The sequence below is a fragment of the Oncorhynchus gorbuscha genome, linkage group LG23 (assembly GCF_021184085.1).
Source record: "Oncorhynchus gorbuscha isolate QuinsamMale2020 ecotype Even-year linkage group LG23, OgorEven_v1.0, whole genome shotgun sequence".
Lineage (NCBI taxonomy): Eukaryota > Metazoa > Chordata > Actinopteri > Salmoniformes > Salmonidae > Oncorhynchus > Oncorhynchus gorbuscha.
Window position 1 is genome coordinate 8,668,766 of NC_060195.1, and position 71,048 is coordinate 8,739,813.

The following is a 71,048-nucleotide window of genomic DNA, read 5'->3' on the forward strand; positions in this document are numbered from 1 at the left end:
CTGCCTTGGCAGGAACTAATGGGGATCCATGATAAACCCCAGGAAAAACACCAGGAAGAGTAGCTGCTGCCTTGGCAGGAACTAATGGGGATCCATGACAAACCCCAGTAAAAACACCAGGAAGAGTAGCTACTGCCTTGGCAGGAACTAATAGGGATCCAGATAAACACCAGGAAGAGTAGCTGCTGCCTTGGCAGGAACTAATGGGGATCCATGATAATCCCCAGGAAAAACACCAGGAAGAGTAGCTGCTGCCTTGGCAGGAACTAATAGGGATCCATGATAAATCCCAGGAAGAGTAGCTGCTGCCTTGGCAGGAACTAATGGGGATCCATGATAAACCCCAGGAAAAACACCAGGAAGATTTGCTGCTGCCTTGGCAGGAACTAATGGGGATCCATGATAAACACCAGGAAGAGTAGCTGCTGCCTTGGCAGGAACTAATGGGGTTCCATGATAAACACCAGGAAGAGTAGCTGCTGCCTTGGCAGGAACTAATGGGGATCCATGATAAACACCAGGAAGAGTAGCTGCTGCCTTGGCAGGAACTAATGGGGATCCATGATAAACCCCAGGAGAAACACCAGGAAGAGTAGCTGCTGCCTTGGCAGGAACTAATGGGGATCCATAATAAATACACATACAAATAACTACAAAGTAGGCTTACCTAGTAGAAGGACGTGATATTATGATCACTTGTATAAATCGGGTGGTCTTTTGATTTGCAAACTCTGCTATTGAGCAGTACAGACACACCTCCAGAAAACACCAGTCTCTTGAGGTGTGCAATTTAAATTAAAGGGCAACTACACCATTCAAAAAATAAATACAAATAAAAGTCTTCCCCAGACCTCAAAAGTTGTTTCCTGATGTAGTGTAGTAAGCATTGTTGTAAACGTATAACATCCAATTTGGTTGTTTTTCTATTTTATGAAAGTGTAATTCTGAGAGTGAAAACCTGGAAAAACAAAACCTAGAAATGTTTGTGTTTTTAATGTTATAATTAAATGTATTGGCTGGTATGAATTCTGAGTGGCAGATTTTTTTTATCTACCTGCCACAGTGACTGATGCACCCAAAAAGTTCGTTTTTTAGGCACTGTTCATAAAACATGTCAGTCGTCGGACATTTGTTTACACCTCGTTCAGTCACGTTTCCTCATTAATTCGTTAATAACCTGGTTACTTTACCAGTATATTTAAACATCTGGCGGCACAGAAAGACAGTTAAAGGGATAGCTTCTTCAAGGTCACATATCTTCACTCAAAAAACTTGACGCTCTTAAAGAGACAGAGTAGAATTGTCTGTGTAATTACATGTCAATAGGTAGTGGTTTTACACAATGCAGAAACCTGATATTCCACAAATGACGTTGTAATTTCAATGACAATGTTTTTTTGTATCAACATTATATCTTCTTTTTTTCTAGTAAAATATATTATGTTGTGCTCCTTACTTTTTGAAAGATGGTAGCACCAGTGCTCCAATGATTTTTTTTAATTTAGAGCGCTGATCACAATGATTGTGAACCAACAGTGAAGCCAAGAAAAACAATATGGAGAACAAAGAATGTGCCCCCTTTCTCTGCTAGAACAATGTCAGATTCTTCGGAACAATTGGGTTGCGTTTATGGCATGAACTATTGAACCCGTTCAGGACACTTGTAATGTTTTATAGCGGTTGTGAAAAGAGCTGTTGAATTCATTAAATAGGACATCAGAGTTTTAGACATGGACTGGAAAAAGATCATTGCATTATCTGGATATTTTGTGATCAGTGACAATGATCGACTATAAATAATTGTGTAAAATATCTTGACAAGGCATGAGAGCTCATGAACAACACTTTATAGATTGAAGAAAAACAAAAGATAAAGGCAGCTAGCTAGCCAACTATAGCATGTGCTATGCTAACCTTATCTGCTAGCTGTAGGCTAAATTAGAAATCCTAGCTAGCAGACTACACAAAACTACACATCTTGGAGGACATGTTCAAAATAACACTTATTTTCACAATGTTTGCAATGGTCTAAGATGTGTTTTTAAAAGGTGGACTACCATGGAGGTTATAGGCTAACTAGCAGACTGAGGCCATAGAATAGCTAGCAGGCTGTGAGGCTATAGGCTATCAGGCTGTGATGTTATAGGCTATCAGGCTGTGAGGTTATAGGCTAACTAGCAGACTGAGGCCATAGAATAGCTAGCAGACTGTGAGGTTATAGGCTATCAGGCTGTGATGTTATAGGCTATCAGGCTGTGAGGTTATAGGCTAAATAGCAGACTGAGGCCATAGAATAGCTAGCAGACTGTGAGGCTATAGGCTATCAGGCTGTGAGGTTATAGGCTAGCTCGCAGGCTGTGAGCAGTAGCTTAGCTGTGAAAGGCAGCCACTGCAACCAATGATTTGCCCCCTAAATAAATAGCCATGCTTACCCCACTATATAGTCAAGAGGTGTTCACTGCTGACTAATTGGACTGTGAAATAACATAATGAAGGAGGGACGACATTTCCTGTGAGGCCACCAGCCTCATCATTAAAGATGTCCTAATCCTCTTTAGGTAACCTGAGTTTACTGTTAGACCAGAGTGCCTGGCCCCTTCTTAAGAGTTGGCCACTGTGGTGCCACCTTCAACCCTATTCTATTGTCTCTAACTCAGAGGCAAAGATGGTTAAAAACAAGAGAAAAGACTTTACATATCACCCCAACTCACTTCTCCCTCTTAAAACCTCCCGTAAATGGTCTCTATACAGCGTGGTATGGTTTTACACATTAGGGAGCACTTCAGGTTGCTCCAGTCACCTGGTGTCTTTGCCACCCAGCAGGACATGGCTTTCATCTTTTGTGGCCGAGAGGGGAATGGGGGGGGGGGGTGTATCTACCAAGCAGCTGGTATAGAAGGCCTGTCTGTTCCAAAACCTCCCTTCATCCCCAGATACCCCGCCAGCTTAACCCCAGTAACCCCATGTTCCCACCGACACTATACCACACACAAAAAAAATAGATTTTCATCTTCCTTAGGAAAATTATGAGTGAGAGTATACCACCACCACTACCTAGCCTAGTGGTTAAAGCGTTGGGCTTGTAACCGAAAGGTAGAAATCTGTCGGCCCCTGAACAAGGCAGTTAACCCACTGTTACCCGGTAGGCCGTCATTGTAAATAAGAATTTGTTCTTAATAACTGACTTGTCTAGTTAAATAAAGGTTTAATTTAATTTAACAACCACCAACAACAGCAGAAACAACACCATGCAAGGTACCTGTTTTTATGAGGTACCTAATCTTTCAAGGTACCTTTTCTTTCAAGGTAACCGTTCTTTCAAAGTAACTGATTCTTTTGGTCGGGATAACAACAAACTAGCCACATTGGCTAAATTCACCAGAACCATCAGTTTGACGGACTTCAATGGCGACTCACTCCACTGCTCAGCGATGTGTGAGAGGTACACAGACTGTGTGGAACACTTTTTATTGGATAAGTGGAGTGCCTTTGTGCCTGTGAGCTGTAAGATAGCCTGTTGGGTTCCTAATCACTCACTCACTCTGAGGTAACCAGTGTTCAGAGGCCGAGGATAAAGGAGCCGAAGGAGCATTGAATGAGCTGTTGCTGTAGGCGTCATTGTCCTGCCGCCGGGGACTTGGGGAAGCAAGGTAAACAAATGGACAACAAAAGGCGGTGCTTCACAGAGAAGCAGGCCCTGTTGGGGGGCTCCCTCTGAGAACAGGAGAAGAGAACGCGACCGACCGACCATGGTCCCCCCCTTGGTTCGGTCCCCTCTGTGCCTATTAGCTATGCACCACCCTCACCTATACCCAGCCACCCACACTACTCCCCTGTTCGGCACGAGAGGCCAAGAGAGGCCAAGGAGTGGTGGCGGTCCAAAGCACGTCACACTTACCCTCACACCACAGGCCCTTTGAAAGAACAACTTTGAGAAGATTATGATAATAGAGTAGCCTGGATTGAACCAGTTTTTCTGGGAGAGTTTTTTCTCCAAAAGGCAGAATTGGTTTAGTGAAATTACATATCTGTGAAATGCAGGTCCCCACTTGAAAATGCTTTAAATTGCTGATAAGGAACAATGGACATTTTGGGCCATCTCGATCTGTAGCCTACAAGGTACCTTAGGATTCAGAGCACGGATGACTTTGACAAATACTTTTGTGTAAGAACCAACGCTGCAGATGAGTAACAAGTGCAGGGAGGGAACATTTAATGAACAGACAAGTGACAGAACAGGAACAGTGTCAGAACAGGAGGAACAAAATGACATGACGACAATAATGCTGAAGCCGGGGAACAGCCTCGAGAACAGACAGATATAGAGGAGATAATGAAGAACAAAACAACATGACGACAATAATGCTGAAGCCGGGGAACAGCCTCGAGAACAGACAGATATAGAGGAGATAATGAAGAACAAAACGACATGACGACAATAATGCTGAAGCCGGGGAACAGCCTCGAGAACAGACAGATATAGAGGAGATAATGAAGAACAAAACGACATGACGACAATAATGCTGAAGCCGGGGAACAGCCTCGAGAACAGACGGATATAGAGGAGATAATGAAGAACAAAACGACATGACGACAATAATGCTGAAGCCGGGGAACAGCCTCGAGAACAGACAGATATAGAGGAGATAATGAAAGCAGGTGATTGAGTCCAGGTGAGTCCAATGAAGCGCTGATGCACGTGACGAGGGAAACAGGTGTGTGTAAGGATGGTAGCAGGAGTGCGTAGCGCTATAGGGCTAATGAAAGCAGGTGATTGAGTCCAGGTGAGTCCAATGCGCCAGGGAGGGGTGTGTGTAGGCCCTTAGCGGGGAGCAGCAGCGTGATATTTTTGCATAGCAATTAGTGGCCAGTCAACCATATATTTTATTCAGGTTTTTACCTCAGAATTATACTGAACAACAATATAAAACACAACATGTAAAGTGTTGGTCCCATGTTTCATGAGCTGAAATAAAACATCTCAGAAATGTTCCATACACACAAAAAGCTTATTTCTCTCAAATGTTGTGCCCAAATTTGTTTACATCCCTGTTACTGAGCATTTCTCCTTTGCCAAGATAATCCATCCACCAGACAAGTGTGGCATATCAAGAAGCTGATTAAACAGCATGATAATTACACAGGTGCACCTTGTGTTTGGAACAATAAAAGGCCTATTTAAAATGTGCTGTTTTGTCACAAATGCCACAGATGTCTCAAAATTTAGAGGTACCATGCAACTGATGTGCTGACTTCAGGAATGTCTACCAGAACTGTTGCCAGATAATTGAATGTTAATTTCTCTATCATATGCCGCCTCAATGTTATTTTAGAGAATTTGGCAGTACGTCCAACCGGCCTTACAACCGCACACCACATGTAACCAAGCCAGTCCATGATCTCATTTACATTTACATTACATTTAAGTCATTTAGCAGACGCTCTTATCCAGAGCGACTTACAAATTGGTGCATTCACCTTATGACATCCAGTGGAACAGTCACTTTACAATAGTGCATCTAAATCTTAAAGGGGGGGGGGGTGAGAAGGATTACTTATCCTAAGAAGGATTACTTATCCATATCTCCACATTAAGCTTCTTCACCTGAGGGATCGTCTGAGAACAGCCACCCGGACAGCTGATGAAACTGTGGGATCGTCTGAGACCAGCCACCCGGACAGCTGATGAAACTGTGGGATCGTCTGAGAACAGCCACCCGGACAGCTGATGAAACTGTGGGTTTGCATAACCAAATCATTTCTGCACAAACTGTCAGAAACCATCTCAGGGAAGCTCCTCTGCGTGCTCGTCGTCCTCACCAGGGTCTTGACCCGACTGCAGTTCGGTGTCGTAACCAACTTCAGTGGCCAAATACTCACCTTTGATTTCCACTGGCACGCTGGAGAAGTGTGCTCTTCACGGGTGAATCCAGGTTTCAACTGTACCGGGCAGATGGCAGACAGCTTGTTTGGCATCGTGTTGTTTGAGTGATTTGCTGATGTCAACGGACTGCCCCATGGTGGCTGTGGGGTTATGGTATGGGCATGCATAAACTACGGACAATGAACATAATTGCATTTTATCGATGGCAATTTGAATGCACAGAGATAGTGTGACAAGATCCTGAGGCCCATTGTTGTGCCATTCATCCGCCGTCATCACCTCATGTTTCAATATGAAAATGCACGGCCCCATGTCACAAGGATCTGTACAGAATTCCCACTAGCTGAAAATGTCCCAGTTCTCCGATGGCCTGCATGCTCACCAGACATGTCACCAATTGAGCATGTTTGGAATGCTCTGGATTAACGCGTACGACAGCGTGTTCCAGTTCCCGCCAATATCCAGCAACTTCGCACAGCCATTAGGAGTGGGACAACATTCCACATGTCACAATCAACAGCCTGATCAACTTTATACAAAGGAGATGTGTCACACTGTATGAGGCAAATGGTGGTTACACCAGATACTGACATGTTTTCTGATCCACTCTAAGTGAACCAGATGTGTCACGCTGCTTGGGGCAAATGGTGGTCACACGAGATACTGACTGGTTTTCTGATCAACGCCCTAACTTTTATTTTAAGGTATCTGTGACAAAGAGATGCATATCTGTATTCCCAGTCATGTGAAATCCATAGATTAGGATTTATTTATTTAAATTGACCGATTTCCTCATATGAACTGTAACTCTAAAATCTTTGAAATTGTTGCATTTTTTGGTTCAGTATATAATTATTGCATCATTACTTAAAATATATATATCAAACATCTTAAAGTGGCAATCATGTTGGGAACAATATAATTTTCATAATATTGTCTTCATTAAAAAAAAAATCTACCAAGAGAGGGTTATGTTTAGAATAGAGAAGCATCTTGTGATCCAAGACAATTGGTAAGGCCTACAACACAGTGCCATCTGCTGGCTGCTTGACGCATCAATACTGCTGTGTTTAAAAGTTGAATTCTATCATGATAAATGTTACATAGTCTCTCTGTGGTCCCTGGTCTCCCTCTGAGTGACAGGGGAGGTCCCCCATAGATAACAGGCCCAACAGGTCTGGACAATACCCTTTCACTGGCCTTCAAAGCAGATATAGTCCAAATGCATTCGACTGTTAAGCGTGAAGAAGGGAGAAGCTACATTTACAGAAACTGGGTGTGAGGTTTTCAACGATCTATAGGATCAGTAGAAGTTGATCTCTGGTTGGGTCCCAACATAGCATTAGATGGTGATTATCGGACTGTTGGGTCCCAGCATAGCATTAGATGGTGATTATCGGATGTTACAATGAGAGTGCCGTTTGAATCCTTTTAGAATGCAGTCATACGATGGTTAGTTCCCTTCAGAGCATTCCAAATGGAACAAACGTGGCTGCGTAGTTACATAGGTATAGAGGCAATATATGTATTTAACCAAACGTAGGTATGTAAACAAACGTAGGTGTTACCAACTGTGATAGAGTAATATTTGAACATAGAGTCTACAACAGGTTTATGTAGTTAACAGTGGAGGCCCTCACACTTTGTGGATGGATTCAAGCAAAACTATTGTTTTATATTTCATATCAGGAGAATACCTAATCATCAAAGTATTTTATGCCATCAGCTCATTAGAACAGAAGACGTAATCGATACAGCATCACAAAGCACAAACCAGATTTCACTGCAGGTTATCATTTGCAACAACAACAAAAAAGTGTCCAATTTATCTTTTTAAAACTAGTCTTTGTTGGACAGTCAAACCAGCAAGCGTAGATGATAAATTCCCACATCAACAAAGATGAACGCTCATTGTAAAGTGGACAATAACGGCTCGCGAGAAGAACACTGGATTCACTCATCTCATTGCACCACTTTGGGACGATAGACAAAGGCATAAAAACAGAGAGTGCCGTGAGTGATAGAATCAAAGCAGCTACTCCAAGTTAAGAGCAACTCGTAGGATTCTGTGCCATCTCAATACACCATCAATCATTTCAGATCTGGAGTCAACAAAAAAAACTGATGCAAATGTTAGTCAAACTCATTAATCACGATCCAGACTTGGGCATATTTTTGTGTAATTGTTTACACATTTTTTTTTTTTGGGGGGGGGGCATCCATCCATTCAGTCCTATGTAATGTTTTATATTGTGTCTATATTTAATCAGAGAGTAATCGAAAGAGGAGAAGTATGATTCAATACATAGGCACCCTCGCGTGATTCACCATCCCTTCTAAAAAAAAAAAATTAAATTGTAAAAACATTTGGTGTGGTTTACACCTGTATTGTTTTGGTTTACACCTGCACAGGACCAAAAACAAAAACAATTACTGAAATTTATATTTTTCACTTCAAAGTCCGAAAATTTCCTGGACTAAATTATTCAAAATTCTAATGAATTTGATTGAAGGCAATGATTGTCATTTATTGTGTAATTGATCTCAACTGTGGTAAACTCCAGGTGCATATATGTAAAAATAGCCATTCAATCAGTTCTGATAAGAAAACACAGAACATTGTGCTCCATTGCATCCCATTGTACAGTGCAAGGGTGCCAATATATTTGACTGCATCTGTATTCCATTGGGACACGACTGCATGTTGTGAATGCCGTATATGAGCTTTATCTAGTCTGTAGTTTATAGTTGCCCTGTGTAGTTGTCATGGACACAAGCTGAAGGCCGCATGCAGGGGAGGTTCCATGGAATCCTTTGGCCCAGTGTCACTTGTTTCACAGCCATGTATTTTATGTTGTTTTGTATAAACAGCGGCATCACGCAGCAACTTTATCGTGCACGGTGCATAGCGTTGATTATTCCTCCCTTCCAAAGTCCCTCCATCTGTCCCTGTTTATCTGGCCTGGGCCTCTCCCCCTCCTCCCCCTCCAACAGAGCCTACAGCTAGCAGAGGGCCTGGGCCTCTCCCCTCCTCCCCCTCCAACAGAGCCTACAGCTAGCAGAGGGCCTGGGCCTCTCCCCTCCTCCCCCTCCAACAGAGCCTACAGCTAGCAGAGGGCCTGGGCCTCTCCCCCTCCTCCCCCTCCAACAGAGCCTACAGCTAGAAGAGGGCCTAGGCCTCTCCCCCTCCTCCCCCTCCAACAGAGCCTACAGCTAGCAGAGGGCCTGGGCCTCTCCCCCTCCAACAGAGCCTACAGCTAGCAGAGGGCCTTGGCCTCAAACCCACCCTCTGATTGTGCCCTTCAACACAGAACTACTCTTCTATAGCTTTTTGATAGGCTTTCAATCCCCACGTCACTGACAAGGTTTTCATTGGGAGGGGTAGGAGTTGTGGCTTTTTCGGTGTTGGGGCGGAAGGAGATTTAGGGAGGGGGGTGCAGAGGTGAATTTTTTGGGGAAGGGAGGAGGGATAGAGGAAGGGAGGAGGGATAGAGGGAGGGAGGGTGGAAAGAAAAAACTAGAACAGATGGGTCTGATTGTGCGCTCTACGCAAATTAAGAAGAGAGACATCTGCAGGAGAAGCATACTGGTGGTCTGAGTTCAGGCAATTAAGAGAGGAGGGGAGAAGACAGTCTTGCCTGCCGGTGCACAGAGATGAAGTGAGGCTCACATTACAATGAGGAGCGTGACAATAGGGAGAGCCGGTGAGGAGGATGAGGATTCAGCTGGAGGGGAAGAAGATTAACGTAAGTAGAAAGAGAGAGGAGCAGCTAGCAACGCAACACTCTGGGCAGTATTTAGTGGAGGTTTCAGACTACAGTTATATAACAATTTTTAGGAGGGGTCTTTTGTAGAGGTTTCAGTCTAGAGTTATATAACCATAAGGAGGGACATTTAGTGGAGGTTCCAGTCTAGAGTTATATAACCAAAAGGAGGAATCTTTAGTGGAGGTTTCAGTCTAGAGTTATATAACCAAAAGGAGGAGTCTTTAGTGGAGGTTTCAGTCTGGAGTTACAATTATATAACCATAAGGAGGAGTCTTTAGTGGAGGTTTCAGTCTAGAGTTACAGTATATAACCATAAGGAGGGGTCTTTAGTGGAGGTTTCAGTCTACAGTTATATAACCAAAAGGAGGAGTCTTTAGTGGAGGTTTCAGTCTACAGTTATATAACCAAAAGGAGGAGTCTTTAGTGGAGGTTTCAGTCTAGAGTTACAGTATATAACGATAAGGAGGGTCTTTAGTGGAGGTTTCAGTCTAGAGTTACAGTATATAACCATAAGGAGGAGTCTTTAGTGGAGGTTTCAGTCTACAGTTATATAATCAAAAGGAGGGGTCTTTAGTGGAGGTTTCAGTCTAGAGTTACAGTATATAATCATAAGGAGGAGTCTTTAGTGGAGGTTTCAGTCTAGAGTTATATAACCATAAGGAGGGGTCTTTAGTGGAGGTTTCAGTCTACAGTTATATAACCAAAAGGAGGAGTCTTTAGTGGAGGTTTCAGTCTACAGTTATATAACCAAAAGGAGGAGTCTTTAGTGGAGGTTTCAGTCTACAGTTATATAACCAAAAGGAGGAGTCTTTAGTGGAGGTTCCAGTCTACAGTTATATAACCAAAAGGAGGGGTCTTTAGTGGAGGTTTCAGTCTACAGTTATATAACCAAAAGGAGTGGTCTTTAGTGGAGGTTTCTCTTAGTTATATAACCAAAAGGAGGTTTTAGTGGAGGTTTCAGTCTACAGTTATATAACCAAAAGGAGGAGTCTTTAGTGGAGGTTTCAGTCTAGAGTTATATAACCATAAGGAGGGGTCTTTAGTGGAGGTTTCAGTCTACAGTTATATAACCAAAAGGAGGAGTCTTTAGTGGAGGTTTCAGTCTAGAGTTATATAACCATAAGGAGGGGTCTTTAGTGGAGGTTTCAGTCTACAGTTATATAACCAAAAGGAGGAGTCTTTAGTGGAGGTTTCAGTCTAGAGTTACAGTATATAACGATAAGGAGGGTCTTTAGTGGAGGTTTCAGTCTAGAGTTACAGTATATAACCATAAGGAGGAGTCTTTAGTGGAGGTTTCAGTCTAGAGTTATATAACCAAAAGGAGGAGTCTTTAGTGGAGGTTCCAGTCTACAGTTATATAACCAAAAGGAGGGGTCTTTAGTGGAGGTTTCAGTCTACAGTTATATAACCAAAAGGAGTGGTCTTTAGTGGAGGTTTCAGTCTACAGTTATATAACCAAAAGGAGGGTCTTTAGTGGAGGTTTCAGTCTACAGTTATATAACCAAAAGGAGGAGTCTTTAGTGGAGGTTTCAGTCTAGAGTTATATAACCATAAGGAGGGGTCTTTAGTGGAGGTTTCAGTCTACAGTTATATAACCAAAAGGAGGAGTCTTTAGTGGAGGTTTCAGTCTAGAGTTATATAACCATAAGGAGGGGTCTTTAGTGGAGGTTTCAGTCTACAGTTATATAACCAAAAGGAGGAGTCTTTAGTGGAGGTTTCAGTCTAGAGTTACAGTATATAACGATAAGGAGGGTCTTTAGTGGAGGTTTCAGTCTAGAGTTACAGTATATAACCATAAGGAGGAGTCTTTAGTGGAGGTTTCAGTCTAGAGTTATATAACCATAAGGAGGAGTCTTTATAGTGGAGGTTTCAGTCTAGAGTTACAGTTATATAACCAAAAGGAGGGGTCTTTAGTGAAGGTTTCAGTCTGGAGTTATATAACCATAAGGAGGAGTCTTTAGTGGAGGTTTCAGTCTAGAGTTACAGTATATAACCATAAGGAGGGGTCTTTAGTGGAGGTTTCAGTCTACAGTTATATAACCAAATGGAGGAGTCTTTAGTGGAGGTTTCAGTCTAGAGTTATATAACCATAAGGAGGAGTCTTTAGTGGAGGTTTCAGTCTAGAGTTACAGTATATAACCATAAGGAGGGTCTTTAGTGGAGGTTTCAGTCTACAGTTACAGTATATAACCAAAAGGAGGCGTCTTTAGTGGAGGTTTCAGTCTACAGGTATATAACCAAAAGGAGGGTCTTTAGTGGAGGTTTCAGTCTACAGTTATATAACCATAAGGAGGAGTCTTTAGTGGAGGTTTCAGTCTAGAGTTACAGTATATAACCATAAGGAGGGGTCTTTAGTGGAGGTTTCAGTCTACAGTTATATAACCAAAAGGAGGAGTCTTTAGTGGAGGTTTCAGTCTAGAGTTATATAACCATAAGGAGGAGTCTTTAGTGGAGGTTTCAGTCTAGAGTTACAGTATATAACCATAAGGAGGGTCTTTAGTGGAGGTTTCAGTCTACAGTTACAGTATATAACCATAAGGAGGGGTCTTTAGTGGAGGTTTCAGTCTAGAGTTATATAACCAAAAGGAGGGTTCTTTAGTGGAGGTTTCAGTCTACAGTTATATAACCAAAAGGAGGAGTCTTTAGTGGAGGTTTCAGTCTACAGTTATATAACCATAAGGAGGGGTCTTTAGTGGAGGTTTCAGTCTACAGTTATATAACCATAAGGAGGGGTCTTTAGTGGAGGTTTCAGTCTACAGTTATATAACCATAAGGAGGAGTCTTTAGTGGAGGTTTCAGTCTAGAGTTACAGTATATAACCAAAAGGAGGGGTCTTTAGTGGAGTTTTCAGTCTACAGTTCTATAAACAAAATGAGGGGTCTTTAATGGAGGATTCAGTCTACAGTTATATAACCAAAAGGAGGAGTCTTTAGTGGAGGTTTCAGTCTACAGTTATATAACCAAAAGGAGGAGTCTTTAGTGGAGGTTTCAGTCTACAGTTATATAACCATAAGGAGGAGTCTTTAGTGGAGGTTTCAGTCTACAGTTATATAACCAAAAGGAGGGTTCTTTAGTGGAGGTTTCAGTCTACAGTTATATAACCAAAAGGAGGGGTCTTTAGTGGAGGTTTCAGTCTACAGTTATATAACCATAAGGAGGAGTCTTTAGTGGAGGTTTCAGTCTAGAGTTACAGTATATAACCATAAGGAGGGGTTTTTAGTGGAGGTTTCAGTCTACAGTTATATAACCAAAAGGAGGAGTCTTTAGTGGAGGTTTCAGTCTAGAGTTACAGTATATAACCAAAAGGAGGGGTCTTTAGTGGAGGTTTCAGTCTAGAGTTACAGTATATAACCATAAGGAGGGGTCTTTAGTGGAGGTTTTCAGTCTACAGTTATATAACCATAAGGAGGAGTCTTTAGTGGAGGTTTCAGTCTACAGTTATATAACCAAAAGGAGGGGTCTTTAGTGGAGGTTTCAGTCTGGAGTTATAAAACCCCAAGGAGGAGTCTTTAGTGGGGGTTTCAGTCTACAGTTAGCTATAAAGGCTAAAGGACGGCCTGATTGGTTCTGTCAGGGGTTTCAGTCTAGAGTTATACAGGCTAAAGGAGGGCCTGGTTGGTTCTGTCAGGGGTTTCAGTCTAGAGTTATACAGGCTAAAGGAGGGCCTGATTGGTTCTGTCAGGGGTTTCAGTCTAGAGTTATACAGGCTAAAGGAGGGCCTGATTGGTTCTGTCAGGGGTTTCAGTCTAGAGTTATACAGGCTAAAGGAGGGCCTGATTGGTTCTGTCAGGGGTTTCAGTCTAGAGTTATAAAGGCTAAAGGAGGGCCTGATTGGTTCTGTCAGGGGTTTCAGTCTAGAGTTATACAGGCTAAAGGAGGGCCTGATTGGTTCTGTCAGGGGTTTCAGTCTAGAGTTATACAGGCTAAAGGAGGGCCTGATTGGTTCTGTCAAGGGTTTCAGTCTAGAGTTATAAAGGCTAAAGGAGGGCCTGATTGGTTCTGTCAGGGGTTTCAGTCTACAGTTATAAAGTGTTTCCTTCTATCCTCTCATTCTTCTCCATTTGAAACCAGAGGTCAGAGGTCCCTTCAATGTTGTGGATTTAATGTGTAGCTGCATTTATTTATTTTTGGTCCCCTCTCGCCCTCTTTCCCTCCTTCCCCACTCTCTGTTCTGTTTCAGACAAGTGAGGTGACAAAGCGAGGTCGTCCCTGGGATTATTCCCTTTAACCTAGGCTTCATGTACTGGTCTGGTGCTGGGGGACATGTGGGTTAGGAGAAGAAAACAGGTATGGTTTTCACAGGCTCGTCCGGCCTGGCCTCTCCAGGGATGTATGTATACAACAAAGAAACTCACAGTGCAGATTTGCATAACTCCATGCTAATCAACACAATCCCTGGTTGTTTCAGATAATTGGGGCAACTAACTGTAATGCAATTGTTTGTGTTAGTAGGCCTTTCCTTTTACACTATACAAACCAGTGACCAATTATTCTACACTAATTATTCCATGTGGAGACTGGGGGTAATATTTCCAGATTAGTCTACATGGGTGAGTATCCATGGTTTGTATGGTCCATGTTTTGTTACAGATTTAGGAATAAGGAGAAGCATTGCATGAACTAGTGCACGTTTTTGCGTGTGATGGCAGTATGGTTGATTCCATTATGAACTGAAACCATTTACCTATGGCTGAAAGTTACACATTCTGATACTATTACAATCACATTTCTGTTATACTTCAACGACCTTACGTGACAACACAAAATATGTTCACAATCAATCAAATTAATTTATAAAGCCCTTTCTACATCAGCAGTTGTCACAAAATGCTTTACAGTAACCAACCTAGGCAGTCCCTAATTGGAGCTTTACAGTAACCAACCTAGGCAGTCCCTAATTGGAGCTTTACAGTAACCAACCTATGCAGTCCCTAATTGGAGCTTTACAGTAACCAACCTATGCAGTCCCTAATTGGAGCTTTACAGTAACCAACCTATGCAGTCCCTAATTGGAGCTTTACAGTAACCAACCTATGCAGTCCCTAATTGGAGCTTTACAGTAACCAACCTATGCAGTCCCTAATTGGAGCTTTACAGTAACCAACCTAGGCAGTCCCTAATTGGAGCTTTACAGTAACCAACCTAGGCAGTCCCTAATTGGAGCTTTACAGTAACCAACCTAGGCAGTCCCTAATTGGAGCTTTACAGTAACCAACCTACGCAGTCCCTAATTGGTCTAGCCAACGGACTAGACCAATTAGTAGCAGTTGTCTGAACGATTTCTCTTGTTGCTGAGCAAAATACTCAATGACTCCCTATTGTCCCAGAGAGCCCTCAGAACTGCTGCCTCATCAATACACCCAGAGAGCCCTCAGAGCTGCTGCCTCATCAATACACCCAGAGAGCCCTCAGAGCTGCTGCCTCATCAATACACCCAGAAAGCCCTCAGAGCTGCTGCCTCATCAATACACCCAGAGAGCCCTCAGAGCTGCTGCCTCATCAATACACCCAGAGAGCCCTCAGAGCTGCTGCCTCATCAATACACCCAGAGAGCCCTCAGAGCTGCTGCCTCATCAATACACCCAGAGAGCCCTCAGAGCTGCTGCCTCATCAATACACCCAGAGAGCCCTCAGAGCTGCTGCCTCATCAATACACCCAGAGAGCCCTCAGAGCTGCTGCCTCATCAATACACCCAGAGAGCCCTCAGAGATGCTGCCTCATCAATACACCCAGAGAGCCCTCAGAGATGCTGCCTCATCAATACACCCAGAGAGCCCTCAGAGATGCTGCCTCATCAATACACCCAGAGAGCCCTCAGAGATGCTGCCTCATCAATACACCCAGAGAGCCCTCAGAGATGCTGCCTCATCAATACACCCAGAGAGCCCTCAGAGATGCTGCCTTATCAATACATCCAGAGAGCCCTCAGAGATGCTGCCTTATCAATACACCCAGAGAGCCCTCAGAGATGCTGCCTCATCAATACACCCAGAGAGCCCTCAGAGATGCTGCCTTATCAATAGACTAAGACACTGGATCCCTCTCTGCACTAATCTGGTGGTGTCTTCACCTTCTCAAGCACATCTCTCCCATCCCCAATGGGGACAGCCAGACAGACACCTCTCATCGGGCCAGCCAGATAGACACCTCTCATCGGGCCAGCCAGCCAGACAGACACCACTCATCGGGCCAGACAGATAGACACCTCTCAAGTGTGAGACACACTACCAAGATGGAGTCAAAAGGAGTGTGAGGCTGTGAGGTCCACATCCAACTCAAAGCACTCAGTGACAACAACATCAGTTAGACCAAGGCCAGTTCAGTCCACAGCCTCTCTGATCCTTACAGCTATCTATGGTCTTAATGAATCCTTACGGGATCCATTCACAGAGCATCTCTCCTAGTCAGTCACATTTAACAAGCTCTGTCTATCTGGTTGCTCATCGTGGAGGTTCCCAAAGTTCCAGAGGCCTGTATTGTAGTTCTGGAGACCTTGAATTGTAGTTCCGGAAGCCCTGTACTGTAGTTCCGGAGGTCCTGTACTGTAGTTCCAGAGGCCCTGTACTGTAGTTCCAGAGGCCCTGTACTGTAGTTCCGGAGGCCCTGTACTGTAGTTCCGGAGGCCCTGGACTGTAGTTCCGGAGGCCCTGTACTGTAGTTCCGGAAGCCCTGGACTGTAGTTCCGGAGGCCCTGGACTGTAGTTCTGGAAGCCCTGTACTGTAGTTCCGGAAGCCCTGTACTGTAGTACTGGAAGCCCTGTACTGTAGTTCCAGAGGCCCTGTACTGTAGTTCCAGAGGCCCTGTACTGTAGTTCCAGAGGCCCTGTACTGTAGTTCCAAAGGCCCTGTACTGTAGTTCCAGAGGCCCTGTACTGTAGTACTGGAAGCCCTGTATTGTAGTTCCGCAGGCCCTGTAGTGTAGATTCAGAGGCCTTAGTTGTATTGTGTATCATCAACCAATCATTGACCATCTCAACACGGACGTCTGAGGAGATAATACGAAGGACAAACAAATTCAAATTACAGAAATCGTAATATCAAACATTCCTTGAAAATACAAGGATCATACAACATTTAAAAGCTTAACTGTCAGATTGCAAAAAGGCTTTACAGTGAAAACACACCATGAGATTATCTGAGGACAGCGCCCCGCACACAAAAACATTACATACATTTTACAACCAAGCAGATGTGTCACAAAAGTCAGAAATAGCAATAAAATAAATCGCTTACCTTTGAAGATCTTCATCTGGTTGCAATCCCAAGGGTCCCAGCTACATCACAAATGGTCCTTTTGTTCGATAAAGTCCTTCTTTATATCCCCAAAAAGTATGTTTCAATGGCGCGCCTGACTCAGTAATCCACCGGTTTTCAACGTTCAAAATCCATGCAAAATTAATCCGTAAATTACCAATATACTTCTTCTAAACAAGTTAAACAACGTTCCTAATCAATCCTCAGGTACCCCTATTATGTAAATAAATGATCAAATTTAGACGGAGAATACCGGAGACCATTACCGGAGAAAAATAACGAAGTACGCACACTCACCGGAAAGAGCTATTAACACCACAGCCAAAATGGGAGCCACATAGAAAAACTACAAATTCTAGCTCATTTTTAAAAAAACAAGCCAGAAACTCTTTCCGAAGACTGTTGACATCTAGTGGAAGCCCTAGGAACTGCAATCTGGGAGGACTTCCTTTTATATTCCCATTCCCAGCCATTGTAATCAGAGGTGAGCTGAAAAAATCTAATTCTGGATGCATTGTCCTCAGGTTTATGCCTGCCATATCAGTTCTGTTATACTCACAGACATTATTTCAACAGTTTTGGAAACTTTGGAGTGTGTTACATCCAATACTACCAAGTATACACATATCCTAGCTTCTGGGCCTGAGTAACAGGCAGTTAACTTTGGGCACCTCATTCATCCAAACTTCCAAATACTGCCCACTAGCAGAAAGAAGTTAACAAGATCAGGCTACTCCATGGAGCTTGGGTGTATCATAAGTACCCTGTGTTAAAACGGGAGTCTGAAAAAAGACTTTAGGAACAAAGATAGACTTGATGACCAAGAGTTTGGACAATTACAGTGTATGAGAGCAACTTGCTCACTGATTTAACACGTCATTGGAGGTAGAGTCTATGTATGGGCTGATCTTAGAACAACCGTTTCTTTAGTTCTCGAAAAGTCTACAACGGTCATAGACATTTCAGATTGTCAAATGTCTAATCTAGGATATATGCTTATGATACCAAACAAATACATATCCCTGGTTGTTAGTCCATACATGTCCATGTAAGACTGTTAGAATCAAGCAATGGTTGTGAAAAACGTCACAGACATTGTATATGACACCTGTGTCGGGCCACCAAGTGCATCTATGTGGGAACAAGGCCCATGCAACTTGAACTAAGTTTGAATAGGAGGCTACTCGTACCCCGGGGATATTTTCTCGAGCCCCTCTCTGGAGTCACTCATCCTTCTTACTATTGTTCAGTGGACTGGATCGGCCAATCACAAAACACGGTAGCACATTAAGAGGGCTGCATGGTGGAGGGCATCGGTTAGGTGACGAACGGACTGGCAGTGAGAATGAACTTAATCCCTTAAGCCTCGTGTTGGAGCTTGTCTGTTATATATCTCTCTCCCTTCCTCCATCCCTCCAACAGAGCAGAACACAGGCAAAAAGCAACAAGAGAACCTCAATCTACTTTGTCCCAAGAAATCTGTTTTTCACACTTTTCAGAAATGAATTTCACGAACTTGCTCATGCAGGTTTTATTGTGAGTATAAACCATTGTTTTTGTTTTTTTACCTCAAAATGTATTTGAGGGCATCTACAGTAATATCTAAACAGAAATCTTTAAATGGTCATAATAAACTAGCGAATAATTTGGAAGAGTTCATGTTCAGAATATTGTTTTTAAATCAGTCCTTGCATGTAATTTGAAAATAAAGGAGTATATCTCGTCATTAGCCACAGAAACAAATTCAGATTTTTTTCTGGGTGATGACACCTGAAGATGAAGTGTCACTTAAGGGATAGAGGCAACGCCACTTACCTGTGATCCCGTTACCATGAAAAGGTATCCTGCTAAAAGCTAGAATAATACCATTATCACTTAAAGGTGATTAAGTGTCCTGGATGGTTTGGAGTGATTGATTTCAGGATGATTTTGGGAGCAAATGCTTGGAATAAACCCTCTTTGTTTCCAATAATATGATGATAGTTTACAGGAAGGCCAGCATGAGTCTAATATAATGTAACTTCTCTCTCTGTCACACAACATGTGCATTAACAAATGAATAACTTTTTTGTTGTTGTGCATCTTGACTTCTTCTGGCTTTTTCATTTCAACCAATACTGTGTAGATTCTGTAAACCTGCAAAATGACCAATATCACTCCCAGCAACGGAACATGGATTAGAATGCTGGTACCATGTTGCTGCTGTCCCAACAGGTCAATCAAGAAAGAAGCATAAGATTTGGGCAACATGTCACATGTAGGCCCTTTACTAACATCAACCAGGGTCGTAGCCAGAGGCCCTTTACTGACATCAACCAGGGTCGTAGCCAGAGGCCCTTTACTAATATCAAGCAGGGTCGTAGCCAGAGATCCTTTACTGATATCAAGCAGGGTCGTAGCCAGAGGCCCTTTACTAACATCAACCAGGGTCGTAGCCAGAGGCCCTTTACTAATATCAAGCAGGGTCGTAGCCAGAGGCCCTTTACTAATATCAAGCAGGGTCGTAGCCAGAGGCCCTTTACTGATATCAAGCAGGGACGTAGCCAGAGGCCCTTTACTAACATCAACCAGGGTCGTAGCCAGAGGCCCTTTACTAATATCAAGCAGGGTCGTAGCCAGAGGCCCTTTACTAACATCAAGCAGGGTCGTAGCCAGAGATCCTTTACTAATATCAAGCAGGGTCGTAGCCAGAGATCCTTTACTAATATCAAGCAGGGTCGTAGCCAGAGGCCCTTTACTGATATCAAGCAGGGTCGTAGCCAGAGGCCCTTTACTGACATCAAGCAGGGTCGTAGCCAGAGATCCTTTACTAATATCAAGCAGGGTCGTAGCCAGAGATCCTTTACTAATATCAAGGGTCGTAGCAGGGTTTACTAATAGCCAGAGATCCTTTACTAATATCAAGCAGGGTCGTAGCCAGAGATCCTTTACTAATATCAAGCAGGGTCGTAGCCAGAGATCCTTTACTAATATCAAGCAGGGTCCTTTACTAATATCAAGCAGGGTAGCCAGAGATCCTTTACTAATATCAAGCAGGGTCGTAGCCAGAGATCCTTTACTAATATCAAGCAGGGTCGTAGCCAGAGATCCTTTACTAATATCAACCAGGGTCGTAGCCAGAGATCCTTTACTAACATCAAGCAGGGTCGTAGCCAGAGATCCTTTACTAACATCAAGCAGGGTCGTAGCCAGAGATCCTTTACCAACATCAACCAGGGTCGTAGCCAGAGATCCTTTACTAACATCAACCAGGGTCGTAGCCAGAGGCCCTTTACTGATATCAAGCAGGGACGTAGCCAGAGGCCCTTTACTAACATCAACCAGGGTCGTAGCCAGAGGCCCTTTACTGATATCAAGCAGGGTCGTAGCCAGAGGCACTTTACTGATATCAAGCAGGGCCCTTTACTGATATCAAGAGGGTCCTTTAGGCCCTTTACTAACATCAAGCAGGGTCGTAGCCAGAGGCCCTTTACTAATATCAAGCAGGGTCGTAGCCAGAGGCCCTTTACTAATATCAAGCAGGGTCGTAGCCAGAGGCCCTTTACTAACATCAACCAGGGTCGTAGCCAGAGGCCCTTTACTAATATCAAGCAGGGTCGTAGCCAGAGGCCCTTTACTGATATCAAGCAGGGTCGTAGCCAGAGGCCCTTTACTAACATCAACCAGGGTCGTAGCCAGAGGCCCTTTACTAATATCAAGCAGGGTCGTAGCCAGAGGCCCTTTACTAACATCAAGCAGGGTCGTAGCCAGAGATCCTTTACTAATATCAAGCAGGGTCGTAGCCAGAGATCCTTTACTAATATCAAGCAGGGTCGTAGCCAGAGGCCCTTTACTGATATCAAGCAGGGTCGTAGCCAGAGGCCCTTTACTAACATCAAGCAGGGTCCTTTACTAACATCAAGCAGGGTCGTAGCCAGAGATCCTTTACTAATATCAAGCAGGGTCGTAGCCAGAGGCCCTTTACTAACATCAAGCAGGGTCGTAGCAAGAGATCCTTTACTAATATCAAGCAGGGTCGTAGCCAGAGATCCTTTACTAATATCAAGCAGGGTCGTAGCCAGAGATCCTTTACTAATATCAAGCAGGGTCGTAGCCAGAGGCCCTTTACTAATATCAAGCAGGGTCGTAGCCAGAGGCCCTTTACTAACATCAAGCAGGGTCGTAGCCAGAGATCCTTTACTAATATCAAGCAGGGTCGTAGCCAGAGATCCTTTACTAATATCAAGCAGGGTCGTAGCCAGAGATCCTTTACTAATATCAAGCAGGGTCGTAGCCAGAGATCCTTTACTAATATCAAGCAGGGTCGTAGCCAGAGATCCTTTACTAATCAAGCAGGGTCGTAGCAGGGTCAAGAGCCAGAGATCCTTTACTAATATCAAGCAGGGTCGTAGCCAGAGATCCTTTACTAATATCAAGCAGGGTCGTAGCACAGAGATCCTTTACTAATATCAGAGATCCTTTACTAATATCAACCAGGGTCGTAGCCAGAGATCCTTTACTAACATCAAGCAGGGTCGTAGCCAGAGATCCTTTACTAACATCAAGCAGGGTCGTAGCCAGAGATCCTTTACTAACATCAACCAGGGTCGTAGCCAGAGGCCCTTTACTAACATCAACCAGGGTCGTAGCCAGAGGCCCTTTACTGATATCAAGCAGGGACGTAGCCAGAGGCCCTTTACTAACATCAACCAGGGTCGTAGCCAGAGGCCCTTTACTGATATCAAGCAGGGTCGTAGCCAGAGGCACTTTACTGATATCAAGCAGGGTCGTAGCCAGAGGCCCTTTACTGATATCAAGCAGGGTCGTAGCCAGAGGCCCTTTACTAACATCAACCAGGGTCGTAGCCAGAGGCCCTTTACTGATATCAAGCAGGGACGTAGCCAGAGGCCCTTTACTAACATCAACCAGGGTCGTAGCCAGAGGCCCTTTACTAATATCAAGCAGGGTCGTAGATCCAGAGGCCCTTTACTAATATCCAGAGGCCCTTTACTGATATCAAGCAGGGACGTAGCCAGAGGCCCTTTACTAACATCAACCAGGGTCGTAGCCAGAGGCCCTTTACTAATATCAAGCAGGGTCGTAGCCAGAGGCCCTTTACTAACATCAAGCAGGGTCGTAGCCAGAGATCCTTTACTAATATCAAGCAGGGTCGTAGCCAGAGATCCTTTACTAATATCAAGCAGGGTCGTAGCCAGAGGCCCTTTACTGATATCAAGCAGGGTCGTAGCCAGAGGCCCTTTACTAACATCAAGCAGGGTCGTAGCCAGAGATCCTTTACTAATATCAAGCAGGGTCGTAGCCAGAGGCCCTTTACTAACATCAAGCAGGGTCGTAGCAAGAGATCCTTTACTAATATCAAGCAGGGTCGTAGCCAGAGATCCTTTACTAATATCAAGCAGGGTCGTAGCCAGAGATCCTTTACTAATATCAAGCAGGGTCGTAGCCAGAGGCCCTTTACTAATATCAAGCAGGGTCGTAGCCAGAGATCCTTTACTAATATCAAGCAGGGTCGTTTAGCCAGAGATCCTTTACTAATATCAAGCAGGGTCGTAGCCAGAGATCCTTTACTAATATCAAGCAGGGTCAGGAGATCCTTTACTAATATCAAGCAGGGTCGTAGCCAGAGATCCTTTACTAATATCAAGCAGGGTCGTAGCCAGAGATCCTTTACTAATATCAAGCAGGGTCGTAGCCAGAGATTCTTTACTAATATCAAGCAGGGTCGTAGCCAGAGATCCTTTACTAATATCAACCAGGGTCGTAGCCAGAGATCCTTTACTAACATCAAGCAGGGTCGTAGCCAGAGATCCTTTACTAACATCAAGCAGGGTCGTAGCCAGAGATCCTTTACCAACATCAACCAGGGTCGTAGCCAGAGCCTGATGAGATGCAATGAGGGTCGTAGCCAGAGCCTGATGATGAGATGCACCGAGGGTCGTAGCCAGAGCCTGATGATGAGATGCACCGAGGGTCGTAGCCAGAGCCTGATGATGAGATGCACCGAGGGTGTGCCTGCAACACACCAGGGTCATGAACTTGTGACTCTGCTGGGACATCTGTACACATTCTCCCACTGCGACTCCAGCACTCTCCTTGATATCAAGCCTAATGATATAAAACCTTGCTTGGTCCTCTCCTCTGAAATAATTTGGCACGCAGACAGAATAGGAAGTCCCAAAGGAGAGAACCCTCCTCGGTTAGGGACGGACAAGCCTTTTTGTTCGGAGACTCCCCGCAACAAACCCCAAAATATTTGTGGACATCTGCCCTGGCCTCATCTACATGCATAGCGCCAGCCTGGGAGGGGGGGGTGACCTGCTCAGGAGACAATGGTGCTGCAGTCTGATCTATAGCCACTACTGCCTTTATATTCCAGCTCAAAGAACAGACTCTAAAAACTGGAAAGAGAGGGGACTAAAGGGAATGTCAGGACCTCTTTCCAGGGAGGATTGATACAACTCGCATTTTGGTTTCTCCTCCCTCCAAGCCTCCTAGGAACGATCATTTTTCAACATGCAGGCGACCAGACCTTTGTCCATGAGTTGCCATTCAGGGGAACTTGGCGTTGTGAAGGACAGTGGACACAGAAAACAGTATGGATCCATCTGGATGAAAGGTGGATTTGGTGCGTCCCCTAAATTATCCACCAAATAGTGAAGCTTTTAGCATGTTGAATTTAGATACCTTTTTAACGTGTCAAATTGAAAAATATTGATTTATACAAATATTGTTTTTTTTTTGTGAAAAGCGCAATTTCATTTAAGATTGCTTTGTGAAGTCACTGGGAAAAGTAGCAATCACAAGTAATCCTGAGAAAAACGATCATCCTTAGCCCTGTTGACTCGTGTGTGTATAGTAGGAACAATAACACCATCTGCTGGTCTCAACATGAACTGTGTGTGTAAAGTGCATGCTCACAATAAGAGGGGGCTCTCAACACATTTCTGTGTACCCATTCTCCTCCAGTAACATGCCAATATACACTGAACAAAAATAGAAAACTCAACCTGCAACAGTTCATACAAAAAAAAAAAGGGAATTCAAATAAATAAATTATGGTCTTAAATGGATGGATTTCACATGACTGGGAATATAGATATGCATCTGTTGGTCACAGATAGCTTTTTAGAAAGAAAGAGGTAGGGGTGTGGATCAGAAAACCAGTCAGTGTCTGGTGATCACCATTTACCTCATGCAGCAGAAAAAAAATATCCTTCACATAGAGTTGTTCAAACTGTTGTTCCACTCCTCTTCAATGGCTGCGCGAAGTTGCTGGATATTGGCGGGAGCTGGAACGCTGTCGTACACGTCGATCCAGAGCATCCCAAACATGCTCAATGGGTGACATGTCTGGGGAGTATGCAGGCCATGGAAGAACTGGAACATTTTCAGCTTCCAGGAATTGTGTACAGATAATTGAGACATGTGGCTGTGCATTATCATGCTGAAACATGAGGTGATGGCGGCAGATGAATGACACAATGGGCTTCAGGATCTCATCACGGTGTCTCTGCGCATTCAAATTGCCATCGATAAAATGCAATTGTGTTCCGTTGTCCGTAGTTTATGCCTGCCCATACCATAACCCCACAGCCACTATGGGGCACTCCGTTGACATCAGCAAATCACTCAAACAACACGACGCCATACAAGTTGTTTGCCATCTGCCCGAAGAGCACACTTCTCCAGCGTGGCAGTGGCCATCGAAGGTGAGCATTTTCCCACTGAAGTTGGTTACGACGCCAAACTGCAGTTGGGTCAAGAGCATGGTGAAGATGAAGAGCACGCAGGTGAGCTTCCCCGAGATGGTTTCTGAGTTTGTGCAGGAATTCTTTGGTTGTGCAAACCCAGTTTCATCAGCTGTCCAGTCAGCATACCAATTGAGACATCTGTGGCATTGTTTTGACAAAACAGCACATTTTAGTGGCCTTTTATGGTCCCCCCAGCACAAGGTGCATCTGTGTAATGATCATGCTGTTTAATCAGCTTCTTGATATGCCACACCTGTCAGGTGGATGGATTATCTTGGCAAAGGAGAAATGCTCACTGACAGGGAAGGAAACATTTGTTGACAACATTTGAGAAATATGTTTTCAGATAAACAAAACTTTTCTGGGATCTTTTATTCAACTCATGAAACGTGGGAACACATTACAAGTTGAATTTATATTTTTGTTCATTATACATCCAAGCAATGCAATTATCTGAACATCTGCATGGGAGGCATTTATTAAAAATGATCAACCTTTAGACACTTGCTCTAATATAATTGGTTACGTTATTTCTTGTCTCTGCAACAGTCGGGGAACCAATCAAAAGACCAGCATCTGAGAGGGATGTCGTCCTATGACTTCAACACAAATCAAAAACGTGTCTTGCACTTAACAAATTTAGCAAGAAGAGTTATCAGAAAATATTAAAAACAAAACCAGGCAAAAAAAAACCCTACATTCTCCAGACCCATTCATGGTTGGTTCCTCCTGGTACAGTACATTGGTTAAAATAAAGAGTTACAAGACTGTATGACTAAACATGAAAGCTTAAAAAAAAAAAAAAGACAAAAAAAGAAAATAGCTGAAACATCCACTCTTCCGTTACAAACAAACTCTATCCAAGCGTAAACATTTCCAACACTTGTCATCATTCCTAAACAGGAGTCTTTGTCCCTCTGGTACTTTGAGCTTTGGCCTTCTCCTTTTCCAGATGTTTCTGAAAAAAAGAAAGAAAAAAAGACAGCATTTAGATTTCAGAACAAAATGTTTTTTTTTCTGGATGCTGACAACTGTTTGATACAAAGTGAGAGACGTATTGGTGTGTTTTGTGTCAGAGCTTTAAATGACTGCTTAAATCATTTTGGCATATCTGCTAATTGACTACAATATTGTATATGTTTACCTTGAGTTTTTGGTAGTGAGATTGACTGCTGCAGTGAACCTTCTTGGCCGTCTCCTCATTGGAATAGAACAGGAAACAGACTCTACAGTAGTACCCCATCTTCACATATTCAACACCTGCAATCAGACAGAGTCACTATGATGTTTGGTTGGAAGAATTTCACAAAAAAAAGGTCTACACCTGTTCTATTCAGGGCATGTGACAAATAACATTTGATTTGATGTATGAAATATGATATAATCTACATGGTCGTTGAACATTCCCAAAATCATGGGAATTATTATAAAGTTGCCCCGCCCCCCTTTCACTGCTATAACAGCCTCCACTATTCTGGGAAGGCTTTCCACTAGATGTTGGAACATTGCTGCTATAACAGCCTCCACTCTTCTGGGAAGGCTTTCCACTAGATGTTGGAGCATTGCTGCTATAACAGCCTCCACTCTTCTGGGAAGGCTGTCCACTAGATGATGGAACTTCCATTCAGCCACATGAGCATTAGTGAGGTCAGGCACTGATATTGGGCGATAAGGCCTGGCTCGTAGTCGGCGTTCCAATTCATCCCAAAGGTGTTCGATGGGGTTAAGGTCAGGGCTCTGTGCAGGCCAGTCAAGTTCTTCCACACCGATCTTAACAAACCATTTCTGTATGAAACTTGCTTTGTGCACATGGGGCATTGTCATGCTGAAACAGGAAAGGGCCTTCCCCAAACTGTTGCCACAAAGTTGGAAGCACAGAACTGTCTAGAAAGTCATTGTATGCTGTAAGGTTAAGATCTCCCTTCACTGTAACTAAAGGGCCTAGGCCGAACCATGAAAAACAGCCCCAGACCATTATTCCTCCTCCACCAAACTTAACAGTTGGCACTATGGATTGGGGCAGGTAGCGTTCTCCTGGCATCCGCCCAACCCAGATTCGTCCGTCGGACTGCCAGATGGTGAAGCGTGATTCATCACTCCAGAGAACGCATTTCCACTGCTCCAGAGTCCAATGGTGGCGAGCTTTACACCACTCCAGCCGACGCTTGTTATAACGCATGGTGATCTTAGGCTCGTGTTGCCATGGAAACCCATTTCAAGGATCTCCCGACGAACAGTTCCTGTGCTGACGATTCCAGAGGCCATTTTGAACTCACAACCGAGGCCAGACAACTTTCTACGTGCTTCCGAACTCGACGGCCCCGTTCTGTGAGCCCTACCACTTCGTGGTTGAGAAGCTGTTGCTCCTAGACGTTTCCACTTCACAATAACACTTACAGTTGACCTTGGGCAGCTCTAGCAGGACATAAATTGAAAGTCACTGAGCTCTTCAGTAAGGCCATTCTACTGCCAATGTTTGTCTATGGAGATTGCATGGCTGTTTACATGATTTTATACACCTGTCTGCTACAACAAAAAAAATGACTGAATCCACTAAATGAAAGGGGTGTCCAGATACTCTTGTCTATGTAGTGCATATATTTTTAATGTGTTGGACAAGACAAAAGTGGTCTGACAGAAAAATAAAATTATTCTATATGTTATAAAAAAAATTAAAAGTAGTATTTCTAAACACATAGAAAACCATTTCCTCCTCGAGTATTAATCTGAGCATGTCCTTACCCACTGGGTTGTTAGACTCATACGGCCCCAGAGGAACCGGGCTGGTTGATGAAAGCTTTCCCTCAGCCTGGGATGGTGTGCAGGCAGTCTCTCCATTCTCCTCAACGCTCCTCACACTCACTATGGAAATGTCCGTCTCGTTTTCCTCCATTTTGATGTTCTACGGCACAGAACAATAGAGAGTCAGTTCCTGAAGATACTACTTTTGGTTGACAAACTAAAACCGCCTGGGGTTTACATCCCAGAATGGGGTCATATTCCCCATCAGGTCATCATAGAGGGATTGCTGATGATGACAGCGAACTACGTTTGACCAAAGCCCCATAGGACTGTGATCCGTAGTAATACACTATAGTGAATATGGTGACATTTTCAGAACAACCTAAGCCAGATAAACTTACCATATCAGTGTCAATCTTGTGTACAGCTGAGGTCTCAGAGGATTGACCGTGCTCGTGCTCTCCCTGTACCTCGTCGTCCTCCTTCCTAACCTCTACCTCACTCTGCTCAGTGGGCGTCTCCACCATCTCCTCCTCGTCTTCTTTGTCAGACTCGTCTGCTGATGAAGATGCAGTCTCCTCTCTGGACTTCTTGACTGGAGGTTCTTCATCCTGTTTGGCTGAGCTTTTGGCTGCGGAGCTCCTGTGGGAGCTCGTTTCACTGCCTGATCGCTCCCTCTTCGACGGCTTCTTCTTCTCCTCAGAGTCAGGGGCTGGTGGTCGGTGTCTAGTGTGGAAAAAGAGCATTTAATCTTTAGTGTCGCCATCTTAGTAGTGACAGAAATAAGTTGAAGTGTACAACGTTCACATCAAATACACCAACTGTCGTTTAGTTTGACTCACCCGTATTTGAGCTGTTTGTACTTCCTGCTCACGTACACCGTTAGTCGCTTGCCTTCAAATTTAGGGGGCGTGTCCTTGTAGGTCTCAGACATTCTCTCAGCGTCCTCTCCACGTTCCATCTCAATGAAACACTAGAAATGAAATAATTAACATACAATAGAAATCCACATTTGTTTTGTATCCCACTCTTTCCAAGAAGCTCTGTAGCCCGAAGAGAGAACAAAATATTTCATTACCTCGTTGCGATATCTGTTCAGGAAATAGCGTCTCACTTTGCCGAACGGTTCAGCAATTTTCAGAAGAGAGGCATCTGAGGATTTGAAGTGGGGAATCTGACCCACGTATACCACTCTCCCACTCTGCAAGAAGAACAAACAAAAAAACATTACAAACAATTTCTACAGTAGAAGGCTGGAAAACTGAATCTGCAGGTACGGAGCTCACCTGAATGGTAGCGTATGTCTGTGAATGGTAGATTTTCACAGACTTCCCACACACTGTCGGTGTTACATTCCCACTGTAGAAATTGACCATTGCTTTGGCCTCTTCTTCCGAATTGAGTTGCAGAAAGGCCTAGGTTCACCAACAAAGAAAATATACACAATAGTTAAAAGTTGACTTCATTATTTATTTATCCCCCCCCCCCGCTTTTTAACTGTCAAATTAATCTATCAACCAACTTTACCTCAGGTCTCACGTCAAGCACCAGGTGCTGAACTACAGTACCGAAGGGTTTGGCCAGGGCCAAGATCTCGTTCAGAAAACCATAGGCTCGTTTAAATCCCACAACGTTGACCACTCTCAATCCCCCAATTTTCTTAGAGCTTCCTGCAAAGAGGATGAGAGCGACAATTACACAACTGTTTACTTTCACCCAACAACAGTTGCTGGAGCTTACTTTTCATGCGGGCCGACACTGTAGCAATGGTTTTCAATTCCACAGACGCTTATCAATCAATCATCCTAAATTAAATGATCATACATCATGATAGAGGTGAAGTTAATGTTGTTTACCTGAAGAGGAGTACTTTACTTTGGATGAGGAGTCCTGTCTCTCCAAGTCCTCGTCCTCTGCCAGCTCATCCAGAGTCACAAAGTCATCCATGTTCTCTGGGAAATCCTGCTCCATGCTGCCCTCCTCCTAACGGAAACGAACAACATGTTCGTTACATATTCAACATAAAGAACCAGTCAAAGGTTTGGACACACATACTCATTCAAGGGTTTTTTCCTTTATTTTTTTTTTTACTATTTTCTACATTGTAGAATAATAGTGAAAACATCACAACTATGAAATAACACATGGAGTCATGTAGTAACCCCCAAAAAAGTATTAAACAAATCAAAATATATTTGAGATTCTTCAAATAGCCATCATTTGCCTTGATGACAGCTTTGCACTCTTGGCAATTCTCTCAACCAGCTTCACCTGGAATGCTTTTCCAACAGTCTTGAAGGAGTTCGCACTTATTGGCTGCTTTTCCTTCCCTCTGCGGTCCAACCCATCCCAAACCATCTCTATTGGATTGAGGTCGGGTGACTAGGTCTGATGCAGCACTCCATCACTTTTCTTCTTGGTCAAATAGCCCTTACACAGCCAGAAGGTGTGTTTTAGGTCATTGTCCTGTTGAAAATCAAATGATAGTGGAACTAAGCCCAAAACAGATGGGATGGCGTATCGCTGCAGAATGCTGTGGTAGCCATGCGAGTTACATGTGCCTTGAACTCTAAATAAATCACTGACCAGCAAAGCACCCCCACACCTCTTCCTCAATGCTTCACGGTGGGAATTACACACGCAGAGATCCTCCGTTCACCTACTCAGCGTCTAACAAAGACACGGCGGTTGGAACCAAAAATCTCACATTTGTACTCATCAGACCAAAGGACAGATTTCCACCTGTCTAATGTCCATCTCTCGTGTTTCTTGGCCCAAGCAAGTCACTTCTTATTGGTGTCCTTTAGTAGTGGTTTCTTTGCAGCAATTCAACCATGAAGGCCTGATTCACATAGTCTCCTCTGAACAGTTGATGTTGAGATACGCCTGTTACTTGAACTCGGCGAAACATTTATTTGGGCTACAATTTCCGAGGCTGGTAACTCTAATGACCTTATCCTCTGCAGCAGAGGTAACTCTGGGTCTTCCAGAGTCTTCCATTCCTGTGGGACTCTGGGTCTTCCATTCCTGTGGCGGTCCTCATGAGAGCCAATTTCATCATTTCATCATTGCTGGTGGTTTTGATGGTTTTTTGCGACTGCGCTTTAAGGAACTTTCAAAGCTCTTGAAATGTTCTGTATTGACTGACCTTCATGTCTTAAAGTAATGAACTGTTGTTTATCTTTGTTTATAGGAGCTGTTCTTGCCATAATATGGTATTGGTCTTTTACCAAAAAGGGCTATCTTCTGTATACAACCCCTACCTTGTCACAACACAACTGATTGGCTGAAACACATTAAGACAGAAAGAAATTCCACAAATTAACAGGAACACCTGTTAGTTGAAATGTATTCCAGGTGACTACCTCATGAAGCTGGTTGACAGAATGCCAAGAATGTGCAAAGCTGTCATCAAGGCAAAAGATGGCTACTTTGAAGAATCAAACAAAATATATTTAGATTTGTTTAACACTTTTTTGGTTAGTGCATGATTCTGTGTGTTATTTAACAGTTTTGATGTCTTCACTATTATTATACAATTTTGAAGAGTAGGTGTCCAAACTTCTGACTGGTACTGTATGTCAACATATTATTTACATATTCAACATATTAGTTAGATATTAAAAATAAATGTTTATAATATGTACAATATAAAACATTTAAAGGGAGATATATCACTGTGCTCAACAGAACAAAAACACAAGAGTAGTGCCAACTTGTAAGCAAGACAAATATTTTCTTGGACTGTAAAAGTTTTCTGTTGTTGACCTACCTGGTCTGCAGGTAGTTGTTCCTCGTGCATCTGTTCACTCTCTGCTGGCTCTGCAGACGGCATGTCATCCTTGTCCTCGGTCTCTGGCTCATCTGTAGTGTCTTCAGTTTCCATCTGTTCACTCTCAGGCTCTCCCTCTGCTTTCTCCTCTGCACCAGGCACAGTCCCCTCCTCCACCTCTGACCCCACAGCCTTCTCTGTGACATCACCACTGCTCAGAACCTTGGCAGTGCTCGGAACGTCATCGGAGTCCGGAGCAGGTTCCTTCTCCTCCTGGGATTCCAGACTGGTGTTGGCAGCCGTCTCTGGGTCTTCCGTCACGTCTTCAGCATTGTCCTCTGACGACCCATCATCACGTGAACCTTGGTCTCCCTCTCCTTTGCACTCCTCAGCGTCATCTCCCTCCATCACACCAGCCACCTCATCACCTGACCCCTCCCCCTCTCCTCCTGACCTCTCCCCCTTTCTCTCTGCACCGCAGTCCTCTCCTTTTTTTGGTGGTTCCTTCTTGTCCTCTTTGGCTTTGCTGCTAGAGGAAGATTTACCACTTCTGGAAGAACTTCTGTCTTTGGGCCCAGTACTACTGTTGCTTCTCCTTCTCTTATCATCCATCAGTTTGTTGGAGTGATAACCCACACTGTTACAGACAGACAACAATCCACAATCAGTACAGCTACCTCTGGAAAAAAAAGGCCAACTAAGTCCTCTAATGTGATAATGAAGCACTGAATCAATCTTGGGAATTCTTACCTCAAGGTCTTGTACTTGGTACAGATGTTTAAACGGACAGTCTTTCCCTGGATGGTCAGTGGATTCAGAGTGTAGTACTTCACCAACATCTCAGCATCCTCTGCGGACCCCAGCTGAACAAAAGACTAGGAAGACAAACGCTAAAGTTTATACATTTGAACCCTTCATGGCAGATCCAAAATATAATAAAAATTTATATACTCATGCCTCCTTGCAGCATGCCTAAGGCACGTTCACACAGATGAGCAGGGACCCTGGGCATCTTTCTTTTGGTGTTTTTACAAGGTTAGTAGAAAGGCCTCTTTAGTGTCCTAAGCTTTCATAACTGTGACCTTAACTGCCTACCGTCTGTAAGCTGTTAGTGTCTTAACGACCGTTCCACAGGTGCATGTTCATTAATTGTTTATGCTTCATTGAACCATGGGAAACAGTGTTTAAACGCTTTACAATGAAGATCTGTGAAGTTATTTGGATTTCAACAAATTATCTTTGAAAGTCAGGGTCCTGAAAAGGGACGTTTCTTTTTTTGCTGAGTTTAATAACAAATAATATGTGCCATTTAGCAGACGCTTTTATCCAAACATTAGTATAGATATTTTTTTTATACAGAGAATAAATAGGACTTTTACCTCATCAGTTAGAAACAAGTGTTTCTCCACGGTGCCGAAGCGCCGCGCGATGGTGAGGAGTTCCTGCTTCTTCTCGTTCTCACGCGGCAAGTTGGAGAAGAAGACTACCTGCGATTGGTTCACCGCCGTCGGCTCTTTGCCTTGTTTAGCCTCCCGGTTGATTCTCTCAGTTCTGCTGTCTTTCTGTATTCAGAGAGAGGAACATATTACGTGTATGATCACTCGGGGTCGTTAACGGTCAGCTAAGATAGAAACGCAGCCGAGTGACTTGAGGTATTTCCTCGAGACAACAGATACAGGTAAAAACTAATGAAAAAAAATAGACAAATAAGGACAATATTCCAATATTACCCGAATCACCACGATTTCCTTGGACAGATAACAAGTGATTTGTTTCCCATGCAACAGCGCTGGGTTCTGCTGGTAGTAGCTCACCACATCCCTAGCTTCCTTATGAGTCTCCATTTCTAAAAAGGCCTGTGGGAGTAGGAATACGCATCATGAACCCTGTGCTACAGGACCAGTCATCGTGTGCTCTAATACAACGACGTCATCCGTTTACTGCTGTTAAAATGGGTAATAGGAGCAAGTCAAGTGTTTGAAAGAGTTTGCGTTTCCGGTTGTACTGTAATAAGTTAGTTAATAAGGCAGAATTGATTAAATACATTGTAATAAGAGGAAAGTGGTGTGAAAACACAAAAAGGGGGTGGTTTCCTGGACACTCCAATTAAGAATCTTTACAGTCAATGACTGTGTGTGTGGGCACAAAACAACAACATGAAAAGACAACCTGGCGTGCGCGACGGTTTCCAGTTTGAACTTGAGGGGGAAAGTGTGCGTATTACCACTCACTTCTCAAGACCATGGATTTGCAGAACTTCTAGTGGTTGATCAATTGCATTGCAAGCAAATATAGTTATTTTTTTTGGGGGGGTGTAATTGAAGTGTTTGAGGCACGGGAATTCTAATAATGGTCGGCCAATAAAAACAGAATGTAGGTCTGGTGTGAAAACAGATGTATTTGCAGTTGGTGAAGGAGATTGCATAGCAGCATATTGACGGATATATTTCTATCATTTTTTATTTGGTCAGAAATTTTAGTTTAAAAAGTCACTGCAAAATATTAAAACATTCTGCCCACACCTCTACAGAAATGTGATCAAATTTACCATCGTGCTTAATTTTTATTTATTTTTTAAAGTCATGACCCAGTTCTAGCATTTCTGAATCACACAGCAAACGAGGGTGTTTTTATTGTTTACATAAAAGGGTGAACGGAGGCTGTTTTCCGGGCGGGGCTGTAACGCTTGTTCACGAGCGCAGAAATACAGTATGGCTCTGATTTATCAAGAAAAACATTTTTTTGTTGATAAATCCCATTAGTTTGTTGCGCACGCAAATCCTAGAATCTCCACGTACGCCCAGAATTGAATATGCCCCTGGCAAGGTGACACAAAGTGTCGTGCTTTACCTTGTTCTTCAGTACCAGGTGTTCACAGAGAGTTCCAAAGGGTTCAACCAGGGCGAACAGGGCTTTGTTAGACTGAGGACTCCTGTCATATTTGGCCACCACGACTTTGCTTCTGATCTGAGGAGGAGAACAGTTCAGAACGATACAAAAACAAGTTGAATCCATGACTCTCACACCTAAGACATACCAGTAAAATTCCATTCGTTTTTGATGAGGAGTTACCTGCAGTAAAAAGATTGTATTTGATCAAGATAATATCATGACAAATAAAACACATTACCGGTTTAAGTGCCATAGAGTGTTGATGTGGCTTGCCTGATCCAACATTAGATCCAGCACCACCACCTAAACAGACATAAGAGGTTCTATTTATATATACATACAAATGTTTTTAAATATATATATATATATATATATATAATTATTTTTTTTTCAAGGACCCAGTCACTTAAATTACAACATGGCAGTAGCCAGCTAACCAAAACATGGTTTACTGTCTTCCTTTGTCCCTAGACTGATTACAGGGTCAGGAAGCCAATATGTAATTTAGTAATTTGGGTGAACTAGGCCTATCCCTTTAAATGACAATGATAACATGGTAATGAATACAGAAATTAATCAGTAAGGTGACAGGAATAAGTATACATTGGCGGCATCTGGGGGAAAAAAGGCACCCTATTCCCTATATAGTGCACTACTTTTGGCCAGAGCCCTATGGAACCCTAATCAAAAGTAGTGCACTAAAAGGGAATCTGATTCCATTTCAGACACGGATGCAATCTTTCACACAAACACAGCATTACCCCAACCGGAGCTCATGCGCCCTCCTCCTGCCTGCTGCCTTTCAGCTATGGGGACTGGTCCCAGAAGACCGGCTGATTGATTGGTGGTCTCCAGTAGATGAGACCCACCGCTGAAAAAGGGACAAACATGAGATTCAGTCTAATTACATAAGACTGATTCAGCTACGCATTTTAAAGTGCAACTTCACTTCCTGATTTGGCCTCGTTTTGTATTTGGTTCATTTAAGAAATGCTATTGTCCATGACTTAATTCAAACTCGAGTTGGTTTTGGGGGTGTGGTTGTTCCACTGGATGTCATAAGGTGAATGCACCAATTTGTAAGTCGCTCTGGATAAGAGCGTCTGCTAAATGACTTAAATGTAAATGTAATGTAAATGTTGTCTCATGTGTGTGTATGTGTGTGTTCGCAGTTGACAAGAGTTTAAAAAAATGATTTAGACAATTAACTTTAGCTGACTGGTATGCGACAGTGGTAAATTTGGTTTGAATTTGGATAGCCTATGCCCGGGGCTAGTTAGGGGCCATCAATAAATTACACAATGTAAATTAGATAATATTCTCATTATTTTTTAGTTCTCAATAAATGCTTTCAATATTTGTAAATTAATTTATACAATTTATAGTTGGTTTGAGTTTAAGGTCACTGAAATGTCAACATATTGTCCCATTTTATCGAGGGTCCCTAACGAGCCCCATAGGGATATCCAAAGTCAACCCACATTTACCGAAGGGATTCCAATCGGGTCGAGAGCAGCTGCACTCCAGATGTATAATTTCTAGTGTGATGCCAGCTGTCGGCAGGATTAAAACAAATCCAGCCTTCGTTTATGTTGTGATGCAGTCAAGGACCACAAGTCGCATTTTTTTTTATTTTTAAATAATAAATAAATAAAAGAACTCTGTTTTGGACAAGACAGACTTTATGACCAAAATGACCGTATTTATACTTTGTAGTCAATGTTGACGTTAGATGAAATGTTTCACTCATAGATGCCACGTAGAAAAAAACTTCATTTAGAGAACAGCCTCTTTTCTTTTTTTTTTTTTTAAGTGTGCAGTTACTCTTTAAATTCAAAACACCTGAAAGGTTTCTTGTTAACTGGTTTATGTTCTTTATCAACTCTTGGGACTAATATTTGCAAACAAGTTATAACAACTGGCGTGTGTGTGTGTGTGTGAGAGAAAGAGAGAGCGAGTGTGTGTGTGTGAGAAAGAGAGAGCGAGTGTGTGTGTGTGTGTGTGTGTGTGTGTGTGTGTGTGTGTGTGTGTGTGTGTGTGTGTGTGTGTGTGTGTGTGTGTGTGTGAGAGAAAGAGAGAGCGAGTGTGCACGTGCGGGAAAGTGAGACACATACCTTCTGCTTGTGGCCATGTGTGGATCCCATTCTGGGTACCTAATGGTCATGGGAGAACATTGGCCAAAAATCATTGATGGTTCACACAATTTTATTTTTCCCCTCTCTTCATGCTTTTTTTCAATTGGGCAGGGTAAAAGTACCGTTTCAGTGGGTATCTGAACTTTAGTCAAAACAACCTTGTTTTGCGAAAAGATCTTTACATAACATAATGTGTTTGAAGAGGAAATGTAACTTACATTTGCAGGAGGAGCCTCTGGTTTTCTGTATGGCGTAATCCATTAGTGTGCTGGTTCCACTCCTGCAGACCAAGACAACCACTGGATGAGTGACTGATTTACTGAAGACATACACTTTATACATTAATTGGCTCCCACACCAATTAGAAAGCAAAAAGGTGATTCAACTATGGCTCTTCAGAAAAAAGGAGAAAGAAGCTGAATAAGTGGAGATATGATGCTACTATAAAACAGACTTGTTGAATCATTACTTAGTGTACTGTAGGATTGGCTTTTCATCACTTGATAAATCAAAAGATATAAAAGATTTGATTATAAAATTCAAAAAGTGGTCTTGAATTGAAAGTGTCCGTGCGTTTATGAGAGTAGCAATCAAACTGAGATCAGAGGAGACGGTGTGAAATAGACAGGTAAAGTGGAAAATGAATTGGAGTTAATACTCACCATGGTAGAGTGCACGTCAAAATCACAAAGAGAGCACACATGGGGAAACATGTGAGGTATAACTCCTAAGAAGTCCTGCACTTTGCCTTGGGACGGGGATCCCATTCTCCTGGTCATAAAGACACTGTCTGCCGCTGAAGGGGGACCCATGCCCATACCGCTGTAGCGATCACGGGAAAGATCTGAATACCACCCTGGATCTCTTCCACCACTGCCGTGGCCATAGTCGAGTTCGTACCTTCCAGCTGAAGTGTCTTGGATGGAATTGTAGCCCAAGTCTCCTTGCTGAGCGAGGGCCGAAGCTTGCCCCATGGAACCACCCAGTTTGCCAACACGCATGTCATCCCAGTCATCTCTGCTGGCTCTGTATGAGGGCTCAGAGGAGAGCACGGACAGGTCCCCTCTAGAGTTGCCTGCCATGCGTCTTTCAGAATCCACCTTCCGGTTCTTAAGCTGCATTATAAGGTGAGGCAAGGTCTCCACACTAATGTTGTCTTCTGGGATCTGTGCCAGCACGTCCAGGTCAGCGAGCGACAGGCCCAAGCTGGAAAACAGCTTTATGGAGTTGCCAATGTGGCTGCTGCCGCCACCACGACGGGACAGCTGCGGGTCACACTCACCACCACCCATACCCGAGGACATGCCGTGCAACTGTCTGGAGGTTGAGCCATGATGGAGACTGTCTGAACGCTGTTCATTCATGCTGAAGTTGAGGGTCTCAGCAGCAGCCAGAAGCCCGCGTCCCACAGCAAAGCCTTTCTGAGAGCTATCAGATGGAATCTTCTGGGACATGGCAATCCTCAAAATGGCTGACGAGCTCTAAACTAACTCAATGTGAGATTACACAGCACAAACAGAATAAGGAAGCAGTTAAAGCGAGGGCCAATTTAGAAGTCTTTGAACGAAGAGAAGATTTGGTCAATTCAAAAACTGACAACGACGTGGCAACAAGTCAACGTGGATGAGGAAAAAGGAAAACTCTCCTCTTCATCTGATGGAATATTTCTGCAGAAACATAATGGTGAAAGTGTAGGGTGTAAGTTCTTGTCTGCCACCCTCCTCCACAGTTAGCATGGGGATATGGAGGTGCAAAACAACACTGTCTGCAGACAGGTTCAGTTAGCCTACAATGTACATAGAGCAAGTGTAGAGAGAACAGCCCAATTTAAATAGTCAATTGAACTGTGTTCAGAATCAGAATGTTAGGTTTATATGAAAGAAACAGGAAGAACCATTTATTAAAGCATTGAAGAGAGACCACTCACAGAAAAGGAGGGAAATGTACAGTAAAGATTCAGACGTGAATTGACCTCATACGAAAGTAGCGGAAGATATACAGTAGCATTAACTGTATGTCATAGCCAGAAGAGAAGATATATCAAACATGGCTTCATCTTCATAGAGAAAGGGTAATGCACCAAGTGACCAACAAATTGTCATAACTGCAGTTTGGATAAAACTTGAAAAAGAGCTTATAAAAATGTTTAGTTACAAGGTTACAATGAATTTAAAAAAGGGAATTTCAATCCAGTCTCTGGATCAGAACGATGTTAGATCATGCTATAGCAAAGACAACAGTATAGACAATGTATCGCAACATTAGCTATTCAAGTTGCTAACTAACACGAGATGCAGTTAACCGCAAGAGCTGATTTGCCGCTTTTTGTCTGTGCTGCCAAAAACATATGTACTCAATATGTGAATATTTGCTGAATGTTGTGCGTACAAGATATAACTAAAAACGTTTACTTTGAAGATGATAGTAGCCAACTAAAATGTTAATAGATAACAGCAGCATAACATATATTTGATGTGAAAGGCAAGGCCTCTGGCCTAGTTAGCTTACGAAGCTAATTTGATGGCAACGAGCTTGCATGTTTTCATCATGAGGTGTAATATTATGCTCCGAAAAAAATAAAATAAAAGGAGCTCAATATAAACAATATATATTCGTAATATGTAACGTTAGTTATTTTACAGTCAAACGAAGATTTCCCGAATGTAGTGAACTGAGGTTTTATTGTCCTTACCTGCGCAGGGTGGGATCACTCGGCGTTGAAGCTCTATAACGACAGTCGCAGAGAGGATGCGCCCTGGTCACATGGGAAGGTCATAACGATTCGACCAATCGCTGACGCTCAACGTGTAAACAGCCTCAGCGGCCATTATTGCTCACTTGTCTTGGAAATAAAGAGTTGGAGAACAAAACAAAAGCAACAACGGACAGCTTTGAACCTTCACCTGGTAAGTTGACCTTTATGAAATATATCGTAACGTTATATTAACATTGATGTGGTCCATATAAAATAGAAATGGGTGTGCCTAGTTGCTGCTTTAAGCCTTTATAGCGAGTCGTCTTAAGAAAGGTAGACAAGTTTCTTTAAATAAATATAACCTTTATTTAACTAGGCAAGTCAGTTAAGAAGAAATTCTTATTTACAATGATGGCCTACACTCCAAACCCGGACGACGCTGAGCCAATTGTGCGCCTATGGGACTCCCAATCACGGCCGGCTGTGTTACAGCCTGGATTCGAACCAGGGTGTCTGTAGTGACGCCTCGGGCACTTAGACCGCTGCGCCACTCGGAAGCCCGAAACTATAACCACAGTGTTGCTATCATTTTGAACTGTACTGTGTTTTTTTTCCCCGAGTTGTTGATGGTTTATTGCTGTGTCTTATTATTACTGTGTTCTGAAATATTGTAATTGTTCTTCTGTTGGTCTATTTTTGAAGATACAACTAACTTACCTCATCTTTGTTACAGCCAAAATGAAAGACCCAAGTCGCATCAACAACACCCCAAGCCTCAGCAACAGCGAACTTATCCTACACGGACAGTTCATCAATGATGACAATCCTTTTGCTGAATACATGTGGATGGAGAATGAGGAGGAATTCAACAGACAGGTACTCTACTTATTCTGCCTATTGATCAGGTACTAGATTAGGTAGCTAGTTGATTTAATATTTAATGCCTATTCCACATACAAAGAAATAGCTGTTTTTGTAATAGCAATGTATCATTATTTCAATAATTTAGTGTTTTGCGAAGAGTGGGTGTCTAAATTATTTTGAATGCTTTGTCCCCAGATTGAGGAGGAGCTGTGGGAGGAGGAGTTCATTGAGCAGTGTTTCCAGGAGATGTTGGAGGAAGAGGAGAACGAATGGTTCATCCCAGCAAGAGATCTCCCTCTAACTCTCGGTCAACTCCAGAACCAACTCAACCTACTGGTCCTCTGTGACACTGGCGTCGTCGACGGCCTGGCGGTAAATGTTTCAGTGATTTTGTTTGTCCAGGTTTCCTTAAAGTAAAGTCTGTGGAAAGCAGCCATTTTAGTCCTATTTAGTCCTAATAGGCCTAGTCCTATTCTTGTGTAGGGAACCATTCATGGTTAGGTGGCTTGCCAGGCTAGTCTCGTGTGGCCATCCTTCAAAATCTTGTCTCTTCGACTCATGAAAAGCCTGTGTTTCTGAGGCTAACCTAGTCCCAGATATGTATGTGCTTTCTTGCCACCCCATTTCAAGTTTTATTAGTCGTATGTCCAAAGGATACACCGTCCAACGACATGTTTACTTGCATGTTCCTTCTTGACAATGCACCAACAATAAGAAATAATAAAAGATCAGAATACAAACAAAGTATATTTCTCAGTAGAATATGTGGTAGAATTATATACATGATTTGATAACAAAAGAGAAAAGGTACAATTATGGGTTCATTCCTTATTCTGGTAAAATGCATTCTATATTGTATAGGGCAGGAAGAAGTTAAAGGTCATAGGGGACACTAAAAATGCAGACACATAGACGCTTAAGACTAGCTGGACAGTCAATGACTAACTGATGGATGGCCTGGGGACGGGTGAGTCCTGTGGGTCCCGTGAGTCCCGTGGGGCTCTCCAGGCTTCTGATACGGGGGTGTATTAAAAGTCTATCATTGAATTCAAAAAGTTATTGGTCGTGTCATGTTTGAATCTATTGGCCACTACAAATAGAAGAACATTTTGAGCATACGTATATAAAGTATGATTTTTGTCTTGTTTGGCATGGCAAGATAACACCGGTTGGAACATACTTTACTAAGAGTAGGCCTATAATATCTCCATTTGTTTGGATTGAATCATCTCTGGAAGCTTTGATTACATTTTCCCTCGTGTTTTTTTCCCCCTCTTCAGATCAACAGCAATTTGAACCCTGAAGCACAGGAATTCGTACCAGGGTTGAAGCACTGAGACTAAGTCCTCTGATGAACGAATCATCTGTCCACACTGAAGCCAGTGTGGGAAGATCTGTTGGAGTTCTTGTTACTCTGTTGCACTTAATGTGTTGCCAAAGTTTTCCAGCTAGCCCTGCATGTTTAACGTTTGAATAATGTTGTGTATATAAATCATATGTAACTCTTCTGAATGTAAAAACAGGGTAGGAACCAGAATACTTTTTACTTGTATTTCTTATTAGAATATTATAGGCCTATGTTATGTAGGTTGTTCTAACATACCTGCCCTATCAAATAATACTTTTCTGTTCAATCAAAACTAGTGGTTCATCTCAATCACAAGATGTATTTTTCATTAGAACTTTGTTCGTTATGAATTCAGTAAGAAAGTGCAGAGAACATATTTCTTTATACAGTCTCATTTTGTTGAAATGCAGTTTGCTATGAGATTAATGTGTAATATCTTAGACGGGTTTAAAGCTGGATGTTATAAATTAGATTTACCTACTTTATAATATGTCTCTTATTTGTTTGTGTTCTACATTTTACTTTCTTTTCAGAGTCTGAAATGCCAGGCTTATTTGAGATTTTATTTTCATTGCACCCCTTTCTTCCTGACATTATCTTTCAGAGCCTGGAGCTTGAAATCCTACTGCCATATCGATGTTGACTTTAGTTTTTTCTAAATGCACCTAAGAGGAAAACTACTGTATAAAAACTTACCAAAACTATTGTACAAAATCTAAATGTTTTTTCTTTAAGTATTTGAAAATAAATGTTGGACTATATATTTTGTGATTTCACACAACAAATCATGGCCCCTGATCAATTCATTCTCTTGTTTTATATATAGCAAACAAACTGCACTCGATTCTTATGGGTGCGTTCGTAAATTCGCGCTGGCTCTATACTCCGAGTTCATAATACTCTCGTCTGAGAGTGACAGCGCAGAATGATTTGTGAATTTACGCTCAACACCGGTAGAATATGGTCGGTGTCGGTAAAATGTTGCCAGCAGCACAGTTACAGCTACCAACGCTCTGGATAACATGAAAACAGCTCTGCTATGGCAAATAAAATAGTCATTGAGGTGTTCTCTCATTTGTGTCTGGAAGTAGTTAAACTTGACTGCGGTTGTGAGGTCCGACCACTCGGTTCAACCTCACTTCTCCGCCAGAGCGGAATTGACATCCTGACAAAGGCTTTGAATGTACGAACGGCCAGAGCGCACTTTGGAAATGCAGATACATTTTTACGAAAACACACTACTTAAAAAAAAGTGGTTACTTCCGGTTCCGGTTCAGACGCCTGGGAAGCTAGCTAGCTACTTCGATACAGGTTTCAGTAAGATACTTAACGAATTAACGTATATGCCGACATTTTATGTTTGAATGTATTCACAAATTATCTTTTAAAAAAATGCTAACGTGAGAGGAAGGTAGCTAGTTGACGTTAGCTTTGCTAGCTCAGCCACTGTCCGTTTCAAGTAAATGTAAACAGCAACGTTGTGCTTTTAATAATTTCGATGACCTTTCCCAATAGCCTAATATTGAATCCATATTCCCTAGATTGCTTCTTTGACCCATCATCTCTTCACTGGCAACTTTCTCAACAGAGATTAGATACGTTTACGTTCCAGCATGTCTCACAACTACTCCTACAGACGACCACCGCCAGCTAAAGGTCTAAGACCCAGCTCTTTCGACTCTCCAGATCACCTGCACCCTGGAGACCACAGTCACAATGTTTACAGATCGTGCCAGGAGTCACCATCTCATTCCACAATACCATCCTACCCATACTCCTCATCCAGAGCCTCCGCTGCCACCGAGTCCCCTTACTCCTCATCACTAAGCCGGTCAGACCCTTACTCCTCACTAAACAGGTCAGACCAAACTCTCCTGAGCAGCTGTGGGCTCAAGCCCAAAGACTTATCTCTACTAGCCGAGATGCCTGAGGATCTCATCACCGTGGAGAACCTACCACATCTGGTCCTGGAGATTAAGAAGAAGAGGGCGACACATCAGTCACCATATCCAGCTATGATCTCTTACCCTCCTGTTGCCATATCTCGTCCCCCCTCTGTCCAAGTTGTGGACTACAACTATGGTAAAGAAACTCCCAGAAGTTACCAAACTCCTAGGTCCACTTACAACACGGCCCAAGGAGGAAGCAGCAACACCTGGAAACCCCCCAACTCCTCCCAACCAGCAGTAGATTACAGGTACCCACCAACTACAGACTACAGACCACGCCCAGACCAAGATGTCCCAGTTGTCACAATCAAGATGGCCACCTCTGGCAAAACTCCTACCAAGAAGGCTGCTCTTGACTTCCATGGAGAAATCCCCAAAAAGTTTCCTCATACTTGCTCTCTCTGTGATATTACCCTGCTCTCTGAAAAGGTATGTCGCTTACTTCCTGTTATTTCTGAGTCTGCATTATCTGTATCTCAGGTAGGTTCATGTGGGTGAAAAGGTCCAAAGTGTATCAATCTTACGCCTATTTGTTCCACTGATAATATACAGTTAATGTATAGGCTGTGTTTTAACATGTGTAGCAGTATCTTGAATATGAACAACGAGAGAAAAAAATGTGATTTGCTTTTTGTTGCAGTTCTGGTTCACACACGCCAATGGAACTCAACATGCAGACGGACAGCTCACACTTCTTAAAATGTGAGTAATCACATATTCATGTTGTTTTTCCAGTTTTCCACTCACCAGCATGACATTTCAAACTCGTACTGTCAGTATTGATATTGTATTAGGCCTAGCTTAAATCAATTAAGTTCCTAAGTTGTCCAGCTTTTTATAATTCCATCTCTTCTTCTTGTGCCTGCGTTTTAGGTATCCTGAGTGGGATTGCCGGATGCAGACCACCAGAAAGTGAGTGCACATCTCTCCACGTGTACACTACCGTTCACATCTCTCCTTGTTTACACTACCGTTCACATCTCTCCTTGTGTACACTACCGTTCACATCTCTCCTTGTGTACACTACCGTTCACATCTCTCCTTGTGTACACTACCGTTCACATCTCTCCTTGTGTACACTACCGTTCACATCTCTCCTTGTGTACACTACCGTTCACATCTCTCCTTGTGTACACTACTGTTCACGTCTCTCCTTGTTTACACTACCGTTCACATCTCTCCTTGTTTACACTACCGTTCACGTCTCTCCTTGTGTACACTACCGTTCACATCTCTCCTTGTGTACACTACCGTTCACATCTCTCCTTGTGTACACTACCGTTCACATCTCTCCTTGTGTACACTACTGTTCACGTCTCTCCTTGTGTACACTACTGTTCACATCTCTCTGCGTGTACAGAAGCAGGTTGTTACATTTACACACAGGTTATTCCCCTAACAGCACAATAACTTGCATTACCAGAAACAGTTACAAGCAATACAAAAATAAAAATCCTCCAATAAATGTTTAAAATGGGCGACAGGGGGACAAGAGTCTAAAGTGTAAGTTTAGTCTGCAGACTATTCCACAGGCAAGGAGCGTAACAGGAAAAGGCAGGCATACCAAACTCTGTGGAAATCGCACGGGCCTCAAGTATAATCCACGCTTGTGACCTGGTTTTAGTAATTCTAATGTTGATGAGTGATGATAAATAAGAAGGTCGTTTATTCAGAAGTGCTTTATAGACAAACACGAGAGCATGTTGTTTTCGTCTCATGGACAGCGAAGTCCAACCCACATTTTGATATAAAACACAGTGGTGAATTCTGTAGCTAGGACCTGTAATAAACCTAAGTGCGCAATGATAAGTAGCATCCAGCGATTTAAGTGTTGATGCTGTAGCATGCATGTAGATAATATCCCCATAATCTATAACAGACATAAAAGTAGCTTGCACAATTTGTCTTCTATTTGTCGAGGACAAACATGTCCTGTTTCTATAGAGGAAGCCTAGCTTGATTTGTAGAGGACAAACATGTCCTGTTTCTATAGAGGAAGCCTAGCTTGATTTGTAGAGGACAAACATGTCCTGTTTCTATAGAGGAAGCCTAGCTTGATTTGTAGAGGACAAACATGTCCTGTTTCTATAGAGGAAGCCTAGCTTGATTTGTAGAGGACAAACATGTCCTGTTTCTATAGAGGAAGCCTAGCTTGATTTGTAGAGGACAAACATGTCCTGTTTCTATAGAGGAAGCCTAGCTTGATTTGTAGAGGACAAACATGTCCTGTTTCTATAGAGGAAGCCTAGCTTGATTTTTAGCTGTTTACAAAGTTCGTCAACATGCATTTTAATAGGCTGTTTATCATCCAATCATATCCCTAAGTCTTTATATGCAGAGACCTGATTAATTCAAGAGCCATCTAAGCTCGTAAGTGCAAGTGTATTTTCAACCATCTTTTTGAATCTATTAAGAAATGTTCTTGTTTTTTAATGAAAAGCAAACATTTTTTGTCCATTTAAAATAACATCAAATTTATCAGAAATACAGTGTAGACATTTTTAATGTTGTAAATGACTATTGTAGCTGAAAATGGCAGTAAATTTTTTTATGGAATATCTACATAGGCCAGCAACCATCACTCTTGTGTTCCAATGGCACGTTGTGTTAGCTAATCCAAGTGGCTAATTGATCATTAGAAAAGCATTTTGCAATTATGTTAGCATAGCTGAAAACTGTTGTGCTGATTTAAAGTTATGGATAGAGGAATCTAAGTTTGAGGTGTTCGTATCACAAAGAACATTCGCAGAATGAAAAGATGCTGGAGGAGTGGTTGACGCCATCTGTCAAGCATGGTGGAGGCAATGTGATGGTCTGGGGGTGCTTTGGTGGTGAAGTGGGAGATTTGTACAGGGTAAAAGGGATCTTGAAGAAGGAAGGCTATCACTCTATTTTGCAACGCCATTCCATACCCTGTGGTCGGCGCTTAATTGAAGCCAATTTCCTCCTACAACAGGACAATGACCCAAAGCACAGCTCCAAACTATGCAATAACTATTTAGGGAAGAAGCAGTCAGCTGGTATTCTGTCTATAATGGAGTGACCAGAACAGTCACCGGATCTCAACCCTATTGAGTTGTTGTGAGAGCAGCTTGACCGTATGGTACGTAAGAAGTGACCATCAAGCCAATCCAACTTGTGGGAGGTGCTTCAGGAAGCATGGGGTGAAATCTCTTCAGATTACCTCAACAAATTGACAACCAGAATGCCAAAGGTCTGCAAGGCTGTAATAGCTGAAAATGGAGGATTCTTTGATGAAAGCTAAGTTTGAAGGACACAACTATTATTTCAATTAAAAATCATTATTTATAACCTTGTCAATGTCTTGAATATATTTCCTATCATTTTGCAACTCATCTCGTGTATGTTTTCATGGAAAGCAAGGTCATTTCTAAGTGACCCCCAAACTTTTGAACGGTAGTGTATGTGCTTTAGTATTAATGTAGAAAAGATCTTAACAACAGGCCTTTTTAATCCCTTCAGTGGTGATGGCCGCACAAAGAGACCGAACGTTGAAGAGAAGACTGATGGACCTTCCCATAGGTTGATTAACTACATGGGTAAACTCACTGCATTAGTGTGCCTATTATGGTGCACTGGGAAATTATTCAGACTTGTACTTTTTCCACATGTTTTTACCTTACAGCTTTATTCTAAAATTGATGAGAGGGGGGGGGGCGATTTAATCCAGTTACACACAATACCCCATTATGACAAAGCAAAAACAGTTTTTATTTATTTTTATGTTGCTAATTTATAATAATAAATATAAAAAAGTACATTTACATAAGTATTCAGACCCTTTTCTCAGTACTTTGTTGAAACACGTTTGGCAACGATTACAGCCTCAAGTCTTCTTGGGTATGATTCTTCAAGCTTGGCACACCTGTATTTGGCGAGTTTCTCCTATTCTTCTCTGCAGATCCTCTCAATCTCTGTCAGGTTGGATGTGGAGCGATACTGCACGGCTATTTTCAGGTATCCTCTGAGATGTTCGATAGGGTTCAAGTCTGGGCTCTGGCTGGGCCACTCAAGGACATTCAGAGACTTGTCTTGAAGCCACTCCTGTATTGTCTTGGCTGTGTGCTTAGGGTCATTGTCCTGTTGGAAGGGGAACCTTCGCCCCAGTCTAAGGTCCTGAGCGCTCTGGAGCAGGTTTTCATCAAGGATCTCTGTGTACTTTGCTCCGTTCATATTTCACTCTATCCTGACTAGTCTCCTAGTCCCTGCCGCTGAAAAACATCCCTAGAGCATGATGCTGCCACCACCATGCTTCACCGTACGGATGGTGCCAGGTTTTCTCCAGATGTGACACTTGGCATTCTTGGCACTTGGAACTCAACGAGTTCAATCTTGGTTTCATCAGACCAGACCATCTAGTTTCTCATGGTCTGAGAGTCCTTTAGGTGCCTTTAGGCAAACTTCAAGCAGACTGTTGTGCCATCTACTGAGGAGTGGCTTCCTTCTGGCCACTCTTCCATAAAGGCCTGATTGGTGAAGTGCTGCAGAGATGGTGGTCCTTATGGAAGGTTCTCCCATCTCCACAGAGGAACTCTGGCGCTCTGTCAGAATGACCATTGAATTCTTGGTCACCTCCCTGAACAAGGCCCTTCTTCCCCGATTGCTCAGTTTGGCCGGGCGACCAGCTCTAGGAAGAGTCTTGGTGGTTCCAAACTTCTTCCATTTAAGAATGATGGCCACTGTGTTCTTTGGGGACCTTCAATGCTGCAGAATGTTTTTGGTACCCTTCCCCAGATCTGTGCCTCGACACTATCCAATGCTCTGACATGCACTGTAAACTATGGGACCATTATATAGACAGGTGTGTGCCTTTCCAAATCATGTCCAATCAACAGAATTTACCACAGGTGGACTCCAATCAAGTTGTAGAAACAGGATGATCAATGGAAACAGGATGCACCTGAGCTCCATTTTGAGTCTCAAGGCAAAGGGTCTGAATACTTATGTAAATAAGGTTTTTTCTGTTTTTTATTTGTAACCTGTTTTCGCTTTGTCATTGTGGGGTATTGTGATGTCATTATGGGGTATTGTGTGTAGATTGAGGATTTTTATTTAATCCATTTTAGAATAATGTGGGAAAAGGGGTCTGAATACTTGTGCTAGAGAGATTTACATGGTTTACATGGTTTACATGGTCAAAATGTCACGCCAAAGTAAGCCTACATGAAACTCAGCCCTTATTTAAGGTGAAAATCACCCTTGGAACATTTTGGTGGAAAAACAATTGGAACCATTTCCCGGTTTGCTTTAAAAAAAATATTTGACCTTTATTTAACGAGTCAAGTCAGTTAAGAACAAATTCTTATTTTCAATGACGGCCTAGGAACAGTGGGTTAGTTAACTGCCTGTTCAGGGGCAGAATGACAGGTTTGTACCTTGTCAGCTTGGGGATTTGAACTTGCAACCTTTCGGTTACTAGTCCACCGCTCTAACCACTAGGCTACCATGCCACCCCCAAGGTTTTATGGGTATTATAACACCTTCCCTATGGGGCTTTATTGTGTATAGGCCAGTGACAAGACATCTGTTTCATCCATTTTAAATTCAGGCTGTAACACAACAAAATGTGTAAAAAGTCAAGGGGTGTGACTACTCTGAAGGCACTGTATATTTAGCAGACTCTTTTCATACATTTTTCTTATTTTGAATTGAACCCACAACTCTGGCATTGTTAGTGCCATACTTGACTAACTAATCCACACAGGACCATTTGCTGCGATTTATATGTACAATATATTTTTTTAATTATTATTATTAATAACGTGCCATTAACTTAGCTTTTCTATTTTCCTGTAGGTAAACCGTCAAGTAGCGGCTCTAGAGAAAGCATAGACTCTAAGACAAAGGTTAGTACGGTATTGTTGTTCTTCCTGCTGTTCTGGTGAATTACTTTTTTAATAAAAAATGTAAAAAAGTTTTCACAATGTCTGTTTACTTCCCTTTTTGTTTTCCAGGGGAGTGGTAAAGTGGTTTGTGCCAAATTTACCGCCCGGTGTCTCAACGAAGATGGTTTGAAGGACCTGGTTAATCCGTTTGGGCAAGTTGTGAAAATCATCATGTTCCCTGCTTTGGTAAGAAGACTAGTAGCCTATTCATCCTGCCATCTATAGAAATAGCTAATACATGTGTTTTCAATTCCTATGAAATAGACTGAATTACAATAATACAAATTTTATAGTGATTAAAAGTAATGTTGAAAGGATAGAAATAGAATCGCCACCCATCATGGCCTCATTGACGAATAGGGATATCCATTCTAGTAGTAATGTTTTTATGGTTCTTGTAACGCTGCATCTTCAGGCATTTGTGGAGATGGGCTCAACTGACCAGGCCGCCGATATTGTGACATACTACCTCAGTAACCCAGTGATGGTGAAAGGAGGACAAGTCAGCTTCTCTGTCTCTTCAACATTTAAGTTCCTGCAGGTACATTTTTACACGATAAATTAATTGGCATATCATTATAGTTAAGTTTGTTTAAAAGGGTAATTGTTTAAAAGGGATTTTCTCTAAAACAACCACACACACACACACACACACACACACACACACACACACACACACACACACACACAGAATATTATTCAATGATTATTCAATAAATCCATTTACGTCTGTATAGAGTACCCGGGTGTTGAGTTTTTCCCCGGTGCCTCCTGGTAAAGAGTCATCCGCGTGGAAGAGACAGATACTGGTCGCAGCTAAAAGATTTGGACCTGTGGAGCACTCTCTATTCTTACCTACGCAGGTATTAAACTGCATTTCGCTTTGACATATTTTTTTGTTGGTCTGTGTTATAGTCTATTATTTGCTTACAGTGTTCTGTCCTTTGGTAGGCATTTGTGGAAATGACAAATCCACTGGATGCACAGAAGCTGGTTGGACACCATACATTCAAACCCCTGAAAATAGATGAGATTCATATTAAAGTGGCCTTCTCGTCAGAGTATAATACACTTCCGTAAGTTGATGCGCCCCCCCTTGTTGTGCCATTACCTTTTGTTTTCATTGATTATGGCTTCTGAGTTCAGACTGTCAGACACTGTCACCATTATAACCATTGTTATTGAAGGATAAATAGTTCATTTAGACTCTGTAAAAGCCAGAAACGTGGGAATAAAAGTGTTATCTGTGAACTTTCTTTCCATCCCATCATGCAGGACCATATCTGACAATAAGTATTCAGTCAGGAAGTCTTCAGACAGGAAGTCTTCAGACAGGAAGTCGTCAGACAGGAGCAGGAAGTCTGAAGATAGATCTAAGAGAAAGAGAAGCCCAAGCCCCAGAAGGCGGAACCTCAGCCCCAGGAGAGATTCCCCAACCACCTCAAAGAGGAGGAGGAGTAGAGAGAGGGATAGCGACCTTCACAAAGAAAGAGTGAAATCAAACAGTGGTGGTAAAGGCAGTCCAAGGTCCCCCAGCAAACAGATCTCCGGTCGGAACTCCAGAAGCCCTCGCTCACATACTAAAGAGAGGGTCTCCAGTGAGAAGAAGACCTCAGGTTCTGGTAAAACAGACCCCAAGAAGAACAAGGTATCTCCCACTTCCACTCGCTCACAACCTCCCACCAAGGAAAAGACCCCACCCCTGTCCTCCAATGTAATGGAGAAGTGTGAAGAGGCTGTCGTCACGACTGACCAGAGCAAGAAAAAAACTGAGACTCAGGAGGATGGAGCCACGGAGGCCTGTGATATGGACAGTGACATCGAGGGGATGGCCGTGCTTGGGGAGGATGGGGAGGAGAACTCTGACATGGGAGAGGAGGAAGAGGAAGAGGGGCAAGTAGGGGAGAAAGAGGGAGAGGTAGGGGAGGCAGAGGGAGTGGGGGGAGAGGAGGAGGTAGAGGAGGAGAGGAGGAAGAGGTAGAGGAGGAAGAGGTAGAGGAGGAAGAGGTAGAGGAGGAGGAAGAGGTAGGGGAGGAAGAGGTAGAGGAGGAGGGAGAGGTAGGGGAGGAAGAGGTAGAGGAGGAAGAGAGTGAGGAGGAGGGAGAGGTAGGGGAGGAACAGGAAGAGGGGCAAGTAGGGGAGGAAGAGGAGGGAGAGAAACAGCAGGAGAGTGCTGAGGACTTGATCCAAGAGCTCTCAGCTACTGGGTCAGAACAGGGGGAAAAGAGAGATGATGAAGACCAGAAAGCAGATGCTTCATATGTTGATGAGGTAAAGTTCATGCTCTGTCAGGTCTTTAACATGTAGTTCATCTATACATGCTCTGTCATGTCTTTAACATGTAGTTCATCTATACATGATCTGTCAGGTCTTTAACATGTAGTTCATCTATACATGCTCTGTCAGGTCTTTAACATGTAGTTCATCTATACATGCTCTGTCAGGTCTTTAACATGTAGTTCATCTATACATGATCTGTCATGTCTTTAACATGTAGTTCATCTATACATGCTCTGTCAGGTCTTTAACATGTAGTTCATCTATACATGCTCTGTCAGGTCTTTAACATGTAGTTCATCTATACATGCTCTGTCATGTCTTTAACATGTAGTTCATCTATACATGCTCTGTCAGGTCTTTAACATGTCATCTATACATGCTCTGTCAGGTCTTTAACATGTAGTTCATCTATACATGCTCTGTCAGGTCTTTAACATGTCATCTATACATGCTCTGTCAGGTCTTTAACATGTCATCTATACATGCTCTGTCAGGTCTTTAACATGTAGTTCATCTATACATGCTCTGTCAGGTCTTTAACATGTCATCTATACATGCTCTGTCATGTCTTTAACATGTAGTTCATCTATACATGCTCTGTCAGGTCTTTAACATGTAGTTCATCTATACATGCTCTGTCATGTCTTTAACATGTAGTTCATCTATACATGCTCTGTCAGGTCTTTAACATGTAGCTCATCTATACATGCTCTGTCATGTCTTTAACATGTAGCTCATCTATTCATGCTCTGTCATGTCTTTAACATGTAGTTCATCTATACATGCTCTGTCAGGTCTTTAACATGTCATCTATACATGCTCTGTCAGGTCTTTAACATGTCATCTATACATGCTCTGTCAGGTCTTTAACATGTCATCTATACATGATCTGTCAGGTCTTTAACATGTCATCTATACATGCTCTGTCAGGTCTTTAACATGTAGTTCATCTATACATGCTCTGTCAGGTCTTTAACATGTCATCTATACATGCTCTGTCATGTCTTTAACATGTAGTTCATCTATACATGCTCTGTCAGGTCTTTAACATGTCATCTATACATGCTCTGTCAGGTCTTTAACATGTAGTTCATCTATACATGCTCTGTCAGGTCTTTAACATGTAGCTCATCTATTCATGCTCTGTCATGTCTTTAACATGTAGCTCATCTATACATGCTCTGTCATGTCTTTAACATGTAGTTCATCTATACATGCTCTGTCAGGTCTTTAACATGTAGTTCATCTATACATGCTCTGTCATGTCTTTAACATGTAGTTCATCTATACATGCTCTGTCATGTCTTTAACATGTAGTTCATCTATACATGCTCTGTCATGTCTTTAACATGTAGTTCATCTATACATGCTCTGTCATGTCTTTAACATGTAGTTCATCTATACATGCTCTGTCAGGTCTTTAACATGTCATCTATACATGCTCTGTCAGGTCTTTAACATGTAGTTCATCTATACATGCTCTGTCAGGTCTTTAACATGTAGTTCATCTATACATGCTCTGTCAGGTCTTTAACATGTCATCTATACATGCTCTGTCAGGTCTTTAACATGTAGTTCATCTATACATGCTCTGTCAGGTCTTTAACATGTCATCTATACATGCTCTGTCATGTCTTTAACATGTAGTTCATCTATACATGCTCTGTCAGGTCTTTAACATGTCATCTATACATGCTCTGTCAGGTCTTTAACATGTAGCTCATCTATACATGCTCTGTCATGTCTTTAACATGTAGCTCATCTATTCATGCTCTGTCATGTCTTTAACATGTAGTTCATCTATACATGCTCTGTCAGGTCTTTAACATGTCATCTATACATGCTCTGTCAGGTCTTTAACATGTCATCTATACATGCTCTGTCAGGTCTTTAACATGTAGTTCATCTATACATGCTCTGTCAGGTCTTTAACATGTAGTTCATCTATACATGCTCTGTCATGTCTTTAACATGTCATCTATACATGCTCTGTCAGGTCTTTAACATGTAGTTCATCTATACATGCTCTGTCATGTCTTTAACATGTCATCTATACATGCTCTGTCAGGTCTTTAACATGTAGTTCATCTATACATGCTCTGTCAGGTCTTTAACATGTCATCTATACATGCTCTGTCATGTCTTTAACATGTAGTTCATCTATACATGCTCTGTCAGGTCTTTAACATGTCATCTATACATGCTCTGTCAGGTCTTTAACATGTAGTTCATCTATACATGCTCTGTCATGTCTTTAACATGTCATCTATACATGCTCTGTCAGGTCTTTAACATGTAGTTCATCTATACATGCTCTGTCAGGTCTTTAACATGTAGTTCATCTATACATGCTCTGTCAGGTCTTTAACATGTAGTTCATCTATACATGCTCTGTCAGGTCTTTAACATGTAGTTCATCTATACATGCTCTGTCAGGTCTTTAACATGTAGTTCATCTATACATGATCTGTCATGTCTTTAACATGTAGTTCATCTATACATGCTCTGTCAGGTCTTTAACATGTAGTTCATCTATACATGCTCTGTCAGGTCTTTAACATGTAGTTCATCTATACATGCTCTGTCAGGTCTTTAACATGTAGTTCATCTATACATGCTCTGTCAGGTCTTTAACATGTAGTTCATCTATACATGCTCTGTCAGGTCTTTAACATGTAGTTCATCTATACATGCTCTGTCAGGTCTTTAACATGTCATCTATACATGATCTGTCAGGTCTTTAACATGTAGCTCATCTATACATGATCTGTCAGGTCTTTAACATGTAGCTCATCTATACATGATCTGTCAGGTCTTTAACATGTAGTTCATCTATACATGCTCTGTCAGGTCTTTAACATGTAGTTCATCTATACATGCTCTGTCAGGTCTTTAACATGTCATCTATACATGATCTGTCAGGTCTTTAACATGTAGCTCATCTATACATGATCTGTCAGGTCTTTAACATGTAGTTCATCTATACATGCTCTGTCAGGTCTTTAACATGTAGTTCATCTATACATGATCTGTCAGGTCTTTAACATGTAGTTCATCTATACATGCTCTGTCAGGTCTTTAACATGTAGTTCATCTATACATGCTCTGTCAGGTCTTTAACATGTCATCTATACATGATCTGTCAGGTCTTTAACATGTAGTTCATCTATACATGATCTGTCATGTCTTTAACATGTAGTTCAGCTATTTAATAAGTCAAATAACATAGTTACAATTTGTAAAATAAAAGGTGTCATGTTTAATACGTGTTGTGTGTTTCAGTAAATCCTAAATCCTTATGTTTAGATGTTTGTTCCCTTCATTGTCACACAGGAGGAGCATGATTTCCCCGAGGGCCATGAGAACCATATCACTTTGGGTGCCCTAAAGCAGGATTCATCAGCTGATGGCCAAGGTGATTACTACTCAACACCTAGCTACTGGACCACAGATTACATTCAAACATCAGCACTTTCAAAGAGTTAGATTGCTATGAAGGTAATGAATTGTATGTATATCTCACATTGCAGATAACCAGTCAATAGATGAGCCCAGAAGAAGGTCAAGAAGAAAGGTCAGCAAATGGTCTTTTTTTTTAAATTCTTGTTATTGATGTGTTCTGTGAGTCAGTTAGAATGTGTTTATTGAACCTCGTGATATAAGCCTGGGTTTAAAGCAAAAGGTCAGTCTAGCACCATATATTATCTGGGTTAAGTTAACGATTGTCAATAAGGTTGTCACAACCACACGTGTGTAAAATATATTTATTTCAGCCCTCAGGATGTGATCAGACACCTGGTAGAGTGATCTACGTCAAAAACCTTCCCAGAGGCTTCTATACAGATAGTGACTTCCTGAAGATTGTTAAAGGCTTCGGGAGAGTGCATCGCTATTACCTCCATGGCAATGGTGAAGAAGTATGTTTCTCACAGAAGGAAATCTAAAATGGAGTCGATCCTAATGATGTACTACAAGTCTGATCACATTTGTTGTTTCAGTAACCCTGGTCTCTCTCTCTCCTCTCTCATCAATCTCTCAGGGCTTCATTGAGATGGAGAGGTCTTCTGATGCGACAAAGGCTTTAAGAGAGCTGCGTTATGATAGCTGTAAATTATACGGCCAGAGGGTGACCATCCTGCGGTCTCAGAAATACAAAAGATTAATAACAGGGTAGGTGTATGCTCTGCTAAACAGACTTTTAACACACTCTGTTCCATCCTGTGTGGCAGTCACTGGTAATTGATGTTTCTCTGTCTCTTCTGATAGAAAATATCCCCGTCTGATCATATTGTATGTACAGTGAATTCTGCCTATCTCTCTTAAAGGTAAATGTTTCTAAACTTATAGTTCTGGACTAAAAAGGAATGATCTTATTTTGTCAGGTGGAAACCTGAACCAGACTCTGATTCTGAAAGTGATCAGAAGAAAGATCACAGCGATAGTAGAAGCAGCAGCAGGATAAGGAGATGGATCAGCAGTCACTCGAAGTCAGCAGCTAAAGACGAGGAGACGAAAGAGGAGGACGAGGAGACGGACGAGGAGGACGAGGAGACGAAAGAGGAGGACGAGGAGACGAAAGAGGAGGACGAGGAGACGAAAGAGGAGGACGAGGAGACGGACGAGGAGGACGAGGAGACGGACGAGGAGGACGAGGAGACGAAAGAGGAGGACGAGGAGACGAAAGAGGAGGACGAGGAGACGAAAGAGGAGGACGAGGAGACGAAAGAGGAGGACGAGGAGACGGCACGACAAGTACACTCCGAACAGCGTAGTAAACAATCGTCTGATCCAGCCAAACACTTTCACATGGACAGAGGAGCGTCTAAATTGAATACTGACAAATTCTCCAACAGTGAAGACCAAAACAATGCCCCTGTCTCTGCTGCTGAGGATGAGAAGCGGGCCTGTAGCACCGAGGACAATGTAGAAACCAAGATGGAGGATAATGTGGAAAGAGGACCAGATTACGTGAAGACTGGTATGGAGTCATCATTCCAGCCCAACAACCCAGTGGGTAAGTGTTTTGATGTGATGTATAGCCTCACTGCATTCTCATGGTAGCCTGGTCCCAGATCTGATGTCTCCTTCTATAGCCTGGTCCCAGATCTATTGTCTCCTTCTATAGCCTGGTCCCAGATCTGATGTCTCCTTCTATAGCCTGGTCCCAGATCTATTGTCTCCTTCTATAGCCTGGTCCCAGATCTATTGTCTCCTTCTATAGCCTGGTCCCAGATCTATTGTCTCCTGCTATAGCCTAGTCCCAGATCTGATGTCTCCTTCTATAGCCTGGTCCCCGATCTGATGTCTCCTTCTATAGCCTGGTCCCAGATCTATTGTCTCCTTCTATAGCCTGGTCCCAGATCTATTGTCTCCTTCTATAGCCTGGTCCCAGATCTATTGTCTCCTGCTATAGCCTAGTCCCAGATCTGATGTCTCCTGCTATAGCCTGGTCCCAGATCTGATGTCTCCTGCTATAGCCTGGTCCCAGATCTGTTGTCTCCTGCTATAGCCTGGTCCCAGATCTGTTGTCTCCTTCTATAGCCTGGTCCCAGATCTGTTGTCTCCTTCTATAGCCTGGTCCCAGAACTGATGTCTCCTGCTATAGCCTGGTCCCAGATCTGTTGTCTCCTGCTATAGCCTGGTCCCAGATCTGATGTCTCCTGCTATAGCCTGGTCCCAGATCTGATGTCTCCTGCTATAGCCTAGTCCCAGATCTGATGTCTCCTGCTATAGCCTGGTCCCAGATCTGATGTGTCCTGCTATAGCCTAGTCCCAGATCTGATGTCTCCTGCTATAGCCTGGTCCCAGATCTGATGTGTCCTGCTATAGCCTGGTCCCAGATCTGATGTGTCCTGCTATAGCCTAGTCCCAGATCTGATGTGTCCTGCTATAGCCTGGTCTGTTTGTGCTCTTGTCAACTCCATGGCATGACAATCCCATAAACAGTTGGCAAGAGTGTAGAAACCAACAGGCACCCTGGCTACTGTTTTGGCCCCTTTCAAGAATAATGACTAAATTACCTTTTTAGACTTGTCTGGGCCACTTTCATCACTGAAACAACTTGTATTTGTTTTCTTTGAAAACACTACCAAGTGCAACAATTAACCGTAGTAAGAAGCATTGTCTTTATGAAATACAGTACTATGTTTTCTAACAAATTTTTTGTGTTTTTTTTCCAGGAAGGGAATTCATTAAACCTGTCATGGGCTATTTCTGCAACCTGTGTCAAGTAGTCTATGTCAGTGAGGATGAAGCAAAGAACCAACACTGCAGCAGCCTCTGTCACTATCTGAAGTTTATGGTAAGTCACCAGAATCCTGTTGAATCTCATCAGAATCATCTCACCGTTGAGGCGGCAAGTAGCCTAGTGGTTATAGCGTTGGGTCAGTAACCGAAAGGTTACTGGATCGAATCCCCCGAGTTGACAAGGTAAAAATGGTTATAGCGTTGGGTCAGTAACCGAAAGGTTACTGGATCGAATCCCCCGAGTTGACAAGGTAAAAATCTGTCACTCTGCCCGGTAGACCGTCATTGTAAATAAGAATTTGTTCTTAACTGACTTGTCTGGTTAAATAAATAAATAAAAACTTAAAAGAGTTTTCTATGCATCTTTACCATAAGCATAGAAACAATGGTTTGCTCACTGCTCTTTACCATATAATGTAAATCACAGGTGATTTGGGTTTGAAAAAAGTAAAGATCATTGCGGTTATTCCTTACATTATTCAACCACCATTTCTGTGCAGTTATTGGCTGTGTACGTTACATGTTTACCTGGACGGTTACTGAGCTGTATGATTTGTTATCTCACAGGAACATTCAGCTAAAGACACAGCCTCTAGCTAAAAGATGTCCATCTCTGGAGGAAGTTGACAAGATGACAGTCTTAAACCCAATTTAACAGGAAGTGTTACAAGCACTTCTGGAGGAGTGTGAAGAATTTGGAATTTTGCCATGTCTTAAAGCTCAGAAGAAAGCCACAGGTTTTACCTAATCCACAAGAGGCTCTTTGTGAAACTCTTCCTAGAACAATAAATTGGATTGCAGATTATGTTCATCTGTATTGGTTTATATGAACAAATGTACAGCACCTACCTATATATATTGTTAAGTTTGTGTTGTAATAGCTCAGATCTACTTCCGGTAACTTGGTTTGTTTGTCCTATGCTTGGAATTAAAGCTATTAGAAAACCCTATCTCGTTTGTTTTCAAGATGAGTTGAAATAGAATTTCATTCTAAAATATTATGTTAATTAACATGCATTCATTTTTTGCTTTTTTGTAATTTTAACATAATTCAAGCACGATAACATCACCACCGATACTGAACAAAAATATGAATGCAACATGCAACAATTTTACTGAGTTACAGTTCATATAAGGAAATCAGTAGATTTAAATGAATTAATTTGGCTCTAATTTATGGATTTCACATGACTGGGAAAGGGGTGCAGTCATGGGAGGGCATAGGTCAACCCACTTGGGAACCAAGTCCACCCATTGTGGACCAAGGCCCAACCAATCAGAATTTGTTTTACCCCACAAAAGGGCTTTATTACAGAAGGAAATACTTCTGTTTCATCAGGTGGCTGGACTGGGTGTGGCTTTCGTGCTTACTTGTGAGGCTGGTTGGACGTACTGACAAATTCTCTAAGATGACAGAGGTCAGCTTATGGTAGAGAAATTATTATTCAGTTATTCAAGTAATAAGGAATTCTCCTTGACCACACCCACAAATTGGGGGGAAAACAAACATTCTTTCCTTTTGACCCCCAGTGTAAAAGAGCCAACATTGTAGTCGATTTGTTGTAAAGAAATAACAAAACATGCCGAAAACCTGCTGTGTTATTCAATGTACATGTAACCAGGTCAAACATCCTGACCTATGGTTTGCAATGCTCCCACTTTGGGAAATAGGCTGCCACAGTAGCTATGTGTGTGGAAAACATTTCATTGCAGAAAATCCATTTAACCTTGTTTAGTTTAGTCAGTTTGTAACTCTACTTATAGTTGTGTAGTTAAATTGTTTGTGTTAGCTTAATGTTCTAGTTGCTAGCTAGCGTTCACTCATGTGGCCACTTAGCACCCTCATGAAAAGGGCATTTAAAAAAAATGTTTTTATTTAACCCTTATTTCCTGGCGTGGGGGAGCCCTACAATAGTATGTTTTTCTAAGTAACGAGAACGCACGGGAGCAGGCAACGCTGACAAGTAATCTTTAGATATGTTGTACTTTTCTTTAAATATTGTTTAGCGATTGACTAAAACAAACAAGACAACAAGAAAATGCGTCTTTTGAAAAAGGTCAAGTTTGTGCTGTCAGGCAAATGGGGGTAACCACAGGTTGATGTCCTTTACAGACGGCCTGGGCCGTGACATGCTATGTAATATAAAGCGACCAGATTTCTGAAATGAAAAACAGGGACGTCTGGTCGCCCTAATGTAATACCAACTGGGACTATGGCGCTGCCATGCTAAAACATGCTTTTGGGCACTAGAGTACTCTATAATCTGTGCTAGAGTCCTCTATAATATGTGCTAGAGTCCTCTATAATATGTGCTAGAGTCCTCTATAATCTGTGCTAGAGGCCTCTATAATCTGTGCTAGAGTCCTCTATAATCTGTGCTAGGGGCCTCTATAATCTGTACTAGAGGCCTCTATAATCTGTGCTAGGGGCCTCTATAATCTGTGCTAGAGTCCTCTATAATATGTGCTAGGGGCCTCTAATCTGTGCTAGGGGCCTCTATAATCTGTGCTAGGGGCCTCTATAATCTGTGCTAGGGGCCTCTATAATCTGTGCTAGGGGCCTCTAATCTGTGCTAGGGGCCTCTATAATCTGTGCTAGGGGCCTCTATAATCTGTGCTAGGGGCCTCTATAATCTGTGCTAGAGGTAAAACAAACATGGCAGTGTCTGGTGAGTGGGAAATAGTTTTCATAAATGTGTAGACAAGTTGAGAAATGTAAATGTCTATAGTTGTTGTTAATCGTATGTCATAATATGATTTTGGATATTTTTTTTTTCGTTTTCAAGATAATTGACTGGAGTAGGCTACTGTAAACACGGGAGAAGTAACGTTATCTACTAGCTAGCTATGCTATCTAGCTAACGTTAGCTAGCTACAGTGACATTATATCAGCAGCAGCAATGTCAACAAAGATGTTTCTATCTGTGATGTTGATGTTCAAGCAAGTGTGCCAATCAAGACATTTTGGAAAAACATCACTGTAAGCCTGTAGATAATTGATATTTGGACTAGTAACCGGAAGGTTGTAAGTTCAAACCCCCCGAGCTGACAAGGTACAAATCTGTCATTCTGCCTCTGAACAGGCAGTTAACCCACTGTTCCTAGGCCGTCATTGAAAATAAGAATTTGTTCTTAACTGACTTGCCTGGTTAAATAAAGGTTAAATAAAAAAATTCAGGTTCAACGGTAACAGAGAGTCTTCCAAATGTTTTTGTTGTTGTTGCTTTTTCCCCCTAAACGAGAGAGAAATAAGGGTTTAGACTCCAAACAACATTCCTTACCCCAGGACACTTCCACAGTTGACTATCCAGGAAACAGGAAAAGGAGTACGGTGTCTGCATTGATCGGAATGTTGTGTTTGTCTCGTCAATAAACAGATCAATGCAGACACAGTGCTCCCTTTTCTTATTGCAGGAAAACATCCAATTGTATCCTTTTGTTTTTGCTGTAATGTAGAATCTGCATTTAATAGCTATCTAACGTTAACGCTAGCTATGTCTTTAGATAGCTTCTGTAGCAGTTAACCTTCGTGTGCACACCAAAATGGCAAAATTATCCTTATAGGGGCTCCCGTGTGGCGCAGCGGTCCAAGACACATCATCTCAGTGCTAGAGGCTTCATTACAGACCCTGGTTCGATTCCAGGCTGTATCACAACTGGCCGTGATTGAGAGTCCCATAGGGCGGTGCACAATTGGCCCAGCGTCGTTAGAGTTTGGCCAGGGAAGCGCCATTGTAAATAAGAATATGTTCTTAACTGACTTGCCTAGTTAAATAAAGGTTAAATAAATATAGATTTATTTAACCAGTTAGGCCAGTTGAGAACAAGTTCTCATTTACAACTGCGACCTGGCCAAGATAAAGCAAAGCAGTGCAACAAAAACAACAACACGGAGTTGCACATAAACAAACATGCAGTCAATAACACAATAGAAAAATCTGTGTACAGTTTGTGCAAATGTATTAGAGTAAGGAGGTGTGCAATAAATAGGACATAGAGGTGAAAATAATTACAATGTAGCATTAATACTGGAGTGATAGATGTGCAGATGATGATGTGCAAGTAGAGATACTGGGGTTCAAAAGAGCAAGAAGGTAAGTAATAATTTGGGGATGAGGGAGTTGGGTGTGCTACAGTGCCTTGCAAAAGTATTCGGCCCCCTTGAACTTTGCGACCTTTTGCCACATTTCAGGCTTCAAACATAAAGATATAAAACAATCACTTCATGATTGTGTCCCACTTGTTGTTGATTCTTCGCAAAAAAATACAGTTTTATATCTTTATGTTTGAAGCCTGAAATGTGGCAAAAGGTCGTAAAGTTCAAGGGGGCCGAATACTTTCGCAAGGCACTGTTATGCAGGTGAATGAGGACCCAAAAGCGACTTGGCGAAAACAGAGTCTTTAATCCAGTAAAGTAAATCTACAATCATAAAGCATAATTCCACTCGTAATGACGAGAACCGACTGGAGACTCGATCATAACTGCAGGTTGCCTCGGGAAGGCACTTGAACGTAGCAGACTCAGACACCTGCTCACCACGCAGCATCTGAGGGAAACACGACACGACAGGGCGATACACAGACACAGCACGGTGAACAATAGACAAGGATCCGACAGGGCAGGAACGGAAAACAAGGGGAGAAATAGGGACTCTAATCAGGGAAAAAGATATGGAACAGGTGTGGGAAGACTAAATGATTGATTAGGGGAATAGGAACAGCTGGGAGCAGGAACGGAACGATAGAGAGAAGAGAGAGAGGAAGGGAGAGAGAAAAAGGGGAACGAACCTAAAAAGACCAGCAGGGGGAAAACGAACAGAAGGAAAAGCAAAATGACAAGACAATCTAAGACAAAACATGACAGTACCCCCCCACTCACCGAGCGCCTCCTGGCGCTCTCGAGGAGGAACACTGGCGGCAACGGAGGAAATCATAGATCACAAACGGTCCAGCACGTCCCGAGAAAGAACCCAACTCCTCTCCTCAGGACCGTAACGGAAAAACGAAAAAAAAGGGAAACTAGGGTACTACTCTAAAAAAAAAAATGAGACACGGGTAGAGAACTGAAAGCTTTAGAGCAAACAGGACCAAACAGGCCAGGAGAGTAACAACTAGGGACAGACTGAGACACAGCAAGGGCAGGAACAAGAACAGGAGAGATGCGATGGCAGGGAACAGACTGAAACCCAGCAAGACCAGGAGCAGAAGCAGAAAAAAAATTACCAGACTTCTTCTGCGCGCAGTCCGAACACGCAGCCACGAAACGGCGCGTGTCACGCTCCTGAGTAGGCCACCAAAACCGCTGGCGAATAGAAGCAAGCGTACCCCGAACGCCGGGATGGCCAGCTAACTTGGCAGAGTGAGCCCACTGAAGAACAGCCAGACGAGTAGAAACAGGAACGAAAAGAAGGTTACTAGGACAAGCGCGCGGCGACGCAGTGTGCGTGAGTGCTTGCTTAACCTGTCTCTCAATTCCCCAGACAGTCAATCCGACAACACGCCCAACAGGAAGGATCCCCTCGGGATCGGTAGAAGCCACAGAAGAACTAAAGAGACGGGATAAAGCATGAGGCTTGGTGTTCTTAGTACCCGGGCAATAAGAAATAACGAACTCGAAACGAGCGAAAAACAACGCCCAACGAGCATGACGCGCATTCAGTCGTTTGGCATAACGGATGTACTCAAGGTTCTTTTGGTCAGTCCAAACGACAAAAGGAACGGTCGCCCCCCAACCACTGTCGCCATTTGCCTAGGGCTAAACGGATGGCGAGCAGTTCGCGGTTAGCCACATCATAGTTACGTTCCGACGGTGACAGGCGATGAGAAAAATACGCACAAGGGTGGACCCCATCGTCAGTATCGGAGCGCTGGGACAGAATGGCTCCCACGCCCACCCCGACGCGTCAACCTCAACAATAAACTGTTTAGTGACGTCAGGTGCAACAAGGATAGGAGCGGATGCAAAACGCTTCTTGAAGAGATCAGAACAACAATCATACGACCGGTGAGGAGGAAGGGAGTTGGTTCTGGACCGACTGAAGACCGTGCGCAGACCATGATATTCCTCCGGCACTCCTGTCAAATCACCAGGTTCCTCCTGAGAAGAGGGGACAGAACAAACAGGAGAAATAGCAGACATTAAACACGTCACATGACAAGAAACGTTCCAGGAAAGGATAGAATTACTAGACCAATCAAAAGAAGGATTATGACACACTAGCCAGGGATGACCCAAAACAACAGGTGTAAAAGGTGAACAAAAAATCAAAAAAGAAATGGTCTCACTATGGTTACCAGATACAGTGAGGGTTAAAGGTAGTGTTTCATATAATATACTGGGGAGAGGACTACCATCCAAGGCAAACATGACCGTGGGCTCCCCCTAACTGTCTGAGAGGAATGTCATGTTCCCGCGCCCAGGCTTCGTCCATAAAACAGCCCTCTGCCCCAGAGTCTATTAATGCACTGCAGGAAGCTGCCGATCTGGACCGGTAAGGTAGTACAGGTACTTGACGGAGAGGACCGTCTAGTAGCGCTTATCAGTCGCCCTCCGCTTACTGATGAGCTCTGGCCTTTAACTGGACATGAAATGACAAAATGACCAGCGGAACCGCAATAGAGACAGAGGCGGTTGGTGATTCTCCGTTCCCTCTCCTTAGTCGAGATGCGAATACCCCCCCAGCTGCATGGGCTCAACACCTGAGTCAGTGGGGAAAGACGGTAGTGTCGGAGAGAGGGGAGACACAGTTAACGCGAGCTCTCTTCTATGAGCTCGGTGACGAAGATCTACCCGTCGTTCAATGCGAATAGCGAGTTCAATCAAAGAATCCACGCTGGATGGAACCTCCCGAGAGAGAATCTCATCCTTAACCTTAGCGTGGAGTCCCTCCAGAAAACGAGCGAGCAACGCCTGCTGGAGGCAGCAAGAGTGCGAAACTCTATAGAGTAATCCGTTATGGATCGATTACCTTGACATAGGGAAGACAGGGACCAGGAAGCTTCTTTCCCAAAAACTGAGCGATCAAAAACCCTTATCATCTCCTCTTTAAAGTTCAGATAATTGTTAGTACACTCAGCGCTTGCCTCCCAGATAGCTGTGCCCCACTGCCGAGCCCGACCAGTAAGGAGTGATATGACGTAGGCAATCCGAGCTCTCTCTCTTGAGTATGTGTTGGGTTGGAGAGAGAACACTATATCACACTGGGTGAGAAAGGAGCGGCACTCAGTGGGCTGCCCAGAATAACATGGTGGGTTATTAACCCTAGGTTCCGGAGGCTCGGAAGAACCGGAAGTAGCTGGTGACACGAGACGAAGACTCTGATACTGTCCTGAGAGGTCGGAGACCTGAGCGGCCAGGGTCTCAACGGCATGCCGAGCAGCAGACAATTCCTGCTCGTGTCTGCCGAGCATCGCTCCCTGGAACTCGAGAGTAGAGTAGAGAGAATCCATAGTCGCTGGGTCCATTCTTGGTCGGATCCTTCTGTTATGCAGGTGAATGAGGACCCAAAAGCAACTTGGCGAAAACAGAGTCTTTAATCCAGTAAAGTAAATCTACAATCATAAAGCATAATTCCACTCGTAATGACGAGAACAGACTGGAGACTCGATCATGAACTGCAGGTTGCCTCGGGAAGGCACTTGAACGTAGCAGACTCAGACACCTGCTCACCACGCAGCATCTGAGGGAAACACGACACGACAGGGCGATACACAGACACAGCACGGTGAACAATAGACAAGGATCCGACAGGGCAGAAACGGAAAACAAGGGGAGAAATAGGGACTCTAATCAGGGGGAAAGATAGGGAACAGGTGTGGGAAGACTAAATGATTGATTAGGGGAATAGGAACAGCTGGGAGCAGGAACGGAGCGATAGAGAGAAGAGAGAGAGGGAGGAAGAGAGAAAGAGGGGAACGAACCTAAAAAGACCAGCAGGGGGAAAACGAACAGAGGGAAAAGCAAAATGACAAGACAAAATAAGACAAAACATGACAGGCACTGTATTTACAGATTGGCTGTGTACAGGTACAGTGATCGAGCTGCTCTGACAGCTGATGCGTAAAATTAGAGAGGGAGATATAAGACTCCAACTTCAGAGATTTTTGCAATTCTTGCAATTCGCACTACGTCTGACCGGAGCCCTATGCTTCCTGGTCAAAAGTAATGCACTATAGGGAATAGGGTAACAATTTGGGACACAATATTAGAGACGTCAAAACCAAGGTTCCTTCCCTGTGGTTGTCCTCATGAGAGCCAGTTTCATCATAGAGCTTGATGGTTTTTGCGACAGCACTTGAAGTGATGTTAAAAATAAAAAGAACACAAAAAAATCTCAGATTCCGTGTGGCCTTTGAATAGTGTTCGTTTAAGCAGTGTGTACACCTCAAACGTTTGCACCTTGTTCTACTGATTTCAACGTGATATAAATGGAAGTTATAAAAACAAAATGAATTGCATTACATTTGCCGCGTTGTCGACCCACTGGAATCAAAATACAACACTTCAAAATTTAGCTAGGTGTCTTCTCTAAGAGTTATCCACTAACCGGTGATGCCCATATTATTCCACGTGGGATTTGATCTGTTAGTTTTAACAGGACGTGCAACCTCGTCTCCCGCGTCGAGCTATTGATTTCAACCTGATAATCGATAGGAGTGATTGACCAAACCGTGTTGCGTTTCTCTTTCTGTTGATGACCCCCGTATCAAAATGCAACATTCCAAAATGTAGCTGACTGTCTTCTGCAGATTGTTCTCTAACCAGTGTTGGAAAATGATCTCCTGCTTCCGTGTGGTTTTTGAGTTGTGGTAGTTTCAACAGTGCATTCAACCTGAGCCCCCCCCCCCGTGTGTGCAATTTATTACTATTGTTGTACATTTGTGTAGATAATACATGTTATGTTTAGGTTTTCAATTGAGTTTTAGGAATATAAATGTAACTTTCATAATTAATTTCCAATGGTATTGGACTTAATTAGGTAAAAACTGCTGAATGAGTCAAACAATGTGCTGTGATTGATTTATGACGAAATAGGCTACCAGAAATCACCAACACGGCTTTGCCCTGCCTACTCATGTCACATACCCATGGGTATATCATCTGCCAGCGGGCTACCATTTGCAAGTCTTCGGTATGACCATAACGACACATCTCAGTTGTCTTCCACACCACTGCAGGTCCTGTTCTACCTCAGCGGCTGGTATTTTGCTGCCTGCTTCCTCGCTGAGGGTCTGATGTTTGTTTACAAAGGTTTGTAGTCTACTCAAATGACCACACAAGAGACATAAACTCATGTTTAATCAATCGCTCACTGCCTGATGTTTTTGCAAACCCAGTGTCAGGCTGAAAGCAAAACCATTGATTTCTAAATATTCCTTTGTATTTCCATCCACCAGCTAGTCGGACGTTGGGCTACTAATGGTTTTCCTTGGCCCTGGAGTCCCTCTGAATATTTTACAGTTTGTGTTTTGTTCAGCTGTATTCTGGGCTACCAGTATGCCTCTGCATCATCACATGGTGGAGAATGATGGGATGGGGATGGGATGGGGATGGGGATGGGGATGGGGTTGGGGTTGGGGATGGGGATGGGGTTGGGGATGGGGATGGGATGGGGATGGGGATGGGGATGGGGATGGGGATGGGGATGGGGATGGGGATGGGGATGGGGATGGGGATGGGATGGGATGGGGATGGGGATGGGGATGGGATGGGATGGGGATGGGGATGGGGATGGGGATGGGGATGGGGATGGGGATGGGATGGGGATGGGGATGGGGATGGGGATGGGGGGGATGGGAATGGGGATGGGGATGGGGATGGGATGGGATGGTTTGTGTTTTGTTCAGCTGTATTCTGGGCTACCAGTATGCCTCTGCATCATCACATGATGTAGAATGATACGGGTGTTAATGAAAATGAGATTCTTCACATCATGTAGCCTACATTGTGCTTATCATTTCTAATATGTATGGCCTTTATGGCATCTGTTAGTTATATTTGTACCTACTGTATGCCTATGCTATTTGTCCTTCCTTTTTCCATCCACACTTGTTACAGGTTGGAAGGGGAACTTAACAGAGCGTTCTCTGGCCATGTCAGTGAGTGTGCTGGTCCTGGTGCCGTGCACAGTGCTGTCTGTGTACTACCTGATGCTGCAGACCTTCGTCCTGCGCCTGGAGTTCATCCTTAATGCTGTGTTACAGTGCTTCTACAGTCTAGAGATGCTGCTAGGAATCATGTCCATATCTGCTTTCTCCAGGTAGAAGGAACATCTCATGGCATAGCCTGGGTACCAGTGTCTTTCTCCAGTAGGAGAAACATGACATGACATAGCCTGGATACCAGTGTCTTTCTCCAATAGGATAAGAATCACATGACATAGCCTGGCTACCATTCTCTTCCTCAAGTAGGAGAAACATAACATGACATAGCCTGGGTACCAGTGTCTTTCTGCTCTCTTGACAACTACTTATGTAATTTACATTTAAAGGGTTGACAAGAGAGAAGAAACAAACGGGCATCCAGGCTAGGCATTACGTGCTCTTCTTTCTGGACTGGGGAGATTCCTTGGTTTTAGGCCTCATCAATTGTTGATTATTGATTAATTAACATATTATGCTTTGCTCTTAAACTGTGGCCTTGCATAACGTTTCACTGTAAATCCTATATTAGTGATGCTGGACGTGACCATGCGTAACGTTTCACTGTAAATCCTATATCAGTGATGCTGGACGTGACCATGCGTAACGTTTCACTGTAAAGGTTCTATATCAGTGATGCTGGATGTGACCTTGCGTAACGTTTCACTGTAAAGGTTCTATATCAGTGATGCTGGATGTGACCTTGCGTAACGTTTCACTGTAAAGGTTCTATATCAGTGATGCTGGATGTGACCTTGCACAGCATTTCACTGTAAAGGTTCTATATCAGTGATGCTGGATGTGACCTTGCGCAGCATTTCACTGTAAAGGTTCTATATCAGTGATGCTGGATGTGACCTGATCTGCTCAGTGTTTCACTGTAAAGATCCTATATCAGTGATGCTGGATGTGACCTTGCGTAACGTTTCTGTCATGTTTTGTCATATATTGTCTTGTCCTTGTGCTTTCCCTTCTGTTCGTTTCCCCCTGCTGGTCTTATTAGATTCGTTCCCTCTTTCTATCCCTCTCTCTCCCCCTCCCTCTCTCTCTTCTCTCTATCGTTCCGTTCCTGCTCCCAGCTGTTCCTCATTCTCCTAACTCACTCATTTACTCTTTTCACACCTGTCCCCTATTTTGCCCTCTGATTAGAGCCCCTATTTCTCCCCTTGTTTTCCGCTTCTGTCCTTGTCGGATCCTTGTATGATGTTCGCTGTTCTGTGTCCTGGTCTCGCCCTGTCGTGTTTTGTCTTCTTCAGATGCTGCGTGTGAGCAGGTGTCTTAGTCTGCTACGGTCGGTGCCCTCCCTAAGCAACCTGCAGTCTATGGTCGAGTCTCCAGTCAGTCCTCGCTACTACGAGTGGATTTAAGTTTTTCCTGTTTTGTTTTCTCCTTGTTATATCCAAGATTATTACTTTTGTCTTATACTGGAATAAAGACTCTGTTTTCGTTAAGTCGCTTTTGGGTCCTCATTCACCAGCATAACAGAAGGATCCGACCAAGAATGGACCCAGCGACTACGGATTCTTGTAACACTGCCGTCGAGATCCAGGGAGCAATGCTCGGCAGACACGAGCAGGAATTGTCTGCTGCTCGTCATGCCATTGAGACCCTGGCCGCTCAGGTTTCCGACCTCTCAGGACAGTTTCAGAGCCTTCGTCTCGTGCCACCAGCTACTTCCTGGTCTTCCGAGTCTCCGGAACCTAGGGTTAATAACCCACCATGTTACTCTGGGCAGCCCACTGAGTGCCGCTCCTTTCTCACCCAGTGTGATATTGTGTTCTCTCTCCAACCCAACACATATTCAAGAGAGAGAGCTCGGATTGCTTACGTCATTTCACTCCTTACTGGTCGGGCTCGAGAGTGGGGCACAGCTATCTGGGAGGCAAGGGCTGAGTGTTCTAACAATTACCTGAACTTTAAAGAGGAGATGATACGGGTTTTTGATCGTTCAGTTTTTGGTAGGGAGGCTTCTAGGGCCCTGGCTTCCCTATGTCAGGGTGATCGATCCATAACGGATTACTCTATAGAGTTTCGCACTCTTGCTGCCTCTAGTGACTGGAACGAGCCGGCGCTGCTCGCTCGTTTTCTGGAGGGACTCCACGCTGAGGTTAAGGATGAGATTCTCTCCCGGGAGGTTCCTTCCAGTGTGGACTCTTTGATTGCACTCGCCATCCGCATAGAACGACGGGTAGATCTTTGTCACCGAGCTCGTGGAAGAGAGCTCACGTTAACGGTGTTCCCCCTCGCAACCATCTCCTCCCTCCAGCTCAGAGACTGAGCCCATGCAGCTGGGAGGTATTCGCATCTCGACTAAGGAGAGGGAACGGAGGATCACCAACCGCCTTTGCCTCTATTGCGGTTCTGCTGGACATTTTGTCAATTCATGTCCAGTAAAAGCCAGAGCTCATCAGTAAGCGGAGGGCTACTGGTGAGCGCTACTACTCAGGTCTCTCCATCAAGATCCTGTACTACCATGTCGGTCCATCTACGCTGGACCGGTTCGGCTGCTTCATGCAGTGCCTTGATAGACTCTGGGGCTGAGGGTTGTTTTATGGACAAAGCATGGGCTCGGAAACATGACATTCCTCTCAGACAGTTAGGGAAGCCCACGCCCATGTTCGCCTTAGATGGTAGTCTTCTCCCCAGTATCAGATATGAGACACTACCTTTAACCCTCACAGTATCCGGTAACCACAGTGAGACCATTTCCTTTTTGATTTTTCGTTCACCTTTTACACCTGTTGTTTTGGGTCATCCCTGGCTAGTATGTCATAATCCTTCTATTAATTGGTCTAGTAATTCTATCCTATCCTGGAACGTTTCTTGTCATGTGAAGTGTTTAATGTCTGCTATCCCTCCTGTTTCTTCTGTCCCCTCTTCTCAGGAGGAACCTGGTGATTTGACAGGAGTGCCGGAGGAATATCATGATCTACGCACGGTCTTCAGTCGGTCCAGAGCCAACTCCCTTCCTCCTCACCGGTCGTATGATTGTAGTATTGATCTCCTTCCGGGGACCACTCCCCCTCGGGGTAGACTATACTCTCTGTCGGCTCCCGAACGTAAGGCTCTCAAGGATTATTTGTCTGTTTCTCTCGACGCCGGCACCGTAGTGCCTTCTTCCTCTCCCGCCGGAGCGGGGTTTTTTTGTTAAGAAGAAGGACGGTACTCTGCGCCCCTGCGTGGATTATCGAGGGCTGAATGACATAACGGTTAAGGATCGTTATCCGCTTCCCCTTATGTCGTCAGCCTTCGAGATTCTGCAGGGAGCCAGGTTCTTTACTAAGTTGGACCTTCGTAACGCTTACCATCTCGTGCGCATCAGAGAGGGGGACGAGTGGAAAATGGCGTTTAACACTCCGTTAGGGCATTTTGAGTACCGGGTTCTGCCGTTCGGTCTCGCTAATGCTCCAGCTGTTTTTCAG

General features: G+C 43.2%; 4 protein-coding genes across 4 annotated transcripts; 3 read left to right on the plus strand and 1 right to left on the minus strand.

The window, feature by feature from the left end:
* Positions 1–25,010: 25,010 nt before the first annotated feature.
* matr3l1.2 (matrin 3-like 1.2) lies at positions 25,011–39,008 on the minus strand. The gene is made up of 20 exons (XM_046323209.1): positions 38,891–39,008; positions 36,861–37,865; positions 36,417–36,478; positions 36,178–36,216; positions 34,825–34,934; positions 34,302–34,366; positions 34,022–34,138; positions 32,902–33,027; positions 32,551–32,733; positions 31,922–32,046; positions 31,172–31,808; positions 29,256–29,382; positions 28,927–29,069; positions 28,686–28,814; positions 28,478–28,600; positions 28,242–28,372; positions 27,801–28,125; positions 27,400–27,559; positions 25,802–25,917; positions 25,011–25,615 (listed from the first exon to the last, which is right to left on the minus strand). The coding sequence occupies exons 2-20, from the start codon at positions 37,650–37,652 to the stop codon at positions 25,553–25,555; spliced, it is 3,573 nt and encodes a 1,190-aa protein (XP_046179165.1). The 5' UTR covers positions 37,653–37,865; positions 38,891–39,008; the 3' UTR covers positions 25,011–25,552.
* LOC124010590 (polyadenylate-binding protein-interacting protein 2-like) lies at positions 38,947–41,890 on the plus strand. Its single transcript, XM_046323210.1, has 4 exons — positions 38,947–39,104; positions 39,627–39,769; positions 39,953–40,129; positions 41,038–41,890. The coding sequence occupies exons 2-4, from the start codon at positions 39,632–39,634 to the stop codon at positions 41,092–41,094; spliced, it is 372 nt and encodes a 123-aa protein (XP_046179166.1). The 5' UTR covers positions 38,947–39,104; positions 39,627–39,631; the 3' UTR covers positions 41,095–41,890.
* Positions 41,891–51,037: 9,147 nt separating this feature from the next.
* Positions 51,038–60,613, plus strand: LOC124011416 (cilia- and flagella-associated protein 251-like). The gene is made up of 8 exons (XM_046324773.1): positions 51,038–51,231; positions 54,574–54,655; positions 54,771–54,814; positions 55,014–55,157; positions 55,280–55,410; positions 55,623–56,254; positions 57,420–57,541; positions 58,054–60,613. Exons 5-8 carry the CDS (start codon positions 55,292–55,294, stop codon positions 58,084–58,086), a joined length of 906 nt encoding a protein of 301 aa, XP_046180729.1. The 5' UTR covers positions 51,038–51,231; positions 54,574–54,655; positions 54,771–54,814; positions 55,014–55,157; positions 55,280–55,291; the 3' UTR covers positions 58,087–60,613.
* A 5,960-nt stretch (positions 60,614–66,573) lies between these two features.
* Positions 66,574–67,749, plus strand: LOC124011593 (transmembrane protein 216-like). The gene is made up of 2 exons (XM_046325046.1): positions 66,574–66,736; positions 67,544–67,749. The coding sequence occupies exons 1-2, from the start codon at positions 66,574–66,576 to the stop codon at positions 67,747–67,749; spliced, it is 369 nt and encodes a 122-aa protein (XP_046181002.1).
* The last annotated feature ends 3,299 nt before the right edge of the window (positions 67,750–71,048 follow it).

What these genes read in the sequence shown, in the direction of transcription:
- matr3l1.2 (XM_046323209.1), bottom strand. Translation starts at nt 37,652, where the DNA reads ATGTCCCAGAAGATTCCATCTGATAGCTCTCAGAAAGGCTTTGCTGTG. An exon ending in CAGAGGCTCCTCCTGCAAAT is followed by an intron (nt 36,217 to 36,416) that starts GTAAGTTACATT and finishes CATGACCATTAG; the next exon opens with GTACCCAGAATGGGATCCAC. An exon ending in TGAGTCTAACAACCCAGTGG is followed by an intron (nt 25,918 to 27,399) that starts GTAAGGACATGC and finishes GTCTGATTGCAG; the next exon opens with GTGTTGAATATGTGAAGATG.
- LOC124010590 (XM_046323210.1), top strand. Translation starts at nt 39,632, where the DNA reads ATGAAAGACCCAAGTCGCATCAACAACACCCCAAGCCTCAGCAACAGC. An exon ending in AGGAGGAATTCAACAGACAG is followed by an intron (nt 39,770 to 39,952) that starts GTACTCTACTTA and finishes CTTTGTCCCCAG; the next exon opens with ATTGAGGAGGAGCTGTGGGA. An exon ending in GCGTCGTCGACGGCCTGGCG is followed by an intron (nt 40,130 to 41,037) that starts GTAAATGTTTCA and finishes CCCCCTCTTCAG; the next exon opens with ATCAACAGCAATTTGAACCC.
- LOC124011416 (XM_046324773.1), top strand. Translation starts at nt 55,292, where the DNA reads ATGGAGAGGTCTTCTGATGCGACAAAGGCTTTAAGAGAGCTGCGTTAT. An exon ending in TACAAAAGATTAATAACAGG is followed by an intron (nt 55,411 to 55,622) that starts GTAGGTGTATGC and finishes TTATTTTGTCAG; the next exon opens with GTGGAAACCTGAACCAGACT. An exon ending in CCAGCCCAACAACCCAGTGG is followed by an intron (nt 56,255 to 57,419) that starts GTAAGTGTTTTG and finishes TTTTTTTTCCAG; the next exon opens with GAAGGGAATTCATTAAACCT.
- LOC124011593 (XM_046325046.1), top strand. Translation starts at nt 66,574, where the DNA reads ATGGGTATATCATCTGCCAGCGGGCTACCATTTGCAAGTCTTCGGTAT. An exon ending in TCTGATGTTTGTTTACAAAG is followed by an intron (nt 66,737 to 67,543) that starts GTTTGTAGTCTA and finishes CACTTGTTACAG; the next exon opens with GTTGGAAGGGGAACTTAACA.